This window comes from Eulemur rufifrons, chromosome 7 (genome assembly GCF_041146395.1).
Source record: "Eulemur rufifrons isolate Redbay chromosome 7, OSU_ERuf_1, whole genome shotgun sequence".
Classification (NCBI taxonomy): Eukaryota; Metazoa; Chordata; class Mammalia; order Primates; family Lemuridae; genus Eulemur; species Eulemur rufifrons.
In genome coordinates this window covers 251,250,333-251,322,076 of record NC_090989.1, presented here as the reverse complement: position 1 = coordinate 251,322,076, position 71,744 = coordinate 251,250,333, and the positions used below count along the sequence as shown (strand labels likewise).

The 71,744-nt window shown below is 42.6% G+C and overlaps 1 protein-coding gene and 2 non-coding genes across 3 annotated transcripts; 2 read left to right on the top strand and 1 right to left on the bottom strand.

Annotated features, from left to right (window-relative positions):
- Positions 1-19,421: 19,421 nt before the first annotated feature.
- Positions 19,422-19,523, top strand: LOC138388630 (small nucleolar RNA U13). Its single transcript, XR_011234164.1, has one exon. It is a non-coding gene; the product is annotated as a small nucleolar RNA U13 (small nucleolar RNA).
- A 6,745-nt stretch (positions 19,524-26,268) lies between these two features.
- DCAF12 (DDB1 and CUL4 associated factor 12) lies at positions 26,269-64,319 on the top strand. Its single transcript, XM_069474354.1, has 9 exons — positions 26,269-26,627; positions 27,737-27,991; positions 50,533-50,739; positions 51,698-51,758; positions 55,672-55,865; positions 56,783-56,848; positions 58,857-59,019; positions 61,537-61,715; positions 62,192-64,319. The coding sequence occupies exons 1-9, from the start codon at positions 26,550-26,552 to the stop codon at positions 62,348-62,350; spliced, it is 1,362 nt and encodes a 453-aa protein (XP_069330455.1). The 5' UTR covers positions 26,269-26,549; the 3' UTR covers positions 62,351-64,319.
- On the bottom strand, positions 54,179-54,283 carry LOC138388846 (U6 spliceosomal RNA). The gene has a single exon (XR_011234324.1). It is a non-coding gene; the product is annotated as a U6 spliceosomal RNA (small nuclear RNA).
- Positions 64,320-71,744: the final 7,425 nt, after the last annotated feature.

The following is a 71,744-nucleotide window of genomic DNA, read 5'->3' as shown; positions in this document are numbered from 1 at the left end:
TGGCAATGATACCCCCAGTCTTTCCTCAAAGAGGTCTGCTAGCATTTGTTTGGGCAGGCAAGTCTGAGATGAAACTGATACTAGTATGATACTCAAAATATCATCAAGATTCCCCGGTTAGCGTGGGGACATATGGAGACCATGTCATCAATGGAGTCCTAGTCCAGGTTCAGTTCATAGTGAATCCACTGTGTGCACAGACACACCCGATGGTAGTATCCTCCATTCCCAAGTATATAAATGAAATTAACGTATGTGGTAGTTAACAGAACTACCATATTGTTCCCATGACCTGTGTGGTAAGAGCTATCAATGGGAAAGGCCAAATAGAAGCCTCTGAAACTTCCCCCTACCCCTCAACCAGGACAGCAATCAAAAACAAGATCACATCTTATTGGTAATAGCAGAGATCAGTGATACTCTTAGAGATTTAAAAGATGCAAAGGTAGTGGTCCCTATCTTTTGATTTAGCAGACTCCTAGACAGATTCTGGAGGATGACAGTAGACTATGGCAAACTCAAAAAAGTGGTAGTTCCAATTGCAGCTGCTGTACCAGATGTAGTATCTTTGCTAAAGCAGATTAATGTTACCTCAAACACATGATATGTGTGCTGTGTGACCACGGAGCTGGTGAATGCATTCTTTTCCATCCCTATGAAAAAGGAGTATCAGAAACAGTTAACTGTCACTTGGAATGGACAATAGCATACATTTAGAGTCTTGCCCCAGAGCTATGTTAATTTTCATGCCCACTATCATAATATATTCCAAAGGGACTTTGACCATCTGGATATACTGCAGAACATCACATTGGTCCGTATATTGGGGACAGAATATTCACCAGATTGAATGTGTAAAAAATGGCAAATTCATTGGAAGTCTTTTTAAAATATATGTGCTTTCAAAGGTGGGAGATAAACCATGTAAAGATTCAAGGGCCCACCACAACAGTTAAGTTTTGGGAAGTCTAGTAGTTTGAGGAATGCTGGGATATCTCCTTCAAAGTAAAACACAAATTACAGTATTGCACGTCTCACCCCTTCCCCTTCAACTAAGGTGTCTTTGTTCTGGAGGCAAAATATTAGTCCTCACTTGGGAATACCACTCCAGCCCATATACTGGGTTACACAAAAGGCTGCCAGCTTCGAGTGGGTCTCAGATCAGGAAAGTGCTCAGCACCAGGTCCAGACTGGTGTGCAAATGGCCCTGCTGTTTGGGCCATAGAATCTAGTAGAAACTACGCTGGCTGCTATGATTTGGATGTTTGTTGTGTTCCCCCAAAATTTGTGTTGAAATTTACCTTTTCTTATTTTTTTTTCTTTTTTTATTTGTCAGAATAAAATGTGCATGTCAGTGTCCATGTTGAAATTTAATCTCCAATGCAATAGTATTAAAAGGTAGGGCCTTCAGAGGTGATTAAGTCAGGAGGGCTCCTCTCTTGTGAATGGGATTAAGGGTCTTATAAAAGAGGCTTCACATTGCATTTGGCCCTTTTTCCCCTTCCACCTCTTGCCATGTGAGGATGCAGCAAGAGGCACCATCTTGGAAGCAGAGAGCAACCCTCACCAGACACCGAACCTGCAAGCACCATGATCTCAGACTTCCCAGCCTCCAGAACTATGAGAGAGAAATTTCTGTTCTTTATAAATCATGCAGTCTCAGATATTTTGTTATTGTAGAACAGACTAAGACAGTGGCAAAAGACATCATATGCAGTTTCTCCAAAAAGAGAATCACAATCTAGACCTCTAGGGTTCCAGAGCAAGGCTATGGCATCTATAGCAGAGAATTACAAATTTTTTAAAAAACAGCATCTGGCCATAGTAGAGATGGAAAGTGCCTGATTACAGAACATCAGCCACATGGACAGTACAATCCGTCATCAGTTTGGTTTGTCAGACCCACCAAGTCATAAGGTAGGTGGCCCTGCAGCAATCTCTCACAAGACAGAAGTGGTACATTCAGGATCAGACACAGATATGGCTAAAGGTCATAATCTGTGGGTGGCACAGACCCTCAAATCATCCACTGGCATTACCTTGACACCCCTCACTCAGCTTATATCTGTTGCCACCTCTGCCCTTATGACCAGCTAACAGAGGAGGTTGACTTGGCAGATGACAAAATACAAGCATAAAATACCACATAGTGATGACCCTGAAAGAGAATGATGAGGAGAAACCCTCGCAACTGGGGAGCTTTGGCAGGTGGACCATCCAATTTTGATAAACAGAGAAATGAGAAAAAAAAAAAAGAGAGAGAAGTGGCCTGAGGTTAGATATAGTCAGAACCATGGATAGTAGTGAGTGACTTGGTTGGTTGGTTAGAGGCCTTGAATGAGAAAGACTGGAAAATCAGGAATAAGGACTTCTAAGGAAGAAAAATTTGTGTGAACATAGAGGAAGGGGCATGAAGATCTTTGAATCATGCATATTAGTTTGCTAGGGCTGCAAAAACAAAATACTACAGACTGGGTAGATTAAACAACTGAAATTTATTTTCTCACAGTTCTGGAGGACAGGGTCCAAGGTCAACATGTTGAGAGGCTTGGTTTCTTCTCAGGCCTTTCTCCTTGGCTTCCACCTTCTGCCTCCTCTACCATATGCCTTTCCTCTGTGCACTTACATCCCTGGTGTCTCTTTGTGTGTCCAAATTTCCTCTTCTAGGAGGACATCAGACAGATTATATTGGGGTCTACCCTAACAGCCTCATTTTAACTTAATCACCCCTTTAAAGGCCCTGTCTCCAAATATAGTCACATTTTGAGGTACTTCAACATATGAATTTGGGAGGGACACAGTTCAGTTCATAACAACATGTTAATGCATACCGGAGAGATTCCACCACAGAAGAGGCGCTAACAGCCAAGTAAACAAATAACTCAGCGGTTGATAGTAACCTCTGTCATTAACCACCCCAAAACAGGCACAATGGGCACATAATAAACTAGCCAGAGTGGCAGAAATCCAACACCATGGATTCCCACTCACCATAGCTTCCCCATTTCCCCAAATTGCCTATCAAAGAGATTTTGTCAATTTACACTAGAACGAAAGTCCATAAAGTTACCTGTTTTGCTGTATTCTTGCCAACACTTTAAATTATCAATCTTTTTAATTTTGCTAGAGGAGTTATAAACGATTTTTAACTGCATTTTAATTTGATTTCTTTGTGATATATATTTCTTGCGTTTACTGACCATTTGTGAATTGCTTGTTTTTATTCTCTACCCATTTTATGACTGGCTTGTTTCCTTTTCTCTTATGGGTTTATAGGAGCTGTCATGTATTCTATACATTAATCTTCTGTGAAATGTTTTAAAAATATTACCTCATTGTCATTTGCCTTTTAGGTTTTATGATGTCTGCCTTCATTTTTTTTTCCTTCATTTACTCCAACCCAATTAAATTAAATGTGTTAAAATATACCAAAAAGGAAATTCTAACCACCTCTATTTTTTTTCTTTAAAATAATTTTTTTCTTTAATTGTTTTTTTGTCTTCTTTTTTTTGTCTCTATCTGAGATGAAATCTAACTTCCTCTAAAAGGAATAATTGATACTGGACTTGTCCTCTGGTGATAAACAGCCAGAAAACTGGACAGAATATATGAAACAACTGTTTGCAGACACGAGACAAGAGGAATACAGGACTGTGATCCCTGAGAGGAGGACAGCAAATAAGATGAGCCCAACAACACCTTGGCTTTCTGCCTAGAGGAACTTTCCAAACTTCAGCTCAGGGAGGGGGATCCCAAGTAGAAAACAGCAGTCTTGGGGTGAGGAAGCAGAGATCAAGTTTTAGGGAACTGAGGCAGCTGGAATTTGCAAGGCAATTTTGCCAGAGAGCTACATGGAAAAAAAAGAACCAGAAATGCATAATGGTCCTGTTGATTCTGGTGCTGAATACTACGCCACACGTGAATAGAGTGAAACTCCATAATGCTGGTCAAAACACTTGTCACAGATAAACAGAGCTAGACACTAGTTAGAGTAGTAAAGGCAGGTATTAATCAGTACTATGCTATTGCAGTAGGAAAGAGGGTCCAGCATGAACTGAATAAAGCTTCGATTTTTACAGAGGTGACTGGACCTTTTAAAGGGAGAACATTCGGCCGGGCATGGTGGTGTGCATCTATAGGCCCAGCTGCTCGGGAGACTGAGACAGGAGGATCACTAGAACCCAGGAGTTCCAGGTTACGGTGAGGTATGATCACGCCACTGCACTCTAGCCTGGTTGACAGAGCAAGACTGTGTCTCTAAAAGAATAAATAAATAAAGGAAGAAGGAGGGAGTCATCAGGGAGAACAGAGGGAGCTTTGAACAGAGTCAGGGAAGAGAGGGAGACTGGGAGACAGAGGCCTTGTCCTTCCCATTGATTACATTTCAAAGGAACGGTTTTCAGGTCCTCAAGAAAGACAGTCCTGAATTGTAGGAGATACACATATACCTCAAAAGGACAGAGAAAGGGGGTATAATTGTAAGCCCTTTTTAGTAAATAGGGGTCAGGGGCCTATCCTCAGGTATTGCCTAGAACAAACCGTAAATTCTTTTAGCGGCCTGAGCTTTCTCAGGTAGGCACTTTAAGGGGAGCATAGACTCACGTCATCCTAGGGATGCAGGCTGGAGCCATTAGAAATTGTTAGTGTTTGTCTTTAAAAATTTTTTTTATTGTGGTAAATATACATAACAAAATTTACTATCTGAACCATTTTTTAAAAAAATGCTGGCCGGGCGCGGTGGCTCACGCCTGTAATCCTAGCACTCTGGGAGGCCGAGGCGGGTGGATTGCTCAAGGTCAGGAGTTCGAGACCAGCCTGAGCGAGACCCCGTCTCTACTAAAAATAGAAAGACATTATATGGACACCTAAAAATCTATATAGAAAAAAAAATTAGCCGGGCATAGTGGCGCATGCCTGTAGTCCCAGCTACTCGGGAGGCTGAGGCAGTAGGATCGCTTAAGCCCAGGAGTTTGAGGTTGCTGTGAGCTAAGCTGATGCCACGGCACTCACTCTAGCCTGGGCAACAAAGTGAGACTCTGTCTCAACAAAAAAAAAAAAAAAAAAAATGTTTAGTATGAAGGAGGGGGTGAGACCCCATCTCTACAAAAAATAAAAAAATTAGCTGGATATGGTGGCATGCTCCTGTAGTCCCAGCTATCTGGGAGTCTGAGGAAGGAGGATTGCTTGAGCCCAGGAGTTTGGGGCTGAGGTGAGCTATGATGACGCCACTGCACTCCAGCTTGGGCAACAGAGTGAGACTGAATCTTGAAAAGAAAAGCGAAAAGCAAAAAAAAAAAAAAAAGAGAGAGAGAAAATGAAAGAAAAATATATTTAAAGTGGTAAATTTTATATTATGCATACTTTCCTATAGAAAATCACACTGGTAGGGCATATTGATAATGGAGGAGGCAACGTGTGAAGGGGCAGAGGATATATGGGAACTCTCTCTATGTCTGCTCAATTTTGCTGTGAACCTAAAACTGCTCTAAAAAATAAAGTCTATTTAAAAAAAAAACAACTCTTCCTGATTAAAAGAGGCTTAAGGAACATAGCAACCAGCTTGTAGGATTTGAAGTGTGATCTGTGATTGGATCCTAGTTTGGACAGAATACATGTATAAGTCATTTTTGGTACAACTGTAGAAATCTGAATAGGAACTGTGAATTAGATCACTCTGGCTATGTAAGAAAAGAGATTTAAGAATGTCTACAATTGCTTTAAAACACTTCAGCATAAAAAATTTAATTGAAAGGGGAAAAAAATCATTGACTAAAATCCATAGACTAAACTGAATTGAATTGACTAAAAGTCAAGAGAAATGTTGAGTTGTTCCTAAAGTAATTACTGCTTCCAAAATCATTACAGTGTTAAATTTAAATTTTTTTAATTATTGGTTTAAGCTGGGCACCGTAGGACACCTCTAGTCCCAGCTACTTGGGAGGCTGAAGCAGGAGGACTGCTTGATGCCAGGAGTTTGAGGCTGTGGTGCCCCATGATCACACGACTGCACTCCAGCCTGGGCAACACAGTGAGATTCCATCTCTAAAATAAATTAATTTCACGCCTGTAATCCTAGCACTCTGGGAGGCCGAGGCGGGTGGATCGTTCGAGGTCAGGAGTTCAAGACCAGCCTGAGCAAGAGTGAGACCCCGTCTCTACTAAAAATAGAAAGAAATTATATGGACAACTAAAATATATATATACAAAAAAAATTAGCCGGGCATGGTGGCGCATGCCTGTAGTCCCAGCTACTCGGGAGGCTGAGGCAGTAGGATCGCTTAAGCCCAGGAGTTTGAGGTTGCTGTGAGCTAGGATGATGCCACGGCACTCACTCTAGCCCGGGCAACAGAGTGAGACTCTGTCTCAAAAAAAATAAATAAATAAAATAAAATAATATAAAATAAATTAATTAATTAAAAAAAAGACAAGAACCAGGTGGCAGCAGGGATCTAGATGGCAAGAGCTGTTGGATATTTTCTTCAGGGTGACACCTGAGATGAATTGGCTCCAGCCACTTGCCATCTCTATTTCACTCTGAAAAGGATTCAAATTACACATAACAAGGCTCTTGGTTGGCCTAATTTGGGCAACATGCCCACTTGGCCAGGGCACTGCAGCATCTTGACTGACAGGCCCACCAGTAGAGTATGCAGAGGGGGAAGGTAGTTCCTCAAAGAAAAAAATCAAAGTGTGCAACAAAAAAAAGAGAAATTAGATTCTAGAACAGGCAAAAAACAATAGAGTCCACCACAGCTTCACATGTTAGGCATACACATACATCATTTCATTTACTCCTCGCAATAACCCTATGTGGTAGATATTAACATCTCTGAGAAAGGCCCAGAGTGGTTACGTAACTTGCCTGAGATCACAAAGCAGCTAGGCAGCGTAACCAGCATTTGAACTCAGGCCAAACCCTGCTTTCAAAACCCATACTCTTTCTGTTACACCATGTGTATGCTAGGAAAAACAAACTAAACAAACTGAATGTTTTTCTCCTACTGTACACTCAACATAATATAGAATATTTCTGAAGCCAGATACACATTTTTTTTTCCCACACACAACAAGCAATTCTCCAGTGGACACCAACTGGATGTCCTATAATTCAATTCTGACACTATCTGCATGGATTTAGAATCTAATCCCTGGCCAGGTGCGGTGGCTCACGCCTATAATCCTAGCACTCTGGGAGGCCGAGGCGGGTGGATCGCTTGAGGTCAGGAGTTCGAGACCAGCCTGAGCAAGAGCGAGACCCCGTCTCTACTAAAAATAGAAAGAAATTATATGGCCAACTAAAAATATATATAGAAAAAAATTAGCTGGGCATGGTGGCACATGCCTGTAGTCCCAGCTACTCAGGAGGCTGAGGCAGTAGAATTGCTTAAGCTCAGGAGTTTGAGGTTGCTGTGAGCTAGGCTAACGCCACGGCACTCACTCTAGCCCGGGCAACAAAGCGAGACTCTGCCTCAAAAAAAAAAAAAAAGATTCAGAACTAGAATCTAATCCCATAGGTTAAGGGTTCAGTTCCACAAGACAGCCCCCAACATCAGATGCCAATCACAAGTCCAGAACTTCTGACCCATCAGCTATAAATTGGGAGTTCCCATGACCCCCTACTCAGGTTTGATTCATTTGCTACAGTGGCTCACAGAACTCAGGGAAACAGCTTAGTTACTTTTATCAATTTGTTATAAAGGACATTACAAAGACTACAGAATACAGCCAGATGAAGAGATGTCTAGGACAAGGTCTTGAAAGGTCCTGAGCACAGGCGCTTCTGTCCCCACAGAGTTGGGATACGCCACCCTCCTAGCACGTGGATGTGTTCACCAATCAAAAATTCTCCAAACCCTGTACTTCTGAGATTTTTATGGAGGCTTCATTTACTTAGGCATGACCGATTAGCTGTATTTCCAGCCCCACTCTCCTCTTTGGAAAATGGGAGGTGGGGTAGAAAGTTCCAAGATTCTAATCATAGCTTGATCTTTCTGGTGGCCAGCCCCCATCCAGGAGTTCACCAAGAGTCACGTCATTAGAACAAAAGAAACTCCTATTACCTGAAATTCCAAAGAGTTTAGGAACTCTATGTCAGAAGCTCCTATCACACAGGAAATTACGAAAGTCTTAGGAATTCTGTGTCAGGAACCAGGGTCAAAGACCAATATGCATATTTCTTTTTTTTCTTTTCTTTTTTTTTTTTGAGACAGAGTCTCGCTCTGTTGCCCGGGCTAGAGTGAATGCCGTGGCATCAGCCTAGCTCACAGCAACCTCAAACTCCTGGGCTTAAGCGATCCTACCGCCTCAGCCTCCCGAGTAGCTGGGACTACAGGCATGCGCCCCCATGCCCGGCTAATTTTTTCTATATATATTTTAGTTGGCCCGATAATTTCTTTCTATTTTTAGTAGAGACGAGGTCTCGCTCTTGCTCGGGCTGGTCTCGAACTCCTGACCTTGAGCGATCCACCCACCTTGGCCTCCCAGAGTGCTAGGATTACAGGCGTGAGCCACCGCGCCCGGCCGATATTTCTTATTATTTTATACTATTACACAGGGCAGAAGATTAAATGTCTACCATTCCACAGTTTCCCCTTCAGTAAAAAGAAGTAATGACTTGGGCCGGGCACGGTGGCTCACGCCTGTAATCCTAGCACTCTGGGAGGCTGAGGTGGGTGGATCGTTGAGCTCAGGAGTTTGAGACCAGCCTGAGCAAAAGCGAGACCCTGTCTCTACTAAAAATAGAAAGAAATTAGCTGGACAACTAAAAATATATAGAAAAAATTAGCCAGGCATGGTGGCGTATGCCTGTAGTCCCAGCTACTTGGGAGGCTGAGGCAGGAGGATCACTTGAGCCAAGAGTTTGAGGTTGCTGTGAGCTAGGCTGATGCCACAGCACTCTAGCCTGGGAAACAGAGTGAGACTCTGTCTCAAAAAAAAAAAAAAAAAAGAAGTAATGACTTGCTGTAGGTCTCCTGAGTAGCTTGGATATCACAGCTAACTAACTTAGGTTTGAGGAGCAGCCAGGGCTCCCATGGGTTCTTCCTGTTTCCTTTATTTCTTCTGTCATAGACCAGAAGGGGGAAAAAGGGATGGTGTGATGAAACACATAATTATAACTATTTTTCAAATACTTCCAAGCATAGTGTTTTATGTCCAGCTTTGATTCAATTCTCTTAATGTAACAGGGTAGTCACCCCTCCTCCCATAGATATGGAAGGGTAATATTCACAAGGAGAAATATGTAACAGAAGAAATGGCTTGAAAAAAACAGCAAAAATGTTTTATGTCTCTTTAAAACATCCCCCACTCCTTTTAGAGAACTAGGAGCTTCGTGCCTGCCTCATGCCAATGGTCAGGAGGGACAGGGGAATGTCTTTTGTTCTTTGTGCCACAAGAGATGGCTCAAGGAAATTGTCTGGGCAGAGGTCAAGACATCATCTTAGCTGAAGATGGGATAAATCCGGGAAGAAGTCGAAAGATTGTCTTAACTGAAGATGGATGAACCCAGCGGAAGTCATGAGATTGTCTTAGCCAAAGATGGGATTGATCAGAACCTTTATATGCTCTGTACTTCTGCTCAAAAGGAGGATGCTGGTACTTTGAGACAGGAGTCTGGCAGCCTCCTCATTTGCCAGCAAATTAATAAGCTCCTCTTTCCTTCTCCTCAAACCACTTGTCCTCATTCTTCTGATGCATCCTCGGGGACAGGGGACAAATGCCAAACTTTCAGTAACATTGATAGTCACACAAGGTGAACAATATTACTATCCCCATTTTGCAGTAAAGGAAACCGGTTTAGAGAGTGGAAGTGGCTTTCAAATCCACCAAAACCAGGCGCTCTGAACAACTACACCCCACTACCCACTCCCTGCCTTTTTGCCAGTGAGGCCCAAGGACGGTCATCCTGCCCTCCTCTTTTGGTGAGAGGAGTGGTCTCAGTCTCCTCATCTACTTAGTAGGGAGTTAGATTTGCTTATCTTGGAAGACCCCTCTGCCTCTGATTTCTGCTTCTGTTGGCAAGGCAAAGAGCTGAGCTCTGTGCTAATCAAAGAGAAGAGCAAGGCCCCGCTAAATGGACTTTGTGTGCCAGCTGTCCAAGAGCTCTGAACTGAGGTGCATGACTTATTCCAACAAAGAATGGGGCATCTGCATGTGGGGAGGTGGGCTGCAGATCAGTTAGAGAAATGGCTGGGTAGAATCAACGGCGGTATACATGCAAAAGAAGTTGATGAGAAAAGTGGACCACCTTGGAGGCAATCTTCTTCCTTTTCTCCTCTTAGCTCAATTTCCTTTCTTCCTCAGATTCTTGGGAGAGTGAGGAGTAGGTAAAATTGAAGGGAAATTGCTGCTCAATGGCAAGAAAAATTAAAAGTTGCAGTAATTTAAGTCAGTTTTCTCCTCTCCCCAAATAGCCTACAATAAGTCTGTCTCATTCCATACCATAAATAGGAATCTAAACAATCCATTTTTGCTTGTGATTTTTCATTATGGAGAGTAAATTTTAACTGGATCAACATGCCATCTTTACTAGAATTCTGCTATAATGTTATTATCGTGTATTTAAACATAATAAAAATATTTCCATGCTCACCCAGATGACTCAGCCTTGAACTTAGGCCTGCCAAAGGAAGATAAAACTGCAAAAGTCTCCATGGTGGGGGATGGGAAAACACGTCACTCACTCAGCCACAGTAAGTTTCTACCCAGATGCAGCTCTTGGGTGTTTGTTGGAGGCCAGGGGTGGCTAATGTCAAATGGTCCTCTGATGATTGCCTGTCCCCAGGGTATCGGGCACAGCTGGGTGGGGAAGATTTCAGTCTAGAGCTCCATCTCCCAGTCCTACCCTCTGACAAAAATGATCCCATAGCCAGATGGTAGGGGATGGGGAATAGGAAAGGCTGGAGAAAGAAAGCCCTGGCAGATCAGCACATGGTTCCTGGCCAGAGCAGGGGCTTGTGCGTCAAAGCAAGGCACAGATGGTCTTCCAAGTAATTAGAGAAATTAAATCCTCAGCATATTTTAATCCCTGTACAGCCAGACTGCTAAGAAAGAAAGAAGGAAAGAAGGAAAAAGGAAGGAAGGGAGGGAGGGAGGGAGGGGAGGGAGAGAAAAAGTAAGAAAAGAAAGAGAGAGGGAGGGAGGGAGGGAGAGAGAGAAAGAAAGGAAGGAAGGAAGGAGGAAGGAAGAAGGGAAAAGAAAAGAAAGGGAGAGAAAGAAAGAGGAAAAGGAGAAGAAAACACATGGAAGATATGAAAGACCCTTTCCATCTCAAGGTCTGGCTTGCTTGGGCAAAGTACTACAGCTTGACATTTTTCCCAGAAATACTAGGGTTTCCCATCTCCCTCTTTCACAGTTTCCTGAATCACGTTTCATCTTTTGCCTCTTCCTGTCCCCTCCCCCCTTTCCAGCCAGCTCAGATATTAAGGAGAAATAGCTGAATTAAGATATCTTGGCTGGGGCCAGAAATTTCTCTCTTATGGACTCTTGCTGATTACTTTAGCTGAATTACCATCAGTAGTAGAAAAACTCCATTGTCAACATATTCGGTAATGTTAAGACACGACCTGGATTGGCACCAGCTACTCAGGAGGCTGAGGCAGTAGGATCACTTTAGCCCAGGAGTTTGAGTCCAGCCTTTTTTTTTTTTTTTTTTTTTTGAGACAGAGTCTCACTCTGTTGCCCAGGCTAGAGTGAGTGCCGTGGCGTCAGCCTAGCTCACAGCAACCTCAAACTCCTGAGCTCAAGCGATCCTCCTGTCTCAGCCTCCCGAGTAGCTGGGACTACAGGCATGCACCACCATGCCCGGCTAATTTTTTCTATATATATTTTTTAGCTGTCCATATAATTTCATTCTATTTTTAGTAGAGATGGGGTCTCGCTCTTGCTCAGGCTGGAATCGAACCCCTGAGCTCAAACGATCCACCCACCTCGGCCTCCCAGAGTGCTAGGATTACAGGCGTGAGCCACCGCGCCCGGCCTGAGTCCAGCCTTAAAAAAAAAAAAAAAAAAAAACTTGACTTGGGAACCTGAGGTAGTGATTAATGCCTGATTCTGAAGGGTGAGGGTCCCCTTTGGTCACTAACTCTTTTTTTTTTTTTTTTTTTTTGAGACAGAGTCTCTCTCTGTTGCCCAGGCTAGAGTGAGTGCCGTGGCGTCAGCCTAGCTCACAGCAACCTCAAACTCCTGAGCTCAAGCGATCCTCCTGTCTCAGCCTCCCGAGTAGCTGGGACTACAGGCATGTGCCACCATGCCTGGCTAATTTTTTCTATATATATTTTTAGCTGTCCATATAATTTCTTTCTATTTTTAGAGATGGGGTCTCGCTCTTGCTCAGGCTGGTCTCGAACTCCTGAGCTCAAATGATCCGCCCACCTCGGCCTCCCAGAGTGCTGGGATTACAGGCGTGAGTGGTCACTAACTCTAACTGTGCATTCATGGTAACAGGCTTGGAGGATCTAGTGTCAGAGATAACCCTTGCCCCTGATGAAGGGAGTGTTACAAAGGACCAGAGGGATAAATGGCCTTGATAGAGCTACCTGTGCTTAGGATGAACTTCCTACCACAACACAGGGTGAACTGCATCCCTAATGGGGGGATGTAGAGGAAAGACCATTGGATTGGGTAATTATTTGGTTTTAGTCCTGCCTCTGCCACTGATTAGTTATGTGGCTTTTGCAAGTTGCCTTACCTTTCTGAGCCTCAAATTTCTCCTCGGTAGAATGGGGGTGATACTACTTATTTCTCAGGGTTTTGGAAAGGTTCAAGCAGAATAATGCTGTGATAATGTTTTAAAAAGCATTAAAGATTATAAAATAGAACACAGTATGATTTTATCCACCTTCTCCTCTAATCATTATTTTATAATTTGAATGTATGGATGTGTCCCTCACCCTAGATTCTTACTCCCAGGGGAAGGAAGTTGAACAGAAGCATGCAATGATTTCAGAAAGCACCAAAAGGAACGTGGACTGAAATGGATTTGAAGAGATACAGATCACTGGACAATGATTTCGCCGGTTCAACGAGGGCATGCGTTCTTTCATTCATAAAGAAAATTAGGCAGAAGGGCAGTGTCCTTTTCTTTCTTTCTTTCTTTTTTTTTTTTTTTTGAGACAGAGTTTTGCTCTGTTACCCGGGCTAGAGTGCCGTGATGTCAGGCTAGCTCACAGCAACCTCAAACTCCTGAGCTCAAGTGATCCTTCTGCCTCAGCTTCCCAAGTAGCTGGGACTACAGGCATGCACCACCATGCCTGGCTAATTTTTCTATATATATTTTTAGTTGGCCATATAATTTCTTTCTATTTTTAGTAGGAATGGGGTCTTGCTCTTACTCAGGCTGGTCTCAAACTCCTGAGCTCAAACAAGGAGTGCTAGGATTACAGGCGTGAACCACCGTGCCCAGCCAATTCTTTACATGCTTAAAGCATTTTATAATTTATATATGTTATCTTGTTTGATCTTTAGTACAATTCAATAGCGTGTTTAAACCATATACCCATTTCTAAGGTAAAGAAAACGAGGTTCAGATTTATTCCCCTGATTTGTTGAGAGTCTCACTGTTAGTAAGTGGTGGAGGCAGGATTAAGAACCCTAAATCCGAGTTGATGCCTTTTTTCCTATATAACAAAATAGAACACAAAGGAGGGACACCTTCTTGCTAGAAGGGCCCGTCAGTACTTTCTGGAATAAGGTAAAACATAAGTAAATTTTTACAAAAGAAACATCTGAGTAAGCACAACATCTGCCAAAAAGTCACTTAAAGAGCTGACAAATGGTTTTGATATCCCCTGTGGAACAGTCAAAATTTGTTTGCGTGCAAGTGACAGAAACTCTACTCAACTGAAGGAGGTTCCCAGACAGTGTCATCAGGATTGGCTTCTATCTGTGGGTTCCGTTTTCCTCAGTGTCGACTTCATTTTTAGATAGGCTCCCCTGACGGGATGGCAACCTGATCTCAGCAGCTCCAGCCTTACATGCTTCTAGTGTAGCAACCCCAGCATTATAAGAGCCTTTTTTCCAATAGTTCTAGATTATATATCCAATCCTAGAGTAATGGCCAGGTCTGCCCCAGTCAAATCACCTGGACTGAAATTAAGAGTGTATTCAGGATTCTGTTACCAAAAAAGGGTGCATGGATACCATGGATACTGGGAAAACCAAAACAACAGCTGTCTACTACACCCTGTAAGGGAATGTAAAAAAGTTAGAAATTTAGACAGAAATGGGAACATATGCCATTTGTGATCCCTATGTTGAAGACTTCCTCAAAAATATCCTTTTATGGAAAGACAGAAAGCCTCCCAGGAATAATATAGCTCCTTTATTCCCAACAAATCCGATTGTACAAAGAAAGCAATACCCTTCTGCCCACTATGATTGGAGAGATGTGCCCATTCACTGCTGCCTACTGCCTCACTGTGCTCAGGAGAGAGCTTCTGAGGGAGGAAGTGGTTTCCATTCTTAGGGCTGTTTCATTGGAGATTGGATGAGCAGGAAAAACAGAGAAGGCTTAAATCTGTTGATGTATCTGGAGCTAAAAATCTGGAACCCATGGAATACAGAGAAGCAAATTTCTGCACGTGTGCGTGTGTATGTGTAGTGCGTGTGTATGTGTAGCTGTTTAGATACACTACAAGAAAAAGAGGGTTAGAAGACAGGAAGGGAAGAAAAAAAAGACAAGGAGAGATTTTCGCTTGCTAAGCAGATCTCATATTCTCATTGCCTTTCTTCTTTTTTTATTTTTTTTCTGATAGAGTCTTGCTCTGTTCCCTGTGCTAGATAGAGTGCTGTGGCATCAGCCTGCCTCACTGAAACCTCAAACTCCTGGGCTCAAGTGATCCTCCTGCCTCAGCCTCCCAAGGAGCTGGGACTATATACACACCCACCATTGTGCCCGGGCATTTTTTTCTACTTTTTGTAGAGATGGAGTCTTTTTTTTTTTTTTTTTCTTTTGTACTGAAATGATGTAAACATAGAGATGGAGTCTTGCTCTTGCTAAGGCTGTTCTTGACTTCCTGACCTCAAGCGATCCTCCTACCTCGGCCTCCCAGGGGGCTAGGATTACAGGCATAAGCCACTGCGTCTGGCCTTAGACTTTTTCTTTCAATGTACTATAACTAAAAAAACCTAGCACATGTTGGCTGCAAGATATTTGATTTAATTCCTCAGCAGGAAGCCTTTCTGAGAAAAGTTTATTCAAAAGTAGATGACAATGAGAACACACCATAGCAGTATTGATAACAGTATGTTGAAATAGACAATGTTCATGTTGCTAAAGGGTGTAAACATTGACACAAACTTTCTAGAGGGCAATTGAGCATAATCTATCAAGAGTCTTAAAAATGATTATACCCATTGACTTCTTACTCTTACTTCCATGAATAAGAGATATATACAAAGATTTCTCCAGGAAGCTATATATACTCTAAATCAGCAACCAATATATGGTGCTGTTTCTCCAATAGCCAGGATTTCACAGGTCCGGGAACCAAGGGGTGGAAATGAGAGTGGCACCACTTAACTGTTATGCCTCCTGACCCACTAGCAAAATTTTTGCTTTCTGTTCCCATGACCTTCTGTTCTGTCTATCTAGAAGTCTTAGTTCCAAAGGGAGGAATGCTTTCACCAAAGACACAACAATGATTCCATTGAATTGGAAGTTAAGACTGCTACTTGGCTACTTTGGGCTCCTCGCGCCTCTGAGTCAATAGGAAAAGAAGAAAGCTACTGTACTGTCTGGGTGATCGATCCTAACTACCCAGGGGAAATTGTGCTGCTACTACATGATGGAGATAAGAAAGAGTATGTCTGGAATACAGGATATCCCGTAGGGCTTCTCTTAGTGTTACCATGCCCAGTGATTTTTATTTATTTTTTAATTTTTTTGAGACAGAGTCTTGCTCTGTTGCCTGCTAGAGTGCTGTGGTGTCAGCTTAGCTCACAGCAACCTCAAACTCCTGGGCTCAAGCAATCCTCCTGCCTCAGCCTCCCAAGTAGTTGGGACTACAGATGTATGCCACTACACCCGGATAATTTTTTACATTTTTAGTTGCCTGGCCAAATTTCTTTCTATTTTTTAGTGGAGACTGGAGGCGGGGTGGGCATCTCACTCTTGCTCAGGCTGGTCTTGCACTCCTGAGCTCAAGCAATCCTCCCGCCTCGGCCTCCCAGAGTGGTGGGATTACAGGCGTGAGCCACCACGCCCAGCCCATGCCCTGTGATTAAAGTTAATGGAAAACTACAACAACCCAGGCAGGGCTACTTATGGCCCAGACTCTTGAGGAAGGAAGGTATAGCTCACCCTACCAGGCAAAGAACCAAAACCAACTGAGGTGTTTGCTGACAGAAAGGGGAACATGAAATGGGTAGTGAAAGAAACTACAGCTATGATCACATGACCATTGCAGAAACAAAGACTGCTATTATTACATTTCTTCTTTATTTTGTTATGAATATATGGGTGTAATCAAATATCTCTGTTTTCTTTCCACTCTTAGTCCCTTATCACATAACATAGGATGTATTAATAATATTTAACTTTACATCACAGTATTTAAGTTACAGGATATGGAAGAGGAGAGTGAACATCATGGAAGGACTTTGTGTCCTCTTCTGTGGGAATGAATTTGTGCATTTTTGGCTGTACACAGGATACTTATATCATGTTGGGTGAAATTATGACTTTGTCATTGTTCTTATTTATTCTTAAGTATAGTTTAAGGTATATTCTTAACTCAAATGCCAAAAAGAAAAAAAGAAATTAAAATGAGTAAAAAAAGTGTAGTTTAAGAAGATATGCATAGGTGCCAAGTTGACAAGGGGTGGAATTATTAGTTCTATGTATAGTGCCAGTTGTGTAATCAAATACTAATCCAAATGTTGATGTGAAGGTATTTTGTAGATACAGTTAATATTCTATAACCAGTTGATTTTAAGTAAAGGGAATTACCCTTGATCCTGCGGATGGGCCTCATCCAGCCAGCTGAAAGGCCTTAAGAGCAGAACTGAGGTTTCCCTGAGAACAAGAAAATTCTGCCTCAAGACTTCAGTATCAGCTTTGGCCAGAGAATTTCTAGCCTGCCCTAAATACAGATCTTGGACTTGCCAGCCTCCACAATCACATATATCCTTTTATCCTTGGAATAAATCTCACTTTATGTGTGTGTGTGTGTGTGTGTGTGTGTGTGTGTTTTACTGTTCTGTTTCTCTATAGAACCTGAACTGGGCCGGGTGCAGTGGTTCACGCCTGTAATCCTAGCACTCTGGGAGGCTGAGGCAGGTGGATCGTTTGAGCTCAGGAGTTCAAGACCAGCTTGAGTAAGAGTGAGACCCCGTCTCTACTAAAAATAGAAATTAGCTGGACAACTAAATATATATGGAAAAAATTATCCAGGCATGGTGGTGCATGCCTGTAGTCCCAGGTACTCGGGAGGCTGAGGCAGAAGGAGCACTTGAGCCCAGGAGTTTGAGGTTGCTGTGAGCTAGGCTGATGCCATGGCACTGTAGCCCGAGCAACAGAGTCAGAGTGAGACTCTTGTCTCAAAAAAAAAATGAACTTGAACTGATACACAGCCTAAAAGTACAATAGTTAGCTAAATTATGGTACACTTGTTTATTGAATTATGTTTCAGCATTAAAAGTTATGTTTTTAAGAGACACATAAATATGAATAACTGTTTTGGAGCTATAAAAAAAAAGAGACACATAAATAATATAGGGAAGTTCTCATAATATTATGTTATGTTTAAACAATAAGGAAAATTTCTCCTCCCAATTTTACTTCAAAAAATAAAGACACACACAGAGGACAGGAACACACACACACACACACACACACACACACAGACATGGAAGAAAAATCACAAAAGTATTACATTTATTTCTTGGTAATTGTTTTCAAAAATATTACTGGACATTTGTTGTTTGTGCTATCAGACCAAAAATGTTATTGTCTACTTGACTAATGATAAGAAAACCTTTGTTCAGGAGGGAGGGAAGTGGAAAAAAGAAAGAAAGCCTTTGTTTGACTTGGTAAGCCATATATATATATATATATGTATATGAGGTTTTTTTGATTTTTTTTTTTGTTTTTTTTTTTTTGAGACAGAGTCTCACTCTGTTGCCCAGGCTAGAGTGAGTGCCGTGGCGTCAGCCTAGCTCACAGCAACCTCAAACTCCTGGGCTTAAGCGATCCTACTGCCTCAGCCTCCCGAGTAGCTGGGACTACAGGCATGCACCACCATGCCCGGCTAATTTTTTTCTATATATATTTTTAGTTGGCCAGATAATTTCTTTCTATTTTTAGTAGAGACGGGGTCTCGCTCTTGCTCAGGGTGGTCTCGAACTCCTGAGCTCCAGCGATCTGCCCGCCTCGGCCTCCCAGAGTGCTAGGATTACAGGCATGAGCCACCACGCCTGGCCTTCCATATTTATTATTTTTTAATTTGTTTTTATTTTTTAAAGACAGGGTCTCGCTCTGTACCCAGGCTGCAGCATAGTGGCACTATCACAGCTCCCTGTAACCTTGAATTCCCAGGCTCAAGCAGTCCTCCTGCCTCAGCTTTCCCAGTAGCTAGGACCACAGTCACATGCCACTACACCCAGCTAATTTAAAAAAAATTTTTTTTGTAGAGATGGGGTCTCACTATGTTGCTCAGGCTGGTCTCAAACTCCTGGCCTCAAGCAATCCTCCCACCTTGACTTCCCAAAGTGCTGGGATTACAGGCGTTAGCCAATGCACCCGGCCTATCTTCTACCTTTAATAACTTACACCCCAAGATCTGAAAAATATTTCCACAGTGGGTGAAGTAATTACCATTCATATGCCTCAGAGACCTCTAATATCTCTACATCATCAGAGAGCAGCTATTAAGTACTTACCATCTGTGCCAGTTCATGCTCCTTATGGCCTCCAAGTCTCTTTCTTTGCTATGTTTTTATTATGTGTGCATGAATTAAAATCCCAAATCATTTTTCCTAACAAAAGTGTTTTCCTCCTGAGCTCTCACTTGCCCCTCTGCCAGCAAGGATAGTTAATTAGCTCCAATGCATGAAGGGTAGAGTCATACAGGGAATTGTGGCAACATCTGCTTTGTTTGTTCCAGGAAATCTATGCAAACAAACAAGAGGAATTACTGTTGCTAAGCAAGCACAATACAATTCAATTTGTCCAAAGCATTTTATAGTATTTCTTATTGTTTATACTTCCTGGCAAGACTAAGGCAAAGAGAAGGTAATAAACAGGTGCAGATCCTGGTCCCCGGCCCACTGATGGGCCTCCAATAGCACATTACATTGTGATAAAATGGACACAAGGACCGAATAGGAGGGGTGATCTTGGAGAGGACTGGAACTGTTAGGGTTTTTACAGAAAGCTACAGAATAGTATAGTTTGAAATCATCTTTAAGAAGAACTAGATATGATCCTTTTGTAGTTCATAAGTGTGATGATTTAGTTTCCTGCCTATGTGTGAAATGTCCTCCTTCAAACCTTGTTACTATGTTGGCACATTGGCCATCTGATGTGAAAAAAAAAAGGACTAGATATGGATATAGAGACACAGATATAGATACGTACAAAAAAGAACTGGAAGATCCCATATCAAGATTTTTTTTTTTTTTTTTTAACACAGTCTCACTCAGTTGCCCTGAGTAGAGTGCTGTGAGGTCAGCATAGCAACCTTCAGCTCCTGGGCTCGAGCAGTCTTCCTGCCTCAGCCTCCCAAGTAACTGGGACTACAGGCATGCACCACCATGCCTGGCTAATTTTTTACTTTTTGTAGAAACGAAGTCTCACTGTGTTGCTCAAGTTGGTCTCAAACTCCTAACCTCAAGCAATCATCCCACCTCGGCCTTCCAAAGTGTTAGGATTACAGGCATGAGCCACCATGCCAGGCCAATAGGTGATTTTTTTTTTTTTATGTCTTTCTTTTTTTTCCTTGCTTTCTAATTTTCTACTGTGAGCATATATTTATTTAGAAAAAAAAAACTATCTTAAATAAGCGAATAGACCTACCAAAGATCCTGGAAGCAAATTATCGCAGCATTGTTCTCATCACACAGTCTCTTCTCTATAGTTTATTGTTAAGATGCCTAGAGGACTTTGTAAAATGTACATTTGACTTACTCTTCATTCAGTCATTCAACCTTTGGGGAGGGTGTAAAATATGCTAGGTGCCCTCCCAGGCACTAGGGATTTGAAGATGAATAATGGGTGTCCTCTGCCTTCAAGTAGCTCCCAACCTAGCAGGAGAGACAGACATGAAAGGAGACCATTTTAATACAGTATGATAAATTATCCACGAAAAGCTCCTGTCGGAGCACAGAGGAAAGGCGTCTTAGCCAGGCTGAAAGATGGGCAATGGTAGGAGGGAACCAGGTCACAGAAAAGTTGATGTTTGCGTCTAAGAAATTACTTACCACTAATAAATGATTCTTATGATATGCTAGAAAGAGTGAACAAATAAGGAATATATCTCAATCTCGGAAGAAAATTTCAAAATTCATTCATTCATTTATCCATTCATTCAACACATTTTTGTTGAATACAAACATGTGGTAGGCACTAGAGATACAATGGTAGCAAAAATAGCCATAGTCCCTGTTTTCTCTCAAGGAGTTTATATTCTAGTGGGGAAACAGGTATTTTTTTTTTTTTTTTTTTTTTTGAGACAGAGTCTCACTCTGTTGCCCAGGCTAGAGTGAGTGCCGTGGCTTCAGCCTAGCTCACAGCAACCTCAAACTCCTGAGCTCAAGCGATCCTCCTGTCTCAGCCTCCCGAGTAGCTGGGACTACAGGCATGCGCCACCATGCCCGGCTAATTTTTTCTATATATATATTTTTAGCTGTCCATATAATTTCTTTCTATTTTTAGTAGAGATGGGGTCTCGCTCTTGCTCAGGCTGGTCTCGAACTCCTGAGCTCAAACGATCCGCCCACCTCGGCCTCCCAGAGTGCTAGGATTACAGGCGTGAGCCACCGCGCCCGGCCGGAAACAGGTATTAATCAAATAATCATACAAATAAATGTAAAATTCTACTTGTGGTAAGTGCTGCAAAGGAGAAACATACAGTGCTATGCAACCTAGTAATGGAGAGGAATTATAATTAGTCAAGGAGGCCAGGAGACACTTTAAAAATAATGTTTTAACTGAGATTAGAGGGATAACTAGGTATTACAACAGCAAAGAGGAGGGGAAAGAGTATATCAAGTAAAGGTAAAGCTGTGCCCAGGCCCTGCAGCAGGAGGGAGCATTTTGGTTAGGAAGGACTGAAAGAGGGCCAGTACAACTGGAGCTGAGAAAGAGGAGGAGGAGGCGGTGGTGGCGGCTGGGCACGGTGGCTCACTCCTGGATCACTTGAGGTCAGGAGTTCGAGATCAGCCTGAGCAAGAGTGAGAGCCCCCCTCCTCCCCCCCCCCCCCCCCGTCTCTACTAAAAGTAGAAAAAAAAATTACCCAGTCAACTAAATTTTAAATAAAAAGAAATTAGAAAAAAAAAAAAGAAAGAGGAGGAGGAGTATTATGTAAGATGTAGCTGGTATCAAGTTAGTAGCTAGATAATGCAGACTCATGTAGGCCAGATTAAGGATTTTGTCTTTATCCAAACAGCATGAGGAAGATGTTGGAGAGTGTTAACCTGGAGGTGGGATTGAGGATGACTTGATGAAATTTGCATTTAAAAAGATAATTGTCTGCAGAGTGCAGAGTGCGGAACAGAATAACAAAAGAGGACAGAGTGGTCCCTCTAGAGAGATGGAGACAGTGGTCCATATTGGAGACCTTCACAAATGATCCAAGCGATAGACGATACGAACTTGGACTGGGAGGGTTGGAGATGTGAATAGATTGAAGATATTTAGAAGGTAAAATCAACAGAACTTGGTAATGCAATATATGTGTAAGTGTATGTGAGGAGAGGCTGTGAGAATACGAAGAGACAAAGATGAATTCCCAGGCTTTCATATCTCTAGAGAGTAGTATGCTTGTTTTGTTTTGTTTGTAGTACTGAGGGCAAAGTGATGAATTTAATGTCCTCTCCAGGTTCATTTCAGCCTAGGGCTAAGGTTTTTAAATTTTCTTCCTTCTTTGCCAGATTCTCTCTTTAAAAGTACGAAGGAGATAGCATGGTGGTGATGTCTGCCTGTAATCCCAGCTACTCAAGAGGCTGAGGGGGGAGGATTGCTTGAGCCCAGGGGTTCAAGGCCAGCCTGGGCAACATAGGGAGACTCCATCTCTAAAAAAGAAAAAAAGAAAAGAAAAAGAAAGCACAGAGGAAGAGCAGAAGAGCCCAGGAGAAAGAATGAATGTTGAATGTTTTATTTCTTTTTCTTGAAGTATACTTACTTACATAAACTGCACAAATCTTAAACGTACAGTTTTGATGAATTTTTACATATGTGCACATCAGTATAACCACCACCCAGAACAAGATATAGAAATTTTCAGAACACCAGAAGGCTCCCCAAAGTCCCCTCCCAGTTAGTAAACACCCCCAAGGGTAATGACTACTCTGACTTCTGTTAGCATTCATCAGTTGTGCCTATTTTTGTGCTTCCTAAAAAACGAAATTGGGCATTTACTAATCACATTTAGGAATTACTGCTTTGTGTTTGACTTCTTTCACTCAACATTGTAAAATTCATCCATATAGTTTTGTCTACATCAAATAAAATGTAGAGACTAATCTCTGAAATTAAAATGTTTTAGCCTGGATGCAATGTAGTCCCAGCACTTTGAAAGGCCCAGGGGGAAGGACTGTTTGAGCCCAGGAGTTTGAGGCTGCAGTGGGCTATGATGATGCCACTGCATACTCCAGCCTAGATGAGAGAGTGAGACCTGGTATTTACCCCAAAAAATAAATAAATAAATAAAAGTTTTATTTGTGAAGAAAGGATTGCAATTGCAATATGGGGCATGCACACAGACTGGGTGGTCTTCCACAAAGAGAAGGTTGGTGGTTTTGTAAAAAGGAGAAATGTTACATGTTGCTTTTCAAGAAAGTTCCGTGACACTAGTAAGGTTTTGAGGAATTGGCAAGCTCTGATTGGTAAGTGATGGCAATGGGTACAATTATTCTTAGAGTCACAACAGGTTGTTTCAGCAGCTATTAAGTAAAACTGATCTCAGGTTACAGAAGGCAGATTCAAGCAGCCATGCTCGCAGAGAATTACATTCATGGAGCGATGTTATGTGCCCTGAGTGCTTTCCCCTCCACCCACCCCCACCTCATCCCACCCCTGCCCTCTGGACTCTATTTTACTTAGGATGACTAAATTCCCAAGAATGACCCGATTCATGTGATCAATTTTCACAGTATCCACGTGTAGCACTGCTGTGTAATATTCCATTGTTTGAATATACCACAATTTACCTTTTCTACTGTTGATCGACATCTGACCATTTCCAGTTTGGGACTATTATGAATAATTCGTGTACTTGCCTTTTTTTTTTTTTTTTTTTTTTAAGATAGAGTCTCACTCTGTCACCCTGGCTAGAGTGTAGTGGCATCATCATAGCTCACTGCAACCTCAAACTCCAGGACTCAAGCAACCCTCCTGCCTCAGCCTCTCAAATAGCTGGGACTACATGCAGCCACCACCATGCTTGGCTAATTTTTTCTATTTTTAGTGGAGACAGGGGTCTTGCTCTTGCTCAGGCTGGTCTTGAACTCGTGACCTCAAGCAATCCTCTCACCTTGGCCTCCCAGAGTTCTGGGATTATAGGTTTGAGGCACCGCGCTCGGCCCCTGTACATGCTTTTTGGTGGAAATAAACACTTATTTCTGTTGGGTTTATAACCCAGAAGTAAAACTGCTGGATCACAGCGTATATATGTTTAGCTTTAGCAGGTGTTAATGAACCTGTAAGGGGGGTTCAATGTTACTCGCCGCACAGAAAGCCAATTACTGAGACAACGAGGATTATCAAAGAAGAAAGGTTTTATTTCAGTGGACATGTCTACTGCAAGGAAGGAAGTATGGACTGCCTCAAATCTGCCGCCAATCAACAGGGACAGGGGTTTTTCTGGAGGTGAATGAATAATGCATGAGGGGAGTGAGCATCATTACGTGTTTGGGGTGGAGTGCGGGGCATGCGAGCGCAGTGAGAAATCATGTTACTACATACATCCCATGATCAAAAAATGGTGGATAAGTCCCTCCCAGGGCAGGGATTTTAGTATTATAATGGGCTAGGGGTTAATACTGGTCATTCTGTCAACGTTGTGCGCAGGCTCAGTGGGTCCTTGGGCACAATGTATGGTGGGGTATCACTTATCTTGTCTTCTCTGGACAAACAGGTGGTGTAAGACTTTGTAGTTATCTTTCTGGGAAAGAAACTCAAAAGGGATTGCATCAGTGCAACAGAAAGTTACAAAGTTCTGGTCAGCAAATCTTACTGGCCTGGGAACTTGAAACATAAGAGAACTACCAAAAAACAAAGAGACTGTAAAAAATGTTTTCTTGCTTATAGAGCCAGTTATAGTGTACATATGTTTAGCTTTAGTAGGTACTGCCAAAGATTTTTCCAAATTGGTTGTGCCAAATTACATGCTAGCTAGCAATGTATGAGAGTTTCATTCATTCATTTTACCTTCTCACCAATACTTGGTATTATCAGTCTTTTAGAAGCAACTGTGAACTTTTAAACTTCCAAATAGGCCTTCATTCTGTTTCCACAGAAATAGTGAGCTCTGATGTGAAATTGTGGATGGTTCCTGGGATGTCAAGAAGTACACCAACTTTAACAATGAGCCTGCAGCAGTGCCCCGTGTTCCGCTCTGACACTGGCAGAGAAGACCAGGATCCAAGCCCAGCCCAGCCTGAGCCTAGAGATTTTCAAAGGATTCCAGACTCTTGCACAATGGGCTCCTGCGTCATCCAGAGCATTATGAGGCAAAACAGAACTAGAATAACAGACTTAAGAAAGGAAGCTGACCCACCCCTGACCCATTCACTATATGCTTGTCTATACAGGGACAGGCCTGACCAAGTAAGATGGAGCTGCCTTTCCCAAGGTGGCATTAGGAATTAGCAGTAGTGCCAACTTGGGATGGTGGAGGACCCTGCCTCAATCTGGCCTTTGGTTTGGCTTGGAAAACAAATCCATATCTCATTCTAGGCAAAACTTCAGATGGGCCAACAGAGCTCCCTGGAGGTATGAGGCCTGAAGCCTGAAGGGATCAGCAGGTAGCTGGGCACCACAGCCTGAGGCCAGTCAGCCCCAAGCAAGAGCATCCTGCTTCCTCGGAGGGTTTCTTTGCCTGAGGAAAGTGGAGGCTGGCAGTCGTATTCCTTCAGGATCTTCTGAAAATGGAGGCAAGGGTGATCCTGAGGGAGCCTCTTTGTTAGGTGGCCAATGCCAGCCTAAATGGACTGACAAACCAAAAATGGTCACTCTTTCTTGTGGTTCAGAATTCCCACCCTCCCCTAATGGAGACACAACCAAAGCTCTGAGAGTGGGGCAGGCAATGACAGATAAATTACAGCGTGAGGCCTATTTCATAAGGCACAAAAGACAGTGTGCTTCGATGGCAGCTCATGGGAATCTACTACGGGGCAGGGCACCATCACACTGTAAGGAGAAGGTGACTGAGGGGTGGTTGTGGTTCCCACAAAACAAACGGTCAGGAGGAGGAGGAAGACAGCACCACTGGGAGGAAAGAGATGGAGCGGATAATGGAACCTGAGGGCTCTCCAAGGGTGGGAAGAGGGCAGCCAGAGCAGGGCGGCCTGGGCTGGATGTGCTGGCCAGATTCTTTGCGATGGGAAAGTTTGGCCATGATGCCCTGACTTCCGAGCCAGACTTCACCTTTGAGGGGTCGGAGTGGCTTCTGCCTCCTACCTCCGCCCCACTACTTCGACCCCGTATCCAGCCCTAGGCTCCAGGGCACGCTTTGTGGTAGGTTCGGGAAACATTTGGTGCTAGATAATAAGTAACCAGCAGCAGCTGCCGCGTAAACACGTGTGCCAGGAGGTGATTCCTTCCCTCAATAGTGCTGGGAGTCCTCACTTCCGGGTGCAAGCAGATGGGGGGGCTGGGGTCCGAGGTCAGCAGCCAGAAACTAGATTCCCTTGGCCCCAGCTCGTCCACCCCCAGGGGCCGCCAAATGACCGTTGGAAAAGGTCGAGCTACGGCTAGGCAACAGCCGCAAACTCTCCCCAAACCCCTAAGTCCCGCCCGGCTCGTTCCGGCGGTGTCTCCTTGGCGACGCGCTGCGAAGTGCGGCTGCGCGAAGGTGACGGCGCGCGGGCGAGGGGGAGGGGGTGTTTTGGTTCTAGCCGCTCGCCGTCTTTTCCAGACTCGGTCGTCGGAAAGCTTTTCGTTCCTGCTTTTTCTACCCCTTCCCCTTCCCTTTCCCAGCCCCAATCCTACCCCCTTGTTTTCCTATCTGTCTGCCTCCCATTTTTCTACTACCGCCCCGGGTCCGGGCCATTTTCCGGGCCGGGCGCACGTAGTGCGCGGCCCCGGGGGCCCAGTATATGACCGGCTGTCCTGCTACCCCTCGCTTCCCCCGCCCCATGTGGCTGCGGGGCCGCGGCGGCGCTGCCCACTATGGCCCGGAAAGCAGTTAGCAGGAAGCGGAAAGCGCCGGCCTCGCCGGGAGCTGGGAGCGACGCTCAGGACCCGCAGGTGAGGGCTGCGAGGCCGGGACCTGGGTAATGAGGCCCAGGCACCAAGAGGGGGTTTGGGTCCGAGATGCGGGGACAGGATACGGGGTCCAAGATCTGTAGTCATAGGCAGGACAAGAATGGGGCCTGGGCCTATAGAGTCAGGGCCGGGCCCTTTAGAGTTCACTGGAGAGCAGCCAGCTAGGCCAGGGCGGTGAGGAGCCAAAGGGGCGCTCAGAAATGGGGCATATTCCTCTGGAGGCGTGCAGTCCGGAATAGGGCCTGAGGAGAAACCAGAATCTTGGCTTTAGAGAAAGGGGAAAGCGAATTTTAGGGAATCGGTAACAAAACCAACCTCCCAAGAGATACTAGGAGGGAGAGTCTTTCAGGGCCCCCGGGAAGCTGGGATGATTGCGTCCTTCATCGAGGAAGGAGTCTTCCTATGATATCAAGCCGTGAGCTGGGCCTCTTGGCACTTGAAACCCTGTAGAAGAAACAGCAATTCCCAGGTATCATCTCTATACCGCCCTCTTTGGAGAGGAGGGCCTTCTTGGACTTGGATTCGGAGTCTGGTTTCCCCGTGCCCACCGCCCCGTTGGTGTTTGATTTTTCGAATTCTGCAACTGCCTTCAGCGCGTGCGTGATGACAGAGGAGCGGCCATTGATAGTTCATCCCTGGGACCCCAGTCTGGCTCCTTGGGCTGCACCCTCCATGCTCCGTGGGGAATACAGGCTGAGAGGGAGAAGGGGGCTGGGTAGAGATGCAGCCCAGGTCGGTATGGCAATCACTTGGGCCGTCGTTCCCTTACCTATCAAGAATAGCTATAGGAGATCTGAATCCTTCACTCTTAAAAGGTCTAGTAAACCTTTTGGCCTGTTCTTTTCTGCTTCCATTCCCTTGTTTTTCAGTCCTTGTAATTCACATAGGTAAGTTTGACTATCAGCAATATCTTTTCGTGTTGGAAGAGTTAAACTGGACTTTCTGGATCGCAAGACTCGTTCTGTTATGTTTGTATTTACGTTGTATGTAAATCCTGCTAGATGAGTTCTTGGTGATTTCTCTAATACAGTGGATCTCTTATTCTGAATAAAAGTAGCTGAAGCCCTGATTTCTAATGTTGCTTTCCACAGTTTGGCTGGGATCACTCGCTTCACAAAAGGAAAAGACTCCCTCCAGTGAAGAGATCTTTAGTTTACTACGTAAAGAACCGGGAAGTCAGGCTACAGAATGAAACCAACTACTCTCGAGTGTTGCATGGTTATGCAGCACAGCAACTTCCAAGTCTCTTGAAGGAGAGAGAATTTCACCTTGGGACCCTTAATAAAGTGTTTGCATCTCAGTGGTTGAATCATAGGCAAGTGGTGTGCGGCACAAAATGCAACACGGTAAGTGTTAAGTCTCTGGGAGGACATGAACTTTGCACTAGGTTCTGAATATATGGCTCTAGAATTTCTCACTGCTCATTTTCCCCATCAGTTTCTTTCAGGAGGGAATTGCATTACTCTCTATTTTCTCCTGTTGATGATTTCTTCTATTTTTCTATACCTCTTCTCACTTCTACATTTCTTTTCTGATAAGTCTTCAAAGAAATGTATATCTTTAGGCCTCTTGCCCACTGGATATGCTGCTTCTAATTTTTTTTTTCTGCCTCATCTTTTTATGTTGCTTTTTAAGTCAAGGGGCCTCAAAGGAAATACTTAGGAAATGATGTTGAGAGCATCATTCAGGATACATAACAGTGAAAACCAAGTTGTTGTCTGCCAGCCTAAGGACATATATAGAAGTATTTAAAATAGCACTTGGCTGAAGATAGGAATAAGGCAAACATTGTTTTTCAGGGAATAGACTCTAAAGATGTATAAACTGAAATATGAGAAAGGCATGACCCATTTCCTTTAAGGAAGTCAGAGAATGTGTGTCTGGTGGTATATTTCAGGGTATAAGCATTTGCTCTTTGGAAAGTAGCCTTTTAAAGAGAGTGATTTAAAAGATAGTTATAAATGAGTGAAGGGAAAAATTTATCAGTAAGTTATGTAACCAACATAATTATAGGCAAGGATATAATAATTCAAATAGATATCACTGGGAATGGTGGCTCATGCCTGTAATCCCTGTGCTTCGGGAGGCCAAGGCAGGAGGATCACTTGAGGCTAGGAGTTTGACACCAGCCTGGACAATACAGTGAGACCCCCGTCTATACAAAAAACAAATATATTAGCTGTGTATGGTGGCATGCGCCTGTATTCCTACCTACTTGGAAAGCGGAAGCAGGGGATGGGAAATGATTAGGCCCAGCTGCTGCTTTCATTTTCATCTCACTCTGTGTGAATAGACAGGTAATGTCATAATGGCTGATTAAATTGACCCTGAACAGAAACACATCTTGGATCAATTGTAAAAGGGAAGGCTGCTCTAGATCAAGAAAATCTTAAGTGCTAGGAGAAGTGTCTGTTTATAAAGGACATAGGCATAAGTTTAAATAGTTTTAAGGAAGGAAATAATACCATGGTGGTTGGGACCAAGCTTTCACTTCCTCTTCCGTTGGAGGTTGCTTGCCTTATATAGAAGCTTTCAAAACTAAGTAGTGGTAACAAGCCTCCATAAAACTTTGCTTTCCTAGTCTCTCAAGCTGCCCACTCGTGGTTTGAGAACTGTCATCGTTGTCACTTGGAGCGGAAAAAGAGTGTTTTGCTTAGAAGAGTTTATTCTATTCCCCACACGTGTATCATGGTGTTTAGCTCAGCAGATATTGCTGAATTGTAAACTGGATTATTCATCATGGTCTGTCTTCTGCTTCTTGAATTTATTGACACTATTTTGAAGATGAGCATGTTAAATAATAATTTAACCTACTCTTAATATTAATAGCTGCCTCCTTCTGTCTTCCTACATCCTTATGACCTAAAGTGTTTTGTCTGGGGTGGGGTTTCATTTTATAGTTAGTGTTTGTTTCTATTTAGCTTCCAGAACCAAAGCAAGAAACTGGGAACACTGCTCTTCTCTGAATTTTATGACATTTGGCAAATGATTTCCTTATTTATGCCTTTGTTTTTACATCTGTAAAATGGAAGTAGTAATACCAAGTACTTAGAAGGTAGCTGTGTGCATCTGGGAAATACTTAAGTTAGCAATATCTTACTTATTTCAAAATATTAGTAGTGATAAAAATGAACCTAAAACTTTTTACAGTGCTCTTTGTACTTCCCTCGGTTTGAACAATGGAAAGTTATTTAAATAGAACCATCTTTGGATAATATGTGAAGATTTCAGAGGAAGGGAGATCATGTTGTAGTCTCAATAGCAAATTAAGTTTTAATGTATTGAAATTTTACCATCAATGAAATGATTTAAATATAGTCAGTAGGAAAAGTATACCCACAGTCATTCATATTCTATAATAACCTGTTAATATGTATCTCCAGGTTAGAAGCTGTTTCTCTCTTTCTTGGCTGGCCATGGCCATCAGCATTTGACCGAATGCACACAAATACTAAAAAGCTAGGTCATTTCCAAGATAACTGGCTTAGGGCTGTAGTAGTGAAACTTCTGATGAAACAGTAGGTTGTCATCTGTAAATAAGAGCAGAGGAGATATTTTGGAAGACTTTACTGTAGCTTGATTCAGGGGGTGGGAACTTCCCTGTGCTGTGGACTAACATTCAAACTTGGGGCAGTCATTCAACCCCCATATTCCTTGAGCACAGCAAGGATAGCCAACTTGTATTTTTATCATTAATAACAAATAATGTCATATTTCTACTAAACTACTTAAAGGAGAAGAGGTAATGTAGCCTTAATTAGAACATGGGCCTGGCAGCCAGGATGGGTGGTATATTTTCCTGCTTTAGAGTTAAAAACTCAAATTCCCTGCACAGCCAGACAGAAAAGCTAAGTGAAGGGAAATTTGCTAGGCACAAGACAGTAAGGAGGAGCAGGGACTGCAAAGAACCAGAGAAGGCATTCTTGGCTTTAGCCAGTTGTTGCCATGTAGGAATTTGGGCCTACGGGTAGAGATTTTCTTTTTCTTTTTCTTTTTCTGTTTCTTTTTCTTTTTCTTCTTTTCTTTTCTTTTCTTCTTTCTTTCTTTTTTTTTTTTTTTAAGAGAATCTGGACTTTTGTGAGGAAAAGTATTGACTATTTATGAGGAATATTGAGAATCCAGTATGACATGAGCTTGAAATATCTAGAAGAGAGTTGTGAGATTTAGGTTGGAAAGGTTGATTAGGATTAAATTGTGGAAGTCCTTGAATGTCAAGCTAAGATTTTATTCTGTGGGAAATGTGGAGACAGTGGCCCAAGGAGTTTCAGCAGAAAGTGACATGGTTGGAGTAAGGCTTTAGGGAGGGCAATTACAGGAAGTTAGTGCCATGGTATAGATGAGAGGTAGTGAGGGGCTAAGTCAGGACGGTGGCAGGGAGAGGGCAAGGAGGAGAGAGATATAAGACATCATCTTAGAGGTAGAATCTGTAGATGATGACATATTCAGGTTTAATCTGTTGCAGAGGAATAAGTCAAAATTAATACTCATGTCTTGAATGTGGATAACTGGAAAGATGGCAGGGTGAATATTAAGGGGCAGATTTGAAGAGAAAATAAGTGTAGTTTTGTGCTTTTTATCAATTAGTTGAAGTTTGGGAGAGGGTAAGAATTGAAGTTCGTGGTTTAGAAGTCATTTATGTAGACAGGATTATTGAAATTATCATATTACCATGGGGGAGAGGGTAGAAAAGGCATTCTTGACTTGAGTTTTATAAATCTTTCCTAAAATTGCAAAATTTTGATTGTATGTGAATTTTCTGGACAGGATTGTAGGGGGTGGTATGGGAAGTAGTTCTTAGTTTTCATTCTTAGATTTTTCAAAGGGAGTCTATGAGCCAGAAATGGTTAAGAACCATTGATATTGAAAGAGGAGCTTAAGACAGAACCTTGGGGAACATCTAGATTTACGGGGCAAGAAAAACTGCTATGGGGGAGCCGGAACTCAGAGGAAAACCAGAAGAGTACAGAAAACAATTCAAGAAAGAGGGATGTTTGGGGAGGGGCACAGTTTGAGGAGTAGGATAGTGATAGTGATAGGCAGAGTGATGATCTATGTGGTTCGAAGTACTTAATTTTAGGCATGAACTCCTATTTCCCGTTGTCAATGCCTTCTAGCTGAGGACTATCTGGGACACATCTGTGGTAGAACAAGTTAGATATAATTGCTCATTACACGTAGAAAGAAGCTGCACCGTAAGGAAGCGAGGGCCTTTCAGGAAGAGTATTAGAAAGGACTTACAGGAATGGGGATTGTGTCAGGTGATTTGGGATAAGCCTTAAGGAACTAGGACTTTGCTTCGGATCAAATACTGTCAGGATGGGGGGAAATTCTGTTTGGGTATCTTAATCTTGTCTAGGAGGAGGTTAAAGCTATCATTGGTAAAGATGAAGTGCTCATTCATATTAGATTAAGGGGATGTTTGATCTTTTTGTGGTTTATTTTTTTATTTGTATAAATTTATGGGATACAAGTATAATTTTGTTTTGTATGCATAGAACCTCATAGATTGCATAGTGGTGAAGTCAGGGCTTTTAGGGTATCTATCAAGTGAGGACATGTGGTATTTATCTTTTTGTATCTGACTTGTTTCAGTTAAGATAATGGTCTACAGTTCCATTCATGTTGCTGCAAAAAACATGATTTTGTATTTTTATGGCTGAAGAGTATTCCTTTTTGTGGTTTAGACAGTGTTCATGTTTTGGTCTGTGTTCCAATATGATAACGCAGTGGTCGTGTCTGGTGTTGATGTTCTGTGAAATTATTTATCTTCATGAGAATACCAAGCCAAGCTAACTTCTGATGTCAGGGTTGCTTTTTTCTTTTTCACCATCTCCCAAAGTAATGGTCAGAGATATACTGCTGACTTCACAGATGGACTTGGTGGATGGTAGTGAAGCAGACGGGTGAGTTTGGGCTGCTATTTTCTGGCAGAAGAAAGGGAGAACTTTGAGACAGCCTAATTTCCCAGGTGGAGTGGAATAGTAGGCACCAGGGTTGAGAAAATAGCTATGTTATGTCCCTGAGTTTACATATTCAGATTCCTGAAATCATGAAAGAAGAATATAAAACTCAATTTGAGACACAGAGAGGCAAAATACGATTTAGTGTGGGAATTTTGGTCTGGCCAGATTTTTATTTAGTTCCCTTTGTCTTACTATTTTATTTTCCCAAAGGGATACAACCTTTTACAAAATGCTTTAAAATACTTGCAGAGGCCGGGCGCGGTGGCTCACGCCTGTAATCCTAGCACTCTGGGAGGCCGAGGTGGGCGGATCCTTTGAGCTCAGGAGTTCGAGACCAGCCTGAGCAAGAGCGAGACCCCACCTCTACTAAAAATAGAAAGAAATTATATGGACAGCTAAAAATATATATAGAAAAAATTAGCCGGGCATGGTGGCGCATGCCTGTAGTCCCAGCTACTAGGGAGGCTGAGACACGGGATCGCTTGAGCTCAGGAGTTTGAGGTTGCTGTGAGCTAGGCTGACGCCACGGCACTCACTCTAGCCTGGGCAACAGAGTGAGACTCTGTCTCAAAAAAAAAAATAAATAAATAAAAAATAAAATACTTGCAGAATTCCTTGGGCCCCGCCCCATGTAAGTCTCTTCATTTTTCCACCTGCATTGACAGGTTAATGGTATTCTTACCTGAATGGTCCACTATATTTTGTAGTTAGGCTAGTAACCTGCTGATTAGCCTCTTTTTTTTTTCCTTTTTTTTTTGGTAGTGTGATCATTTTCACAATAGTAATTCTTCCAATCCACAAACATGGGATGTCTTTCCATTTTTTGTGTGAACTCTTCAATTTCTTTCATCAGTGTTTTATAGTTTTCCTTGTAGAGATCTTTTACTTCTTTGGTTAAATTTATTCCTAGGGGGATTTTTGTTTTGTTTTTTAGGTATTGTAAATGGGATTGCTTCCTTGATTTCTTTTTCCACTAGTTTGTTGTTGGTGTATAGAAACGCTACTGATTTTTTTGTTTTGTTTTTTTTTTTTTTTTTTTTTTGAGACAGAGTCTCACTCTGTTGCCCAGGCTAGAGTGAGTGCCGTGGCGTTAGCCTAGCTCACAGCAACCTCAAACTCCTGAGCTCAAGCGATCCTCCTGTCTCAGCCTCCCGAGTAGCTGGGACTACAGGCATGCACCACCATGCCCGGCTAATTTTTTCTATATATATATTTTTAGCTGTCCATATAATTTCTTTCTATTTTTAGTAGAGATGGGGTCTCGCTCTTGCTCAGGCTGGTCTCGAACTCCTGAGCTCAAAGGATCCGCCCACCTCGGCCTCCCAGAGTGCTAGGATTACAGGCGTGAGCCACCGCGCCCGGCCTGATTTTTTTGTTAATTTTGTATCTTATAGCTTTAGTGGATTCATTTATCAGTTCTAAGAGTTTTTTGGTGGAGCTTTTAGGGTTTTCTATATATCAGATCATATCAGTCTGGCAAGATAATCCCAGCACTTTGGGAGCCAGAGGCAAGAAGATCATGTGAGGCCAGGAGTTCTAGGTTGCAGTGAGATGTGATTTTGCTGCTGCACTCTAGCCTGGGTGACACAACAAGACCTTGTCTCTAAAACAAACAAAAAAAAGACCATGTCCTCTGCATACAGGGATGATTTAACTTCATCCTTTACAGTTTGGATGCCCTTTATTTTTCTCTTGTCTAATTGCTCTGGCTAGGTCTTCCTGTACTATGTTAAATAAGAGTGATGAAAGTGGGCATCCTTGTCTTGTTCTTAGAGGAAAAGCTTTCGGTGTAATGTTAGCTACCTGTGGGTTTATCATATATGGCCTTTGAGGTATGCTTCTTCTACACCTAGTTTGTTGAGGGTTTTTATCATATACTTTTTCTGCATTTATTGAGATGATCGTATGGTATTTGTCCTTCATTCTGTTGATGTGATAGATCACGTTTATTGATTTGCTAGCTATTTTCTTTAAAATGGCATATGGTTAATCTTTGGTAAAAGATGTTCAGATTTATCCCAAAATATAGGTGATGGTACTAGAGTTGTTTTTTTAATCCTTTTTTTTTTTTTTTTTTTTAGCCTAGAACTGATAAACAAATTGAGGGCTGGGCACAGTGGCTCATGCCTGTAATGCCAGCACTTTGGGAGGCTGAGATGGGAGGATCACTTGAGCCCAGGAGTTTGAGACTAGCCTGGGCAATATAGTAAGACCCTATCCCTACAAAAATAAAAACTTAGCCAGGTGTGGTGGTTCGCACTTGTAGCCCTAGCTACTTGGAAGGATGAGGCAGGAGGATTGCTTGAACCCAGGAGTTTGAGGCTGTAGTGAGCTATGATCATGCCACTGCACTTCAGCCTGGGCGATAGAGCTAGACCCAATCTCTAAAAAAGTAAGAAAGAAAGAAATTGAAAGTAAAAATTAGAGCCGGGCGCGGTGACTCACGCCTGTAATCCTAGCACTCTGGGAGGCCGAGGTGGGCGGATCGTTTGAGCTCAGGAGTTCGAGACCAGCCTGAGCAAGAGCGAGACCCCATCTCTACTAAAAATAGAAAGAAATTATATGGACAGCTAAAAATATATATAGAAAAAATTAGCCGGGCATGGTGGTGCATGCCTGTAGTCCCAGCTACTCGGGAGGCTGAGACAGGAGGATCCTTTAAGCTCAGGAGTTTGAGGTTGCTGTGAGCTAGGCTGACGCCACGGCACTCACTCTAGCCTGGGCAACAGAGTGAGACTCTGTCTCAAAAAAAAAAAAAAAAAAAAAAGAAAGTAAAAATTAGTCTTTGACTTATTTTCAGAATATTTGACTCTGTTGGGAAGAAGATTTTAGATGTGGAAGTGCTAGAATTGCCATGTTGGCAGGTTCATTCTGTTGGGGCAAATGGGCAGAAGGGTTTCTAGATTGGAAGTAATTGTGGCAGAGGTTCTGTGCAATGTTAATTCATGTTATAAGGCATTAGGAAGAGCATGAATAAGAATGAGTTCATACCTCTTATAGGTGATGGTACTAGAGTTGTTTTTTCTTTCTCTGCCCCTTTCTTGTCTACATCTTGTCTTCCCTTTGGGAAGGCCTTGTTAGGATTGGCACAAGTATGGGCCCCAGAAATCCTGTTTAGTGTAATGCTTTGCAGACTTTGGGTTACCCTCTATATGTGAGGAAATTAATGGTGAAGATTCTTAGGGCCGGAGCAGCAGTCGTATAAAGGAATTCAAGAAGACTGTTTAGGGCATCTTTTCTCAATAAGGATGTTAATGGTGTTTAGGGTGGGATTTTGCCTCATATTGTAGGATTTTCACATTCCTGGCCTCTGCTCCATAGATGCCAGAAATGAGCGCCCTCCACCTCCCACATCCCCACATCTGACAGTTAGACACGTGCATACAAATACACAGATACACAAGCATGCATTTTCAAACATCTGTGCCCCCAGTTAACAATTATTGCAGAGCTTGAAGTGGGTATTTTTCTCTTAAGTGATCTGAGCCCTTTATTTCGCATATAGCCTGTTTAAGGCTTGGGACATTGGAAGGTGAACTGAGGAGGAACATATGACCCTATACTTGAAACTTCTTTCCCTAGCTGGCCTTGATAGGCATTACAGTCAGAGAAAAAGATTTTTATTCTCAAGCTGATATATGGATATTTTTCTATTGGAATGGGATCAGTACCTAGATCTAGTTCAAGATGAGAGGTTAGGCAAATAGGAGTTTTTCCTGGTGACATCTAGGAGTATTGCTTTCCTGCCTGAATCTTAAGCATGAGACTGTTCACTGTTTGTATTTTGTTTCCTGGTCTAGGAGATCAAAGGAAGAAACTGGTGCAAAATTGGCAACTGAGTTGAATCTGGGATTATGATTGGGTTACAACATTTGGCTTCTTAAGCTGTTGGTTCCACTTCAGTGGCCTTATTTGCCTTTGGATCTGTGGATGCCACCAGTCCCAATTCACATGTTAAGTGGAGGTGTTCCCATCAGGATAGTTTGCTAATGTGAGAGGAATTGGAAAGTATTTCTACATCTCATTGGCTAGAATATAGTGGGACAATTTTGTGGTTTGTGTCTGCTTTATTAAATCCATAAACATCTGTTGCCTTTCTCCTCTGTATAGCAAGACACTGCCTAGTGTGAGTTTGCTGTGATATAGAAACAAATCCCAGACAGAGGTGGAAGGGACTGTAATGATAATGGAGTTCATGCAGTGAGTTCTAGCCAGGCACGATGATGCGCGCTAGTAGGTCCAGCTACTCAAGAAGCTGAAGCAGGAGGATCGCTTGAGCCCAAGAGTTCAAGGCTGTAATGTGTGATGATTGCACCTATGAATAGCCACTGCATCCCAGCCTGGGCAACTTAGTGAGATCCCCATCTCTTTAAAAAAAGAAAAACAAAAAAAGATAATGGAGTTTGAACCACTGACCTCCATTTCTCCTTTTATAGTTACAGAAACAGACCGAAAGGAGGAAAGTGTTGTGCCTGAGATTCCATAATGAGATAGAAGTAAAGTTAGGTCTGGACCCAGTTCTCATGTTCCTCGTCAGAATTCTTTATATTATACCTAGTACCTGTCAAACTTTTTCAGTGAAATACCCCTAATGGCAAAGGACTACTCAGCAGGTATCCGGACAGTACTGAGCCAGTGTGAAATTTCTTTGAAGTTCCAAGAATATTTTATTATAGATATTCTTGTGGATTTTGTGTTTTATACTGTAATATATTCACAGTTCTCTTCATATAAAAATACTGTGCTGGCCGGGCGCGGTGGCTCACGCCTGTAATCCTAGCACTCTGGGAGGCCGAGGTGGGCGGATCGTTTGAGCTCAGGAATTCGAGACCAGCCTGAGCAAGAGCGAGACCCCACCTCTACCAAAAATAGAAAGAAATTATATGGACAGCTAAAAATATATATAGAAAAAATTAGCCGGGCATGGTGGCGCATGCCTGTAGTCCCAGCTACTCGGGAGGCTGAGACAGGAGGATCGCTTGAGCTCAGGAGTTTGAGGTTGCTGTGAGCTAGGCTGACGCCACGGCACTCACTCTAGCCTGGGCAACAGAGTGAGACTCTGTCTCAAAAAAAAAAAAAAAAAAAAAGTTAAAAATACTGTGCTGAGACGTAGAAATCTTCCTTTATCTCCTGATTAAATTAATGCTCTAGGAAGATGGGTGTCATTTTTTTCCTGTAAAAAACACAACACTACATCATGTATAATACATGGATTCTGATTCCGATCTCTGCCTAGGTTACCTGGGATATGATACATAGCCACGTGCAAAGTTAATTACAACAGAAATGCCTCATTAGTAGTGCCAACTATGAGTGCTCCTAGGAGGAAGTTGTTATTCATAGCTAGAGTATTCAGAGAGGATTTCCTAGGGAGAGAAGGGTTCGATTGATGGGAAGGAAACAAGGGTGTCTATCCTATAGCAGAGTCAGGAAAGGAATATTAAGGGACTCTGAAGGAACCCATTTGGCTTATGCAAGACAGAAACTATATGGAAAGAGAGACTGTGACTCAGTCACTGGGAGTTGGATGGCAAAGGCTAACTGAATCTTGGATGATTTTTTTTCCTTTCCCTTTGGTTTATGTTTAGCCTTTTTTTTTTTTTTTTTTTTGAGACAGAGTCTCACTTTGTTGCCCAGGCTAGAATGAGTGCCGTGGCGTCAGCCTAGCTCACAGCAACCTCAGACTTCTCGGCTTAAGCAATCCTACTGCCTCAGCCTCCTGAGTAGCTGGGACTACAGGCATGTGCCACTATGCCCGGCTAATTTTTTTTCTATATAGATTTTTAGTTGTCCAGATAATTTCTTTCTATTTTTAGTAGAGACAGGGTCTCGCTCTTGCTCAGGCTGGTCTCGAACTCCTGACCTTGAGCGATCCACCCGCTTCGGCCTCCCAGAGTGCTAGGATTACAAGCGTGAGCCACCGCGCCCAGCCTATGTTTAGCCTTTAATAATGAATAATCCTGTTAATTACCTTTCTCATCTTGAGAATTAGTCACATGCTTTTCAGCATGGCCCCTGGTGAATTTAGGGTCTGTTTCTATAGCCCTGTATTCTTGGGGATGTGGAGACCTGGGTTGTTGAGAGCAGTGCTGGGAAGTGCCTGACAGGCCAGATGCCTGGGGAAAGTGCTAGTTACTTAAGTTGATTCCTGTTCTCTGTGAGCCCTCCTTTAGGCCTGTCCTCTGCCCCCAGGCCTAGTTACTTGAATGGCTGCCATATTGCTGAAGGAATAAAGAAGTTCCATGAGCTGAGCATGGCTTCTTTTACCAATCTACCAGTCTGTCTTTTAAATTGATAGATATTTGATTTCTCTTATTTTTTTTATATTTTTTTTTTCTGGAGACAGGGTCTCCCTCTGTCACCTGGGTTAGATAGAGTGCAGTGGCATCATCATAGCTCACCACAACCTCAAACTCTTGGGCTCAAGCGATCTTCCTACCTCAGCCTCCTAAGTAGCTGGGAGTATAGGTGCGTGCCACCATGCCAAACAAATTTTTCTATATTTTGTAGAGATGGGGTCTTGCTATGTTGCTCAGGTAGTCTGAAACTCCTGGCCTCAAGTGATCCTCCCACCTCAGCCTCCCAAAGTGCTAGGATTATAGGCATGTACTGTGGTGCCTGGCTGGTGGATGTTTGATTTCTGAGGGCTTAGGCCTTTGTTTCCCAAGCATAACCTGTGAACCACCTGCATTATCGTCACTTGAGGCATGTATTAAAAATGATGATTCCTGGTCCCCACCCCAGTAATGATTCAGGATTGACTTCATTGAGGCCTAGGAATTGGCATTTTTAAACAAGCTCTTAGGGAATTTTTATATGCTCTTACATTTATGAATCACTGACTTGGACTTTATACTATAACAGCAGTAATTTTTTTGCCACCTTGTTAAATGTAGACCAGTTGTTTGTGTCCTCATATTTTCTAAACCATACTCTGGGCACAGGTAAGGCATCAGGTTTAATCTTAAAGGGTTTTTTTGTAGGCATCTTGGTTAATATCCGTTCAGTAGCCTATAGGGTGTAAATTAAATCTTATTTCTGGGCTGGGTACAGTGACTCATGCCTGTAATTCTACCACTTTGGGAGGCTGAGGCAGGAGGATCGCTTGAGGCCAGGAGTTTGACGTTACAGTATGCTATGATTGTGCTACTGCTCTCTAGCCTGGGCAACAGAAGGAGACCCTGTCTCTAAAAAAGTAAAAATAAATCTTATTTCTGTACTTTGGGGAAGCCCTTGACAAATGGTTATTTTCATCATTTGCCTATTCCTGGTCTCATTTAACAGGCATGAAACTTAAGGGAAGAGATTTCTTTTTTTTTAGTTAAGATCTTAGCTTAGGCCCTTAGTTTCCGAGCTTTTTGTTCTCTTTTTAGGAGAACAATATGTAAAAATATGTCAAATCTACATTTATACCAACAAATTTGGTTAAGTCATTTTGGGTTGTATACTTGGGTTCAGAAATATGTGGGTTGAGTCTCAGTTCTATTTCTTATTAGCTTTGTGTCCTTCAACAAGCCAGATAGTTTCTCCGAGGTCTGTCTTCTCTTATCTTTAAAATAGAGTAGTTAGTACCTGCCCAGCAGAGTCATGAAGAGGATTAAATAAGATGTTGATTAGCACAGTGCCTGGAAATACGTAAGTGCTTAGTACGTTATTGATGTAATTGACGGTAGTGGTTTCTGGTGGAGGAAATGGTAGGGATAGTGTGATGGTTCTAGGTTTTAGGTAAGTTGCTGGTCAAATTCAGGTACACTTAAGAAGTGAGCAGTTCTCTGTCCTGCAAATGGCTGCTTTCTGTATGTCATTCACATCCCAAATAGCTTAAACATTTAAAAATAATTCCTTTAGGCTGGGTGTGGTGGCTTACACCTATAATCCTAGCACCATGGGAGGCCAAGGTGGGAGGATTGCTTGAGGTCAGAAGTTCGAGACCGGCCAGGGCAAAAGTGAGACCCCATCTCTACTAAAACTAGGAAAATTAGCTAGGCGTGGTGGCACATGCCTTTAGTCCCAGCTACTTGGCAGGCTGAGGCACCAGGATTACTTGAGCCCAGGAGTTTGAGGTTTCTGTGAGCTATGATGACACCACTGTACTCTACCTGGGGTGACAGAGCAAGACTGTGTCTCAAAAATATATATGTATTATTATTAATTTAGATATAATTTATATGAAGAAATATAATTAGTAAATTATGTGACATTATATTTAACTTCATTATAGAGGGAATATAGATAAAAGCAAAAGAATTTTGAATTATGTTTCAGAAGTATATATTATTTTTTGAATGAAAAGACTAAAAATGTTATATCCTTTGACCTAGTATTTTCTTTTTTTTTTTTTTTTTTTTTTTTTTGTTGAGACAGAGTCTCACTTTGTTGCCCGGGCTAGAGTGAGTGCCATGGCGTTAGCCTAGCTCACAGCAACCTCAGACTCCTGGGCTTAAGCGATCCTACTGTCTCAGCCTCCCGAGTAGCTGGGACTACAGGCATGCGCCACTATGCCCGGCTAATTTTTTCTATATAGATTTTTAGTTGTCCATATAATTTCTTTCTATTTTTAGTAGAGACGGGGTCTCGCTGTTGCTCAGGCTGGTCTCGAACTCCTGACCTCGAGCGATCCACCCGCCTCGGCCTCCCAGAGTGCTAGGATTACAGGCGTGAGCCACCGCGCCCGGCCGACCTAGTATTTTCATACCTGAGAATTTATCCACAGGAAAATCTTTTTTAACAAGATAATCATTGGAAGCTGTTTTATCTCAGTATTAATAATAGACTACTTAAGTAAAATGTGGTGAATCAAATCTGCATGATAGGATGCTGACATTAACATAATTATGACAACTGCAGTATGCAAAGCATTTGATATGTTAAATGAAATACAAAATTCTGTCTCTGCTGATTATAGCTATGCACAATTACAACATGCATGTGGTTGAGGACTAAACAGGAACCTGACAAATGAAAAATATATATTTTTAGGTTTTTTTTGAGACACAGTCTCGCTCTGTTGCCCTGGCTAGAGTGCCATGGTCTTAGCCTAGCTCACAGCAACCTCAAACCCCTGGGCTTAAGGGATCCTCCTGCCTCAGCCCCCACTACCAGTAGCTGGTACCACAGGTGTGCACCACCACGCCTGGCTAATTTTTTCTATTTTTAGTAGAGACGGGGTCTAACTCTTGCTCAGGCTGGTCTCAAACTTTTCCCGCCTCAGCCTCCCAGAGTGCTAGGATTACAGTCATGAACCACCTTACCTGGCCCTTGAAAAACATTTTAAAAGAGAGGATTCTGTGTGATCTTTCTTGAATTTTTAATTATGGTTGATAAAGTATTGTTTGTACAATAAACACTCATCTTCTAAAAATGTTATTTTGGCTAGACGAACCTTGCTTTTTCTTAGCCTAAAACAATGGCGAAAAACAGAGAAGGTAGTAGGCTGGGCACAATGGCTCATGCCTGTAATCTTAGCACTCTGGGAGGCCGAGGCAGGAGGATTGCTTGAGCTCAAGAGTTTGAGACCAGCTTCAGCAAAAGAGAGTCCCCATCTCTACAAAAACTAGAAAAATTAGCTGGCATTGTGGCTCGCACCTGTAGTCCCAGCTACTCAAGAGACTGAGGCAAAAGGATCCCTTGATCCCAGGAGTTCAACGCTGCAGTGAGCTACAATTTTGCCACTGCACTCCAGCCTGGGCAACAGAGTGAGAACCCTGCCTCTAAAAAGATAAAAAAAGAATTTGTATGAAATGAGACTAATGGACCAATCCTTTTATTTATCCTTACATTTTTCTGATTGGATGATATTGCTTGGGATGTGATGGGATATGTAGTCAAATAAAAGCAATACTAAATTGTTTTCTGATTTTACAGCCTAAGAGTAATTTCTATTTAACAAATACCTGTTTAGTTAGGTACTTACAGTAGCTAAACCTCTGTTGTATGTTGTTAAAGGTTCTTTATTTGGTGACTTTGGTGGATACTATGCAAAATTTTAAGTGTCTTGCCAAAGCTGCCTCTCTAGGCTTAGTTCATTTTTAACAGAGATCTCCAAAATCAGGGATTAGAAATCAATTTACTGCTAGATATAAAGCTTATAAGAATTATGTCACTTAAATCCAGGATAATTATAAATCCTAATATGGTCCTCCTTCCACAAAATCACAATTCTGGTGGGAAAAAACATCAGAATTCAGGACCTGGTGTGAAGTATCATTACTAATCTCAGCTAGCCAGCCCTGCAGCCCATCTTTTGTAGGGGCAGCTTAGAATCAGAATTCAGAGTGTAAGAGATCTTGGCATAGCACAGGCATCTGGATTTAGATACAGGGATATTCATTGCAGCGTGTTTTGTGTTACTAAAAATTTGAACGTGGTGTAAATGTTCAATAATAAGGAATTATTGGCTGGGCGCGGTGGCTCACGCCTGTAATCCTAGCACTCTGGGAGGCCAAGGAGACTGAGTGAGGCGGGAAGATCACTCAAGGTAAGGAGTTCGAGACCAGCCTAAGCAAGAGCGAGATCCCGTCTCTACTAAAAATACAAAGAAATTAGCTGGACAACTAAAAATATATAGAAAAAATTAGCCGGGCATGGTGGCATGTGCCTATAGTCCCAGCTACTCGGGAGGCTGAGGCAGGAGGATCCCTTGAGCCCAGGAGTCTGAAGTTGCTGTGAGCTAGGCTGACGCCATGGCACTCTAGTCTGGGCAACAGAGAGAGACTCTGTCTCAAAAATAAAATAAAATATGATAAAATAATAAGGAATTGCCTTCAATAAATGTTAGTATATTCATCCAGTGAACTACCTTATAGCTATTGAAAATTATGTAGAAGTATACATAATTTGGAAAGGTATTATGGTTGTATCAGATAAAGGATATAATATAGATGGAATCCTATTTTTGTAAATGGAAAAAGTATACGTTGACTGAGTGTGTAGTGAAGGATCTGAAAGAAAACACACCAGCTGCTTAACTCAGTATCTCAGGGTGGTAGGATTGTGGTGGTTTTGTTTTCTGATTTCTGCTTTTCTATGTTTTATGTGTTTTCTAGATTATTTTATTTTAAAGAACCACATGGGCTTGCCTTTAGTAGACTTATAATAGAACCAGTTATCTAGGCTTTCTGGGTGTGACAACTCTTCTAGCTCCTGAACAGTCTAAAATATTAGTAGCCAGAGTGTGGATTGCTGAGGCAGCTTATGGAGCTCAGCCATACCCCCAGGTCCTGCACAGCCAGTGCAGGGGGCCTGGCAACTGGCCTTTAGAGATGGGCCAAACAGAGTACCCGATTCTCATGGCCATTGTTGGAGTCCCAGGCGAGTGTAGCTCCTTATTACGTCAGGGCCTCTGATCATTTTCTTTTCTTTCTTTCCTTTTTTTGAATTACGTAAGTCATGTGTATTTATTGTAGAAAAATTAACATACCTGGAATTAGTTTTTTAAAGCTCATTATTCATTGTCTGGCCATGGCAGTGCATGCTTGTAGTCCCGGCTACTCAGGAAGCTGAGGTGGGAGGATTGTTTGAGCCCAGGAGTTTGAGGCCAGCCTAGGTAAGACAGTGAAACTCTGTTTCTTTAAAAAAAAAAAAGAAAAGAAAAGAAAAAAAGGCTGGGCGTGGTGGCTCACACCTGTAATCCTAGCACTCTGGGAGGCCCAGGCAGGAGGATCGCTCGAGGTCAGGAGTTCAAGACCAGCCTGAGCAAGAGCAAAACCAGCCTGAGCAAGAGCGAGACCCTATCTCTACTAAAAAAATAGAAATTAGCTGGACAACTAAAAATATAGAGAAAAAATTAGCCGGGCATGGTGGCGCATGCCTGTAGTCCCAGCTACTCGGGAGGCTGAGGCAGAAAGATTGCTCGAGCCCAGGAGTTTGAGGTTGCAGTGAGCTAGGCTGACGCCAGGGCACTCTAGCGCAGGTGACAGAGCGGGACTCTGTCTCAGGAAAAAAAAAAAAAAAAAAAAGGAGCTTATTCTTGTAACACCATACTCTGAGCAGCTTTCCATGTTAGTAAATATCCTCCTACTCCATCATTCTTAAAGGCTGTACATACTTACTGTGTGACTATACCCAATACTGTGTGATGTTTCACTAATATATAAATGCTGCACAGTAGTTAAAACTGTTCACTCATTATTATTTCCTTAGCTTAAATTCCTAAAATTGGAATTGTAGGCTATGTATATTTTTAATTTTTTTTTCTGTTTATTTAAACAAATTTTTTTCTTTTCAAAAATATTATTTATTTTCACTTTTTTGGTCTATATTTTATTTTTTGATACTTACTGTCTGACCATTTCCTGTTGTGTTTCTTGGTCTTGACTCTCTCCTTTGCTCCTCCCCACTTTCTCATTTTGGGATAGGGAATGGATTCCTCTACTTTAATTTCACTTGTCTTTCCTTTCCCCAACTTTCAGCAGACTTGGGCTGTCCACCTGTCTTATGCTGAGACTGTGATATAGTTTATCATGAAGTCTGTGTGACCTGCATGGATTTGCTTTCCTTTTTCCATTGGGCTCCAGTCTTAAGCACCCTTGAGTTTTAGAAACTTTTTGGGGCTCTCCACTCCTTTTTTTAAAGCCACCTTGATCTTTGTGTACACTCATTTACATGTGTCTGCGTACACATACATGCATGCAGAGATGTACTCACTAGTCTTGCATCTTCCTGAGCAACAGCATTTGCTTTCTTTGTTCCCCTCTCTCCTAGAAGCTTACCTTGCCATGCTGCTAGTTTCTGGCAGGGATCCCAGTAGGTTCATGTGGAGAAGCCCCATTCTGGGAAATGTTAACAGGAGCTGCATGAAGCCTTGGCCCCTTGTCAGAGAGCTTGGGAAGAGATCGCATGGCAGCTCATCCACATCCCTGTCCCTTCCCATGAGGAAGCAGGAAGGCTCTATCCTTCGTGTGGTACTTTGACATTCTTTTGCAAGAATGAGGGTGAGACTAGGGATAAAAACTCTTAGTTTCCTGAGCCCTCTACAAACCCAGCTGTTTTCAATTTTTCTATTTCCTTTGTATCAAATGTTTTTCATCCAGTGTAGAAATCTTTCTTATACCCTGCAAAACTAAATAAACGTTAGAATAATAACTTACTACTATTAAATAGCATTTGTTAAAGTACCTGTTCTGTGCCAAGCCCTATGTTGGACACTATATTTGATCAGATCTCTCAGCAATCCCATGGGATAGATTATATTATCCAAATTTTACAGATAAGAAATGAGATTGAGAAAGGTTAAGAGACTTGCCCAAGTTCACACAGCTAATAGGTAACCAATTTGGAAGCTTAGATCTCTCCTAACTACAGAACTGGAGTAGTTGGACTTAGGACTTTCGTGGACATGAGTACATGAAACTTTTTCTCCTCACCTATTCTGTATAGCAGAAATGGAGCCCTGTCTTAAGACAAAGGGATGAACTAAAATAATTCTTAGTTTTACCCAGCCATCAGATTCCATGGAAGAAACTCACATCTCTCCAGGTTGCAGGTCACGGTTTATACCTGAGTCTTATCAAACTCACTGCCCTCTCTCTTACAGAGCAGATCCTCTCTAGACCAGTGCTCAAACTTCAGTGTACCTGGGGATCTTGGCAAACTACAGATTTTGATTTAGGTCGGGGTAGGCCTGAGATTCTGCATTGTGTTCCTTTGAGTATCAAGGGTCTGGATCAGTGGCTGTTAAACTTGGGAAGTCACTAGATTCTCCTGGAGATCCTTGAAAAAATTCAATTTTGGTGGCTGCAAACTCAGAAATTTCTTTTTTTTTTTTCTTTTAATTTGGTTTTTGTTTTGTTTTGTTTTATTTATTTGTTTTTTTGAGACAGTGTCTTGCTGTGTTGCCTGGGCTAGAGTATAGTGGTGTCATCATACCTCACTGCAGCCGCAAACTCCTGGGCTCAAATGGTCCTCCTGCCTCAGCTTCCTGAGTATCTGGGACTACAGGCCTGCGCCACCATGCCTGACTAGTTTTTCTATTTTTTGTAGAGACAGGGTCTTGCTATGTTGCTCTGGCTGGTCTCGAACTCCTGGCCTCAAACCATCCTCCTGCCTCAGCTCCCCACAGTGCCAGGATTACAGGTGTGAGCCACCATTAAAGCCTGGCTTTAATTTGGTTTTTTAATTGACACATAATAATTACATATATTTATGGAGTATAGTGTGATATTTTGGTACATATATACATTGTGTAATGATCAAATTAGGGTATTGAGCATATCTGTCACCTCAAACATTTCTTTGTGGTGAGAACATTCAAAACTCTTCTAGCTATTTTGAAGTATATAATACTTCATATTGACTATAATCACTCTTTTTTGCAATAGAATACCAGAACTTATTCCTCCTATCTAACTTTAACTTGGTACTCATTGACCAACCTCTCCCTACCCCAGCCTCTGGTAACCACTATTCTACTCTAATTCTATGAGATCAACATTTTTTTTTTTTTTGGAGGCAGAGTCTTGCTCTGCTGCCCGGGCTAGAGTGCCATGGTGTAGCCTAGCTCACAGCAACCTCAAACTCCTGGGCTTAAGCAATCCTTCTGCCCCAGCCTCCCAAGTAGCTAGGACTACAGGCATGGGCCACCATGCCCGGCTAATTTTTTTCTATGTATTTTTAGTTGTCCAGATAATTTCTTTCTATTTTTTTTTAGTAGAGACGAGGTCTCAACTCTTGCTCAGGCTAGTCTCGAACTCCTGACCTCAAGCGATCCTCCTGCCTCGGTCTCCCAGAGTGCTAGGATTACAGACGTGAGCCACCACGCCCAGCCCAAGATCAACTTTTTTAGATTCCATGTGTGCGTAACATCGTGTGGTATTTGTCATTCTGTACTTTGCTTATGTCATTTAAACTTAAAGAACTCTAGGTTCATGCATATTGCAAATGTCAGAATTTTATTCTTTTTTGTGGCTCAGTATATTCCTTTGTGTATCTATACCACATTTTGTTTATCTGTTCATCCACTGATGAACATTTAAGTTGAATCTATATCTTGGCTATTGTGAATAGTGCTGTAATAAATATGGAAACTCAGAAATTTCTAATGGAGGAACTCTAGGGTAAGGCCTGGAAATTTTGTTCTGTAGGGATTTTTTTTTTTTTTAAAGATAATTTCCCAGGTTATTTTGATAATAGTTTGGGAATCACTGGTCTATAAGCTAAGATGTTAAGGATGCATTGTCCCACACAACACAAACATGTGAGCAAGCAGTTAATTTTGCTTCAGTAAATGTTTTGAGGGCCATCTGGTTAGGGATCATTTGTTTAAAAGGGTAAGACACCCACTCACATTTATTGGAAAGACTAATTCACAAACCCCAAGAGCAGGAGATATTCCTGGATCTCAGAAGGAAACAGAACCATGAGTTGGAAAGCCACTGGGAACCAAGGATGTCTGTGCTTCCTCTCTTATGTTTTCTCTGAGGAATGACTTTAGTAGAAAATGCCACGCAAACATTTGGTCTAGTGCCACCCACAGTTCTACATTCTTGAGAAAATTTGAACAGCCTAGTCTAATCTGGCCTTTGGACAGGTTCTCCCTGAGCCAGGAGCTCCCCCTAGACTGTGCTGTGATGTGGGCATCTGAGTTTATATCAAATAAACAGCTATAGGGCCTCAACCTCACAGGGGTGTGGAAACCTCCTAAAGTAGTTGGGTAGGCCCCCCTTGAAAAGTGGCTATTACGAGTACTTACTAAGTAGCTTGGCATTTCTGGGGCAAGATTATAAAACCAATTAAGATAAATGCTCTGCTCTTGAAATTGGGAGGGAGTTATTAGCTTAATGGGGAAGCCAGAGAAGTAAATATTTTAAATCAGTGTGATATGTTATACTATTGTGGGCAGAAGGGTATCTTGGGAACCTATAAAAGGAGTACTTAATCAGCCTGGATGTTTAGAGAATATTCCAGAAGGACGTGTCGGAATTGAATCATAAAAGATAAGCTCATGTTGGCTAGGTAAAGGAAAGAGTAGAGAAAGCATTTTTAGCATTCTGAACAGCATGAGCATGAAACAAAATAATTGTATTTCGTTGAAGAATCTTGCATATGTAATTATTTCTACAGCTTAGGTCCATGGCAAGATGTGACAATAGGCAGAGGCTGGATTGAGGAGAGTTGTTTGTTTGTTTGTTTTTTAAAGTGAGACAGCGTCGCCTCACTCTGTTGCCCAGACTGGAATACAATGACACAATCACAGCTCACTGCAGCCTCGAACTTCCAGGCTCAAGTGATCCTCCTGTCTCACCCTCCCAAGTAGCTAGGACTTTAGGTGCATGCCACTGCGCCCAGCTAATTTTAAAAAATTATTTTGGTAAGGACATGGTCTTACTATGTTACCCAGGCTGGTCCCAAACTCCTGGGCTCAAGTGATCCTCCCACCCCAGCTTCCCAAAGTGCTGGGATTATAGGCATGAGCCACTGCCTAGCCCTGACGGTAGTCTTAATGCCGTGCTAAGGAGCTTGGCTTTAGGTGAAAGAGAGCCACTAGATGTTTTTCAATTGGAGACTGGCGTGAGAGGATTTCCATTTTTAGGAAGATGACCCTGCTTCTAATATAGAGAATAATTTTGATGGTGGCTTGCCTGAAGGCACAAAGACAAATTGTGGTTATCCAAGGGAGAGGTGATGTGAGTGAGGATTGTAAATGAAGGAACAGCTGTAAGAATATTTAGACGGACTAGCTGATTGATTGGGTGTTGGAACTGAGGCAGAAGGAGTAATCTGGGATAAAACCCAGGCTTAGGTGACAGGGCAGATAATGGTGGCATTAGGGAAATGAGCAATTTGAGGAGCAAGATAATTTGTTTTGGACACCATGAGTTTAAAATGCCTGTGGGATGTAACAAGAGTGATGCCAGTCAGGCAGGAAGTCTGCTGCTCTTAAGTAGTTGTGGAGCTGACATTAAAGATTTGGGAATAGTCCCCCTCCACCCTGTCTGGCACTCTGTTCTAGCTACTCCTCCTTTCCTTTTTATATTTTACACTTAAGACTCATCTAGTTTCTCCTTTCATAGATCTCCTCGTGTGTAAACTGTAGGTTTATTTATATAAAGGTTTGACAAGGTTAGCCTTCACCACGAGAATTGCTGATGGGATTTTAATTCAACTTCCCAGGCTACAAGGTATATGAGGGCAGAAGAGATTATTTCTCTCTTGTTCATAGTTGTGTTTGTAGCACTTATTAATAGAACAGTACTGGCAAATTAATGAGTGAATGAAGGGATGAATCATGGAATCACATGAAGAGTAAAGTCTATCGGGAATGCCCTTTCTCTAAGATTGATCCTTTCCATGAAGCATTTCTGAATTGATTCTTGGAGAATAAAGAGTTGGAGGTGCGCACTTCAGGCAGAGGTGGCAGCAAGAGCAGAGGCAGGGATGTGTAGGGCAGAATGGGGGCGTGTGATGGAGTGGCAGTGAGGTATAATAACTTTTATCGTGTGTCTCCAGTCATTGCAGAAAACCGAATAACATTAATAGGTATGTTTAATAGTGTCTGTGATGTGTTCTCAGTATTGTGTTTTGCTTAGAAGTTTCTGTGCATGGATAGATGAGGCTTAGAAATATAAATTATGCCCAATCTGAGACAAAACTGTTTTGATCTTGCTCTTTGTGTCCATAGCCTAATGCTAGGCCTTCTTGAAGCCTTCTGTGAATCCCAGGCAGAATCCCAGGCAGAGTTTACTACTTCCTAGTCTGTATTCGTGTGGTATATTATATAATATCTGTCTCTAACATTATATTCGTTTATTTTCATGTTTTATTTGTTTAATTACCCTGGCCATGTCGTTAATAATTCCTAGGATCTAGCATGTAGTAGACATTAATTAAATGTTTGGTAGATAATTGAGCAAATGGAGGTTTGTGCCCAGTATCAGCCACATTAAATAAGAACTGTGTTCTGCTTCTGTGTGTTTTTTCTCTTGTAGCTCTTTGTAGTGGATGTCCAGACAAGCCAGATCACCAAGATCCCCATTCTGAAAGACCGGGAGCCTGGCGGTGTGACCCAGCAGGGCTGTGGTATCCATGCCATCGAGCTGAATCCCTCTAGAACACTGTTAGCCACTGGAGGAGACAACCCCAACAGTCTTGCCATCTATCGACTGCCTACACTAGATCCTGTGTGTGTGGGAGATGTAAGTTTTCCCGATAGATTGTGGTTAAAAGGTAGCCTTGTTTTTAAATAGGGCCCAGTAGTTAGACCCTCCTCCCACCAGCTCACCTGGAAAGGGGTGGTTTCCTCTAGATTTCTGCTGACTCCAGAGACATGGGGGTGCAGTGTGGAGGTGGAGCTGTCAGAGTGAGGACTAGACTTCTCATAAGGCCTAGTGTACGTTTGATAAAGGGGCAGGCAGCACACCTCAGGGGCCAACAGCAGTGGGTTGCTGTTTGAATCCACAGTGTCTACGTATCTCCCACTACCCATAGTTAGAGAGCAAAGTTTACTAAATCATTCATTCAGCAACCATTTATTGAGTCTTCTGTGGGTAGGCATTGTTTTAGACACTGGGGACACAGCAGTGAATGAAACAGATAAAGCTCCTATCCCCTGGAAGGCTGCATTCTAGAGGAGAGTGACATAGAAACCAAAATATTAATATAAACCAATAAATATTTACCAGTAATATATCAGAGTTTGATAAGTGCCATGGAGAAGAGTAAAGGCAGGTTAAAGGGATAGTGAGTGAGGCAGAAGATGCTGTTTAAGAGGATAAAGCATCGTTGATAAGATGGTATTTCAGCAGAGAGACTTAAACGAAATGAAAGTACAAGCCATGCAGATATCTAGAGGAAGAAAGTTCCAGACAGAAGATAGGACCCAGAGGTAGAAGGCCAGAGCTGTTGTGTTCACTGGTCACGTGTATTACCCACAGTAATGCTAGTTTCATTTCAGCTTTGAGCTCCTCAAGATAGAAGCTAAAGATTGTGGGATCGTGCCCTGAAGGTTAAGGTCACCAGAGATTGGAGTTGTAATTTTTACAAAGATATTTTTAGTCATACTTGTATACTTTTCAGAAAAGTTTATTACAATCCTTATTTCACTAATTTGTTTTTTGTTTTCCTCCCTGTACCTGTCACTCTCTTCTCTCCAAGGATGGACACAAAGACTGGATCTTTTCCATTGCATGGATCAGCGACACTATGGCAGTGTCTGGTAAAGTTGCCCTTTTATAGGGAGCTTTTGGTGTGGCAGGGAGGGCAGGATAGAGACTGAAAATGGATAGTAGTGGGATAGGAATTAGCCCAGTAAATGGAAAGACCATTGGCCAGGGGCCAGGAAATCTTGTTTCCAATATTGGCTTTCTCTGACTTACCATGTGTCTTTGGATAAGTCATTGCCCCTATAGCTGAATTCCTGGCCTCAAAGCAATCCTCCCACCTCAGTCTCCCCAAGTGCTGGAATTACAAGCCTGGGCCATTGTGCCCAGCTCGCCTCTACATCTTAACTTCAAGGTGTGTAAAGTGGAAATACTAGCATACTTCCTCTATTGTTCATACTTTCTCTGCCTTGCTCCAAAAAGCATGTATGGTAGCATGTTAGCCGAAACATTTTTGTGGGGCTTCATTGAGATAATGGTTGTGAAAGTGTTTTAGAAAAGTTGATGTGCTCTCCAAAGTATTAGAAGCAATTATCATTTACTGTGCTACTGTGTGGCATTAAATTTCTTGTTGATAAATGTAGGGATTTCCTTTCCTGTGGTTAAAACAGCCAGAAAAAAAAATATGGATAAATGAATGTAGAGAAATTAACTTAGAGATATACAAATGCTTTGTTTTGTTGGTTTTTTTTTTTTTTTTTGAGACAGAGTCTGCTTTTGTCACCCTGGGTAGAGTGTAGTGGCGTCAGCCTAGCTCACAACAACCTCAAACTCCTGAGCTTAAGCGAACCTCCTGCCTCATCCTCCTGAGTAGCTGGGACTATACAGGTGCACACCATGCTGCCCAGCTAATTTTTCTATTTTAAATTGAGACAGAATCTTACTCTCACTCAGGCTGGTCTTGAATTCCTGAGCTCAAGCGATCCTCCCGCTTCGGCCTCCCAGAGTGCTAGGATTACAGGCGTGAGCCATCATGCCGTCCTACAAATGCCTTCTGAGTACCCACAGCAGCCTAGAAAGTTGGCTCAGAATGCTAACCAGCTTTGCTAAGTACCCACAGATAATAATACAATCCTCCTCCTTCTAGATTCCCAAGAAAAATAGTATAATGGTCATTAAACTAAGTACTTCACATATGTTATCTAGACAATACTAGTAAGTTTGCATTATTGGCTTCATTTCACAGATGAGAACATTTAGATTCAGAGAGGTTATTATAACTTACCAGTGACTACACAAGTGGTGACAGATGGAGCCAGGTTTTGAATCCAGATCTATCTGCTCTCTCCTGTTTCACCATGTTGCCCAGACTGATCTTGAATTCCTGGCCTCAAGTGATCCTCCCACCTTAGCCTCCCAAAGCACTGGGGTTACAGGCGTGAGCCACCATGCCCAACCTCTTTTGGATTCTTAACATAGCAGTATTCTTCTGGTGTGACTATTTAAAATTTTTTTAAAAAGCAAGCAATAGAAAGCAGCCAGAAAGGAAAACAAATCTAATAAAGAAGCATAGTCAGGCCGGGCGCAGTGGCTCACGCCTGTAATCCTAAGCACTCTGGGAGGCTGAGGCGGGAGGATCACTCGAGGTCAGGAGTTCGAGACCAGCCTGAGCAAGAGCGAGACCCTGTCTCTACTAAAAATAGAAAGAAATTATCTGGACAACTAAAAATATATATAGAAAAAATTAGCCGGGCATGGTGGTGCATGCCTGTAGTCCAGGCTACTCGGGAGGCTGAGGCAGAAGGATTGCTTAAGCCCAGGAGTTTGAGGTTGCTGTGAGCTAGGCTGATGCCACGACACTCTAGCCCAGGCAACAGAGTGAGACTCTGTCTCAAAAAAAAAAAAAAGCATAGTCAAAAGTCAAAATTAGGCCAGGCATGGTAGGTCACGTCTGTAATCCCAGCACTCTGAGAGGCGAAGGTAAGAGGATCACTTGAGGCCTGGAGTTCAAGACAAGCCTGGGCAATGTAGCAAGACCCCATCTCTACAAAAAAAATTTTAAAAATTAGCTGGGTGCTGGGCATGGTGGCTCACACCTATAATCCTAGCACTCTGGGAGGCCGAGGTGGGAGGATAGTTTGAGCTCAGGAGTTAGAGATCAGCCTGAGCAAGAGTGAGACCCCATCTCTACTAAAAATAGAAAAAATTAGCCAGGTGTGGCGGTGCACACCTGTGGTCCCTGCTACTCAGGAGGCTGAGGCAGAAGGATCACTTGAGCCCAGGAGTTTGAGGTTGCTATGAGCTAGGCTGACACCATTCCATTCACCCGGGCAACAGAGTAAGACTCTGTCTCAAAAAAATAAAAACATTAAAAAAGGTGAAAATTAGCTGGGTATAGTGGCATGTACCTATAGTTCCAGATACTCAGGAGGCTGAGGCAGGGTGATTGCTTGAGCCCTGGAGTTTCAAGAGATTTGCAGTGTTAGGAGAGCACGTTCTGGTCTCAAAGGAGAGTTGGCAAATAACTTTACTGGAAAAGAAATTTTATCTTTTTATAAATTAAAAAAATAAATTTGCAGGGGCCATGCTAATCTTCTCTGTATCGTTCCAATTTTAGTATATGTGCTGCCAAAGTGAGCACTGGAAAAGGAATTTTAAAACAATTTTTTTTTTTTTTTTAGTGGTTCTTTTTTTTTTTTTTTTTTTTTTTTTTAAGACATGGGGGTCTTGCTCTTGCACAGGCTGGTCTCGAACTCCTGACCTCAAGCGATCCTCTCACCTTGGCCTCCCAGAGCACTTGGAATTACATAGTGGTTCTTGATATTCTGTTTTATGGCTATAATGTAGCCCTATTGTTGAACATATAGATTGTTCTGAATAAACATCTTTATATATGGATCTTATGATAGTGGATTATTCCTAGATGGGAATATATACTTTCAGGGTTTTGTTGCATATTGTTCAGTTGTACTCCAGAAAGATGATACCATTTTTAGTTTGCCACCAACAGTGTATTCAGGGCTCAATCCAAAGAAGTGTTCTTGGTTTTTTAAGTGCTTTGTTATTGTTCAATAAGGAAAATGACTTACTTTTTTAAGCATTCATTTTATGTAGAACAGTCATTCTTTTTTTTTTTTTTTTTTTTTTGAGACAGAGTCTCACTCTGTTGCCCAGGCTAGAGTGGGTGCCGTGGCGTCAGCCTAGCTCACAGCAACCTCAAACTCCTGAGCTCAAGGGATCCTCCTGTCTCAGCCTCCCGAGTAGTTGGGACTACAGGCATGCACCACCATGCCCGGCTAATTTTTTTCTATATATATATTTTTAGCTGTCCATATAATTTCTTTCTATTTTTAGTAGAGATGGGGTCTCGCTCTTGCTCAGGCTGGTCTCGAACTCCTGAGCTCAAATGATCCGCCCACCTCAGCCTCCCAAAGTGCTAGGATTACAGGCGTGAGCCACCGCGCCCGGCCAGTCATTCTTAATAAAGGGATTGTGGTCCCTGTGGGTCCATGAAAAGCCTAAGGAGGCCCGTCCATCCTCCCCTGAAATTGAACGTAAAATGTGGTATTTTTGTGTAATTTTCTAGAGAAAGGACCTGTAACATTCCTAAGTCTCTCAAAGGGGTCCAAGGCTCAAAAAAGGTTAAACACCCACTAATCTAGAGTGAGGGTTCCCAAACACTACTGCCCACTAGAAGTCAGTGGTGGATGTATGCAAAGTGACCTAAGCATTTAGCTTGGAAAGTTACTGAGCTTTATCAAACTATATAAAGTTCTCTTTTTAAAAAATTCCAACTATGTTAAGCTTAAAGGTTATATTTTAGCTCATAGGCCTTAGTTGAAGAGTTCTCTTAGGATAGCTATTAAAATGCCTACTGCTCTGTGTTTAGGGTGGGCCATTTGACCAAGCTTCAGCACATATGAGGATGATGTACAAATAGCTAGACTATGAAAGCCCACGTTGGCCTCTCTGTGATTGTTCCATGGAGGATTAAGTATATCTGACTTCTGTGGTCTCCCTGCCTTGCAGGCTCACGCGATGGTTCTATGGGACTCTGGGAGGTGACAGATGATGTGTTGACCAAAAGTGATGCGAGATACAATGTGTCGCGAGTCCCTGTGTATGCTCACATCACTCACAAGGCCTTAAAGGATATCCCCAAGGAGGACACAAACCCTGACAACTGCAAGGTCCGGGCTCTGGCCTTTAACAACAAGAACAAGGTATGAACTCATCAAGGGATCCCTGAAGCTATTCCTCTTGCTTATGTATTGGGAGATGGACTCCCCTTTCCACTCCCCAAGTCACTGCTTGCTACATAGTTTGGTTCTGTGCCCACAGAGTACTTCTTAAAGGCTGAGGGATGCTGGTGAGAAATTATAACTGAGGCTGTGACACCCACTCCTTAGATTGATCTCGGCAGTATTTCTCTGAGTGGCTATATTTGTGGGCCAGGGCCACTCTGATTTGACTATCTCATTTGCACATGCTTTTGCAGGTGCTCTATTTTGGGCTTGATTTTCATATTTGCCTCTGCAAGTAATCACTTTTTTTCTCTTTGGTATTCAGTTTCTTTTCATTCTTCACTGCCTTTCCCTTCACACTGCCACCAAGTCTTGCCTAACCATTAAGTCAAATCTCCTGACACTGAGATTTTAATAAAAGTAGAGTGTTTGGATATAGACCCAGAGCCAGAAAAAGCCTTCTCCAAAATCTGAATCAGGCCACAATTTGAAGGGTAGCTCCCTTAACTCCTATCTGCCATCCGTATTTATGGCCTAAGCGTACATTCATCTTTCCTAGATTAGAGCCTCCACTCATAGCTCTCTTCTGAGACTTACGAAACTGTCCTTCATGTGTGTGCTCTGCTCTAACTCTCCAACAGGATGTCATGGGGGTGATTGCATGGTAAGGACTTTCTGAACATGGGTGCCTGTGTTCTTGCCAGCAGCCTCAATTTAATATGCTGTCAAGCTGCATTCCATAGGGTGAGGCAGTGGACTGATGATTCCTGGCACCCCTGCTGGAATCATCATGGGATAAGAGTAAAGGACCCTGACCTTCACAGTCTTCCTCTGCTTACTATTGTACATTACTTGCTATAGATTGGAATATAACCTTTCTTTCATTACTCTTGCAGGAATTGGGAGCAGTATCTCTGGATGGCTACTTTCATCTCTGGAAGGCTGAAAATACACTGGCTAAGGTGTGATGAACATGACTTGGTGATTTTACATAGTAATTTACCACATAGTTACAACACATTAATTCTTCATACCTGTAATGCCAGCTACTGAGGAGGCTGAGGCAGGAAGATAGCTCGAGCCCAGAAGTTTGTGAGCAACCTGGGTGATAAAGTGAGACCCTGTCTCTGGGGAAAAAAAGAAAAAAAAAAAAACAACTTGAATTCTCCCTGAACCTTTTCATTCTTGTTCAAAACACACCAGTGCTTCAACGGGCTGGGCATGTTCTTACACAATACATGAAATTCTGAGTCTGGCATGCCTCTCTTGAAAGGAAAGTCTTTTAAAAAGATCAGAGCAGGTGATTCTTTCAGATTGCAAGGGCTTCCTGAGAGACTCCTTTAACTAGCAGTTCCCCGGTCCACCATGCTTAAGTATTTGTAATAATTATAGTTTAGAGTCATCTATAATTATTGACTACTTGGCATGTTGTAAGGGCAGGAAGATCTAAATGTTAGACACCACTGGAAACTGAAGGTCAATCAAATTAAGATAAACCATCCCTGAAATAATCATGTAAGGTAATGAGAAATGGATTTATTAATAATTTATAGTAGAGGTTGAGCATCCCTAATCTGAAATCTGAAATGCTGTCAAAATCGGAAAATTTTTGAGTGCCAACATGAAGCCACAAATGGAAAATTCCATACCTAACACCTTTGCTTGCTGATGGTTCAGTGCACACCAACTTTGTTTCATGCACGAAATTTTTAAAAATATTGTATAAAATTACCTTCAGGTTATGTGTATTAAGGTTTATATGAAACAAATGAATTTCATATTTAGACTTGGGTTCCATCCCCAAGTTATCTCATCATATATATACAAATATTCAAAGATGTTAAAAAATCCAAAAGTCAAAACACTTCTGGTCCCAAGCATTTCAGATAAGGGAGATTCAACCTGCATTTACAAGTGTTAAACCTACATGTGGATCCATTTGCCCCCTTTTTCTCCCGGAGGGTTTAGCTGCTTTTTAGTTCTGCGATAGGCATTTTCTTAGGAGGAAGCCGGGCACTTAGAATTATTTATTCCTTTGTGTCACAGCAGCCTTGAGCTCCACTGACTTCGCGTGGTATCTTACATACAGTAGGCACCACTGAGGATTTGCTAAGTGACAAGGATCCAGGGTTGCAGCTGATTTGGGTTGCCTGGGATGAAGCCAGTCCTGAGTGTGCTTTCTGTGGTTCACAGTTCCCACTCAATCGAGGAGTTGGGCTGAGGGCAGCCAGAAATCAGCACCTTTATATGAAGAGCAGTGAGGAGGGTGGTGGTCTTTCTGGGCAGACAGAACAGTGTGGAACCTTGGCTTTAGTGCCCCGGGGTTATGCCTGGAAAAAACCTGTAGGCCTTGTCCTTTCCCAGTATTTCTTTTTTTTTGGAGACAGAGTCTCACTCTGTTGCCCTGGCTAGAGTGCTGTGGTGTCAGCCTAGCTCACGGCAACCTCAAACTCCTGGGCTCAAGTGATCCTCCTACCTCAGCCTCCCGAGTAGCTGGGACTACAGGCATGTGCCACCATGCCCGGCTAATTTTTTTCTATATATTTTTAGTTGTCCAGATAATTTCTTTCTATTTTTTAGTAGAGATGGGGTCTCGCTCTTGCTCAGGCTGGTCTTGAACTCCTGACCTCGAGCGATCCTCCCGCCTCAGTCTCCCAGAGTGCTAGAATTACAGGCGTGAGCCACTGCACCCGGCCTCTTTCCTGGTATTTCTGATTATTTATTCTGAATTTTCCTTTTTCCCTGACCTATGCTCTTCAGTACCTCTATCTTATTGGTTATTACACTTACCTTCTCTTTTTCCTGCTTACAAAGGGGTGGAGTAAAGTATTATTTCCTTAGAGCTTGCCTTGTCTCTAACTCTATGTGGCTTGTGTATGAGGGAAGCCCACAGAAGTGGGAGTCTCAGACTAGTGCCCCTGCCGTACTCTCTGGTGATGCCATGGGTCCACCTCTCCTTTCTGTTTTCAGCTCCTCTCCACCAAACTGCCCTATTGCCGTGAGAATGTGTGTCTGGCCTATGGCAGTGAATGGTCAGTGTATGCGGTGGGCTCCCAGGCTCACGTCTCCTTCCTGGATCCACGGCAGCCATCCTACAACGTCAAGTCTGTGTGCTCCCGGGAGCGAGGCAGCGGTAAGAGTCCCAGTGTGCTACAGTTGCATCGCATGTGGGTTTTGACATTCATTTTCCAAACAAGTACAGTGATCTGCATGGAACACTTAGAAGTGTTTGATGACACAAGAGGGGAACTTAAATACCTGCCTCTGGCCACAGAGTTTCAAGCACCACAGAACAATGTGTGGCCACAGAAGCCTTTGGTGGAAACCACCAGTTAGGATATTAGTGGTTTCCATGTTCTTTCAGGGAGCCCTACTTTCTGTCCTGTGGTAACTTTTTGCTGGGGCCCTGCCTGAACTAAAATTCAGTTCATGCTAAGGGCTGGCATGGTGTGGGAAGGAGGAGTTTACAAAGGGGCATGAGAAAACATTTGGGGTGATGAATATGTCCATTATTTTGATTGTGGTGACAGTGTCTTTGATGTATACATATGTGAAAACTTCAAATTGTATACTTTAAACATGTATAGTGTATTGTACAGTGGTTATACCTCAGTAAAGCTGAAGAAAATACTGAATTTAGTTCTGACCATTGGGTGAATTAGGCTTCAGCCTCCAGTCTTTTATAGCATATTCTCTGTAAGAGCACTCTCATTCTTTATTGGTGGGGGAAAAAAGATACTTACGTTTATATTTACTTTTAAGGTTTCAGAATACCTTTTACTGACATTTCATTTTATCCTACCAAGAACCTGTGGAAAGCAGGTAGGAAAAGATAGTGTTAACCCCATTTTACAGCTGAGACTGAGACCCAGAGCAGTTATAATAGGTAATTTGCCCAGTATTATATAGTTTGATGGGGGAACAGCCATGGACCAGAATCCAGATTATCCAGCTTAACAGAGTGTATTTTCTTCTTTTATCTCACTTTGTCACCTTTCTTGGACAAAAATGTGGCTATGTTATCCTGAGAATCCTAAAAGACAGTACGGATTACAATTTAGCTTCTTTCAAGTAGTATTTATTACCATGCAGATATTACAAAATGGCTTTTGGTTTAGGTTTCTTTTTAATTATAGTTAAGACGTTCACATTTTAGAACAGAGAATAATGCATATAATGAGAGTAGTAGAGAAAGGAATAAATAAGTTTGGCTGGAATGGTATGTGCAATGTAAAGTTTTAAGGGATTTTGGGTTACTAATGGAGATAGCTTTCATATCTAATAAGGAAATTCTGGTTCCATAGATATTATCAAGTTCTTCTTACGTGCCAAAAGACACCTTCATAGCCCATGCACTTATTTATTCACAGGTGCGGCAGATGTATTTTCTTTATGACCCAGAGTGATTAGGTGATTTGTCTTTTTTTTTTTTTTTTTTTTGTTGAGACAGAGTCTCACTTTGTTGCCCAGGCTAGAGTGAGTGCCGTGGCGTCAGCTTAGCTCACAGCAACCTCAAACTCCTGGGCTTAAGCGATCCTACTGCCTCAGCCTCCCGAGTAGCTGGGACTACAGGCATGCGCCACTATGCCCGGCTAATTTTTTCTGTATAGATTTTTAGTTGTCCATATAATGTCTTTCTATTTTTAGTAGAGACGGGGTCTCGCTCTTGCTCAGGCTGGTCTCGAACTCCTGAGTTCAAACAATCCGCCCACCTCGGCCTCCCAGAGTGCTAGGATTACAGGCATGAGCCACTGCGCCTGGCCTGTCTTATTTTCGATTTATTTATTTTTTGAGACAGAGTCTCACTCTGTTGCCCGGGCTAGAGTGCCGTTGGCATCAGCCTAGCTCACAGCAACCTCAAACTCCTGGGCTCAAGCAATCCTTCTACCTCAGCCTCCCGAGTAGCTGGGACTACAGGCATGCGCCACCATGCCCAACTAATTTTTCTATATATATTTTTAGCTGTCCATATTATTTCTTTGTATTTTTCGTAGAGATGGGGTCTCGCTCTTGCTCAGGTTGGTCTTGAACTCCTGAGCTCAAATAATCCGCCCACCTCAGCCTTCCAGAGTGCTAGGATTACAGGCGTGAGCCACCGCACCCGGCCTAGGTGATTTGTCTTAAATTCACTGTGAGTGAGAGACAGTACTCCTTTGGGTACTTAAGTTCTGGGCTTTTTGCCACCCTCATAGCACACTTAATACCAGATAAAGACTTCTTGCAGTGGCACAGTAGTGGTTTTAGGAAATGTAGGGAATCCTTATTGATATAATGATTTATAAATGTGCAGACTACCCTGAATTGCAGTATATGTTGGAAGCATATAACGGAGAAGAGCTTAGAGTTATGAAAAATGACTCCAGAGTGAGTAGAGAGGCAATAAGGAGGTTCCAGACACACTCACGGTCTTTGGCCAAAAGCATCTTGGGCATCATCAGGAATCTGGCACTTCTCCATGACTTACTAGAGGCTTCCTGTTAGTGTACGGATAGGCAGTGTGGCACCACGGTTCTCTTTGCTTTTGCATGAGCTATACTTGCCATTGAAAAAGCACTGTCTGCTGTTTGGGGATGTGATGCAAACTCAACATTAGCAAAATTCAGGCTAGCAGACAGTCAAGCTCATTGCACTTCACTTTGCTTTCTTTCAGGGATCCGGTCAGTGAGTTTCTATGAGCACATCATCACCGTGGGCACAGGGCAGGGCTCCCTGCTGTTCTATGACATCCGAGCTCAGAGATTTCTGGAAGAGAGGCTCTCAGCTTGTTATGGGTCCAAGCCCAGGCTAGCAGGGGAGAATCTGAAACTAACCACTGGCAAAGGCTGGCTGGTGAGTAAGCCCCTGCCTGAGATGATTGCTGGACAGTGACAGAAAAATTGCCTTCCCTCTACCCAGCCCCAGTAATACACCACTTTCCCCTAATTTTGCTTTCGTGTCTTCTTACTCCCTCTGGGAAAACTGAGGCCTAGTAAAACACACTGGTTGACCTAGGATTCCACCCAAGTGGTAATAGAGCAGGAAGTATAAGGAACCTCCTACCACGGCTGCCAGTGAATCATTAACGAGTTTGGTTCCAACTGTCCTGAAAAGACCGGAGCTTGTGTAGCAATTCTTCAGCCTGCTCAGTTCCACTCTAATGTTTAGCTGGAAAAATGAGGTCCCAACTCCCATAAGAACCAATCTCCTGATACCAGGTTTTAGGTATAGGACCCTCTCAGGAGACCAGAAAGCATTCCTGTCCCTTCCGCCCGTTTCCTGCTCCGTGGCCTAGAAGTGCTAACATAATCTCTTTTCTTTTCTCATAGAATCATGATGAAACCTGGAGGAATTACTTTTCAGACATCGATTTCTTCCCCAATGCTGTTTACACCCACTGCTATGACTCGTCCGGAACGAAGCTGTTTGTGGCAGGAGGTCCCCTCCCTTCAGGGCTCCATGGAAACTATGCTGGGCTCTGGAGTTAATGATAACTTAACTCGCTCCCAAAATGCAGAGATTTACACTAACTTCCATCCTCAGTTTCCTTGTTTGTTTTGATTTTTTTTTTTTTCTTTGAATTGTGTGAGGCTCTCATATTTTAGTGGGAACACCAGAGTTTGCCTATGGTTTAGGCACTTAATAGGAGGAAGCTCTGTACAGAAATCTGAAGGTCGTTTTTTTCTTTTTTCTCTTTTGGTAATCAGAATTTTACTATCTTTTTTTCGTTCTGGCTTTTCAACCAAATATTATTGCTAATCCCTATTTGTATTTTTCCTTTAAGTGACACACACTCTCCCCTCTCTGGCTTCTTTAGGCTGAAATGACATAGTCATTCTCAACCTTACTTCACTCTTGAGAGGTGGGGCTCCTTTATAATTACGTGGTTGCTGTCAGACTTTCTGTGAAAGTTTGGGAGCCGTGTGTGTGTGTGCGCGCGCGCGCGCGCGTGTATGAACTTGTGTGCCTGTAGGTACTGTGTGTCCCTGAAATTACCTGGAGTGAGGATTACTTGTAATTAAAATATTTATAAAAGAAACAACCTTATTCGCAGAGTCCATCGCTGGGACTAGTCTGTATCTTGTTTTTTAAAGTCTAACAATACTGATAATAGGAAGTAAAAACAGAAAGGAAAACAAATCACCACTGAGAAAACAAACACTTTGAGTTAGATTGCAGGCTTCCTGGGGTCACCCATTGCCAGGACTCTGAAGTGATCCAGCCCTACCTGTCTTCCTACCTGTGTGTCCCCCCAGGTGAGAAGTACGTGTCACTTCTACTTCCCAAGCTCCCATCTGCTTAGACAGTGGCCACTCCCCTAAAACATCAGTCTCCATCCAGAGGCAGCTCTGGAGGCTGCAAAAGGCCTCACAGAACTTGGTAAAGAGCATCCGCATCTCAACCTCTCTCTCCCCCTCAAACAAGACCTGATCTGGTATTTCAGGGTCCTGGAGTTGGGGTGTCTCAAGTCTGCTAAGATTCACATACAGTCCGCTTGGCTTTGAGGAGAAACTTCTCCTTTGCCATTCTTCTCAACTCCCCAGTAGATTTTGCTGTTATTTTCTAAATTCAGTTCAGTCCAAGAGGGTGGGGGTGAGCAGGGTTTTATCTGTGTGTAGTGAGTGCTTCATGTGTGGAATGTTTGTTTTCTCAGTGCAGTGGGACTTGGGGTTGAAGCCACCCCTCCTATTCTGTTGGCTCAGCCCTGTGATGGTGATGGGGTGGCCTGCAGCCAGCATCATCGTGCATGTAACAGCATCGATGTGATTAGTAACGTGTCTGTTCCTCCCTTGAACTGTCTAGTCTGAGGTTTTTAAACTCCCAGGCTTAACTGTGATGTCTACTTGTTCCCTGCTTTTTATGCATCATGTCAAAGATAACAGCTATTCTTACCCACAAATTCCTCCTCTAAGCACATACTCTGCTTCTCTGTCAACATCCCATGCTGGGGAAAGGAAAAGTATTTACTCCTATACCCCAGTTTCTTAGTTGCTCTCCCAGTTATCCCCCTCTTCTCTGAGTGTCAGTGGGGAAACTGGGAAAAAGAGTGTCCTCTTCATGGTGGGGGGCTGCTGGGGAGGGGAGACAGCCAAGTCCACCCTAGTTGGTGGTACACAGCGTACACCACAGGTTCTGGAATTCTCATCTTTGAACCTAGAGAAATAGGTGCTATAAACAGGGAATTAAGCAAAATGCTGGATGCTACAGATCTTTTAATTGTCTTAATTTTTTTTCTATTAAACTACAAGCTGTAGATTTCTTAGTTCTCACAGAACTTCTATCATTTTAAACTGACTTGTATATTTAAAAATAAAAATCTTAAGTAGGATGTTTTGTACTGTTGCCAGACCCTCTTCTGTGATGGGTAATACGTTTGATTGTTTGAAATTTTCTGTTTTTAAAAATGTAGTACTTGACTTTTTGCCAAGGAAAAAAAATAAATATTATTCCACTGCAAAATGGTTTGAGTATTGTATAGCCAAGAGCCTGGAGGATAAAGTTCCCAAATGACTGGTTGGAGAGTTGGCTTGAGGGCTGGGATTGTTTGGGGCAGTAGGGGAACACAAGGGTTCCCTCAAAGTTAGAGGCAGGTCAAGGGCGGAGACACAAATACTAAGGCCTGCTTGCTCCTGGTTCCCAGTTGTGGCCCAAGATCAGCTACTTTGAGGTCCAGTTGAGGGTGGAAATGCCCAGGAGAAGTAGCATGGTACCTGAAAAAACAAACAAAACCAATGGATGAAAATGAGGGAGGATGCTAGTCCTTACGTTGACTGGTTTTGAGCAAGGTGACCAGCTCAGGGTTGGTGATGGTTCCCTGAGAATGACTATGAAAGCGGCTACGTAGTGCTCTGGGAATAGGTATCATTTTTTTGTAGTTGGAACCATAAATCCTCTCTGCCCTTTTTAAGGAGAGGACACAGTGACCGTAGTGAGTGATGCTCTTCGCAGAGCCTGTTTGGGGCTGTAGCTGAGAGAAAGGCGGACTGCTGGATCACACCACCCTCCTTGCACAGGGCCACTGAGCCTGGCAAGGCAGTGCCTGTTCCTCTGCCACATGGTATTTGTTCTTTCCAGGGCAAGCTGTATCCAGCTGCTCTTTGCACCTGCCTTAGAGATTGACTGGTTCAGAGCATGACTCACATAGGGACCTATGTGATCAAAGGCTGCAAGACAGGAAGGAGGAAGTGATTAAGCTGAAACAATTTGAGAGGGCTTCCTAGAGGAGAAGAGTTAACATTTGGAAACAGACTGGAGGTAGCCTTTCTCAAAATGAGTTCAGAATACCAGATCCTAGAAGGATAAAGGAGAGGGAAAAAAATACTGGATCCTTAATTAACAGCATTGGTGTTTGCAAAATGTTCCATCATCAAATCATTTTTGGGAAATGCAGATTGAAACAAAGGCATTTCACCCTTTGCTGTCAGTTTTTTGGTATGTTACTATGGGACTCATTCCATGGAACATGCTCAAAGAAAGGTGACTTAGGGGATGTGGAGTGGACCTAGCCTGGGTCTCTAGACTCTATGGAATCTTGGCCCTGCTCCCATTTTCGAACCAGCCTTTCCAGTGAAATGTGTATCACAGAAGGGCTTTGTGGACTTTATGGGGTCCCTTTCCTGCCAGCAGTCCCTACTGCCTTCCATGAAAGAATTTCTTGTTCTCTCTCAGGCCACATGCCACATGCCACATGCCTCATTCCAAATGGTCTACTGGCTCCTCCCCTCATCCTTTGGGTCCTTTTGCAGAAGGCTTTGAAACTGAACTAAATTCCTGGGCCTTCAAGCTTCATTTATGCTTGAGGTCTCTGGTCCCCTGCCACTCTAGGAGCTGATTATTGATCGGGCCCTTAGTGTTCCTAATAAAGCTAAAGCTGCTCCCAGTCTAGGCTTCTCTGATCCAGCTGCCATCCAGACAATTCCTAGCAAAGGTACCCAGAGAGCAAGTCAGGATGTCACGACCCTTGGCTTAGTGTCAGGGATCAATCTTGTAAGGAGTCGGCCTATGTATGATCCCGGTGTTTTTTTTTCCCCTCCATTTCAGTTGGCTGGTGTCTGGAAAACAACAAAGTGGGGAGAGGGTGATGAAGAGGAGGAATCACTCACTAAATGCCATTTGCTTCGTGCTAGTTCATCCACATCTCTCTTCATGCTAGTGTGTTGAGATGACTGGAAGCTTTGGAAGGGTAGAAACATGGGCTTTTAATTCTGGAACCACTGATGAAGACAGTGGAAAGCTCAGATTTCTTAGCTAGGTTCTTCTGCCTTAACTCAGCTCCTCCAAAGAATAATCTGGTGAAGAAAAACAGCAACACTACCATTGGACAGGAAGGTAAGAATTGAACTAGGATGGGGTTGTGGGCTCTTTTATGATTCAGCTCTCCCAGACAGAGGTGTGAGCTATCTTCTCAGAATCCCCTTGGGTTGGGCCTCACATCCAGACACTTCTCCTTGATTAGTAATTGCTGAAGTCAGAATTTTTAAAGGATAATAATACTCATTAATTGAGCTCAGAGTCATATGTTTACTGTGCTGCTTTTAAGCCGTATTCAGAGCTGTAATTAACATCCCTAGTGCTATGGACAGGAAGAAAACAAATGATCAACTCATGTCTTAAAGAAAATAAACTTCCGCTCATGCCTGTAATCCTAGCACTCTGGGAGGCCGAGGCGGGAGGATCGCTTGAGATCAGGAGTTCGAAACCAGCCTGAGCAAGACCAACCCCATCTCTACTAAAAATAGAAAGAAATGATCTGGACAGCTAAAAATATATATAGAAAAAAACTCAGCTGGGCATAGTGGCGCATGCCTGTAGTCCCAGCTACTCGGGAGGCTGAGGCAGAAGGATTACTTGAGCCCAGGAGTTTGAGGTTGCTGTGAGCTAGGCTGATGCCACGGCACTCTAGCCCGGGCAACAGAGTGAGACTCTGTCTCAAAAAAAAAAAAAAAAAAAAGAAAAGAAAAGAAACGAAACTTCCCTCATGAGTGATTATTGTTTTCTTAGCTGGTGGCAACCTGGACAGAGGACTGGAGGTCATGAGGAGGCTTCTTTGTTCTCCAGAGTCAAGGCCATTTGCCAACAGCAGGCAAGACCATTGAGCTGGGTACCCTGGTGTGAGGTGTGGAGGTTTGGGGCCTACACTGTGTTGCTCATCTGAGAAACATCCCTCAGCTTTACTACCACCAACAACCCCCCTGCCTGTCTATGCCTTTAGCTAAAAATACAAAATTATTGCCCAACTACCATGCCTAAGTTTCCACCATTAGATCTTTCTTTGTTTTCAGGTGGGAGGGGTGGTGTTTAAAGATACCAAAGCTATTCCCTGAAAGGGATACATGCCACTCCCAAGTGCCAACTGTGCAGGGGAAGTATGGACTAAAAGTGGAAGATTACAGGTTTGGCCCTAGTTCTGCTGCTGCTTATGGCCATATGGCTTTGAACAAGTTTTTTCCTCTCTCTGGACATAACATTACATGGTTTCCAGGATCCTTAACATTCACAACTATTTTTCTGGTGTAGGGAAGTCTAAGAAGAACAGGAAGTGATCCCTGTCCTAAAGCAGTTAAACATTATAATAGGGTTTGCTAAATTTTTATTTTGTGAGTCTTATTTTCTAATGGCTTCCAATAAGTAAAACATTGGGAATTGTAGTAAGGTGAGTGGCCCCCGCCAAATTTGTGTCCATCTGGGACCTCAGAATGTGACCTTATTTGGCAATCAGGTCTTTGCAGATGTAATTAAAGGTAAGGATTGAGATGAGATTGTATTGGATTAGGGTGGGCCCTAAAGTCGTTATAAGAGACAGAAAAGTGCCTACAGGGACACACAGAGAAGATACTGTGAAGACAGAGATTAGAGCGTAGCATCTACATGCTAACTAATGCCAGCAGCCACCAGAAGCTGGAAGAGGAAAGCTTCTCCCCTAGAGCATGGGGAGGAGCGTGGCCATACTTACATCTTGATTTCAGACGTCTGGACTCCACAACTGAGAGAGAATAAATTTCTGTTGTTTTAAAACCACCAAGTTTGTAGTAATTTGTTCCAGCAGCCCTAGCAAACTAACATAGGAGTATTCTGAGAAAATTTTAGATACCAATTTTTATATTAATAAAATTACACTTGAGTGGCTCACGCCTGTAATCCTAGCACTCTGGGAGGCCAAGGTGGGCGGATCGTTTGAGCTCAGGAGTTCGAGACCAGCCTGAGCAAGAACGAGACCCCGTCTCTACTAAAAATAGAAAGAAGTCAGCTGGACAACTAAAAATACATATAGAAAAATTAGCCGGGTACGGTGGCATATGCCTCTAGTCCCAGCTACTCGGGAGGCTGAGGCAGGAGGATCGCTTGAGCCCAGGAGTTTGAGGTTGCTGTGAGCTAGGCTGACGCCATGGCACTCTAGCCCGGGCAACAGAGTGACACTCTGTCTCAAAAAAAAAAAAAAATTACATTTCAGATTTAAGAAAAATATTTTTCTTTTATGATAATACAAGAACTATATTCACATAATTGTGCTAAGACTTACAAAAACAAAAAGTAGGCTGGTCTGAGTGCAGTGGTGTTTACAGGTAATTGATCACAACCAGTTACAGATTCCTTTGTTCCTTCTCCACTCCCACTGCTTCACTTGACTAGCCTTAAAAACAACAACATAATCTCAGAACCGTACTTGAATTGATTCTGCCTGGGAAAACCTGTCCGTCCAGGATAGAGGCAGTAATCCCGAAAGCCGGCCCCCTCTGGTTGCTTTTTCCTACCTATCTCAAACTGTCTCAACGTTTTAAACCTTTACTCAAGTCATCTTTTCATGGTGCAGCTTGTAGGGTTTTAGGGTGCTTTCCCATCCTGAATTTATTAGACATAACTTGTACAGCTATCTGGAGTCTCCTTTGATAGCAGATGATCTAGCTAAGGCCTGAGATAACCTAAACTTGCCTTACTATGGAATCTCCCTTGTGCCCCGCTGTGCAGACCTGGAGTTGCCAGCCAGGATATAATAAGGATCCTCAAGGTTGATGGAGGACACGTGAGTCTTCAGATATTATCAGCATTGACTTTATTGTTCCTAGGCTACTAGTTTATTTAACTGGTGCCTGTGGTCTTTATTAGGAACTTTTAGCCCATCAAAATGGTACTATTGGCCGGGCGCGGTGGCTCACGCCTGTAATCCTAGCACTCTGGGAGGCCGAGGCAGGTGGATCGCTCAAGGTCAGGAGTTCGAGACCAGCCTGAGCAAGAGCGAGACCCCCGTCTCTACTAAAAATAGAAAGAAATTATATGGACAACTAAAAATCTATATAGAAAAAATTAGCCGGGCATGGTGGCGCATGCCTGTAGTCCCAGCTACTCGGGAGGCTGAGGCAGTAGGATCGCTTAAGCCGAGGAGTCTGAGGTTGCTGTGAGCTAAGCTGACGCCACGGCACTCACTCTAGCCTGGGCAACAAAGTGAGACTCTGTCTCAACAACAACAACAAAAAAATGGTACTACTTATGTTGAAAAATTATTAATTATATCCATTAACCCAGCAGCTTCACTTCTGGGAATTAAAAAAAATACTCTAGGCAAGCATGCAAAGATAGATGTCTAAGGATGACTGTTGTAGCATTAAGTAGCAAAATAACAAACAAAAACACTGTAAGGAAATAGTTAAATAAAAATTAAATTAAAAATACTAACAGATCAATCTTACCACAAAAAAACAGAGTACCAGATATTGTTAATATATGCCTCCTCATGGCTTGCAATAGGAAGTTAACAGCATCACCTAAGAAGTATTCTTCCCACAAAATCAAACTTGATCTAAACAAGCTTTTGGATCTATCAGTTCTCAGACAATGCAATGGATGGAGAAACATACCAATGATACAGCAGGGATGCAAAGAACCAAACCCAGAATGTAGGAAAAAGAACCTGATTTTTCCAACAAATAAATACCAAGAAAAAAGCGGGAAGCAAACTCTTAAAGATTAAAAGAGACTTGAGGTGGATACACCAAGCAAATGTAATGCATAAATGTTATTTAGATCCTAATTCAAAACAGTGCAACTTCAGGATCTGGAAGAATTTGAGAAAAAATAAAAATTAAAAAAGGGGAAAAAAAACAATGCAACTGTAAAAGATAATCAGGAAAAACTTAATACTGATTGGATGTTAGATAATAGTAAGGAATTATGGTTAATTTTTCTAGGTATAATAATGGTATTGTGGGCCAGGCATGGTGGATCACACCTGTAATCCTAGCACTTTAGGAAGCTGAGGCAGGAGGATCACTCGAGAGCAGGAGCTCGAGATCAGCCTGGGCAATATAGTAAGACTTTAATCTCTTTTTTTTTTTTCTTTTTTTTTTTTTGAGACAGAGTCTCGCTTTGTTACCCGGGCTAGAGTGAGTGCCGTGGTGTCAGCCTAGCTCACAGCAACCTCAGACTCCTGGGCTTAAGTGATCCTACCGCCTCAGCCTCCCGAGCAGCTGGGACTACAGGCATGTGCCACCATGCCCGGCTAATTTTTTCTATACATATTTTAGTTGGCCGGATAATTTCTTTCTATTTTTCATAGAGACGGGGGTCTCACTCTTGCTCAGGCTGGTCTCGAACTCCTGACCTCGAGTGATCCACCCACCTCGGCCTCCCAGAGTGCTAGGATTACAGGCCTGAGCCACTGCACCTGGCCAAGACTTTATCTCTTAAAAAAAAAAAAAAAAAAAAAAAATTAGCTGGGTGTAGTGGTGTGTCCTTATAGTCTCAGCTATTCAGGAGGCTGAGCAGGGAGGATTGCTTGAGCTCAGGAGTTGGAGGTTGCAGTAAGCTATGATCACACCAGTCTGGGCAACAGAGAGAGACCCTGTCTCTAAATAAATAAATAAATAAATAGTGGTATTGTGGTTGTTTTTTGAAAGTCCTTATCAGAGATACATCTTACAATATTTACAGATAACATGTCAGGGATTTTTTTCAAAATAATCCAGATGGTTGGATTTTTTTTTTGTTTGTTTTGTTTGACATTGTCTTCCTCCACATGTTCTAAGAGAGTTAGATTATTTTAAAACATTATGTTAACAATTGTTGAAGCTGGTGGATGGGTATGTGGGGGCTCATCATACTAGTCTTTCTAATTTTGTACTGTTAGAAATTTTCCCTAATAAAAAAATTTTTATTTTAGTTTATTTAAAAATTTTTTTTTTTTGCTGCTCCTACCCTATATAAAAAGTTTTTTAAATGTACATACCTATTTCTGCCTTTGAAAGAATGAAGCAAATCTACATGTACTAATATAGCATGATTGTTAAATGACAAAATGGTTACAAACCAGCTTACAAAGCTGGATCCTTTTTTGTAAAATTCACACATATCTGTATTTTAGGTATAGGAAAAATCTAATATCTGTTATCACTAGATTTGTCAATAGTGGGTTCCTTAGCAGCAGAGTTTCAATAATACCTTTTTATTCTTTTTGCTTATGTATTTCCTACTAATACCACTTAAAATGCCCCCCTCCCAGTTTTTCTTCAACATGTGCTGGTTGTTAAGAAATTAATCATAAAGGAGGAGAATGAAGAGAATTTATTGATTGCTCCTTTGCTCAAAAAGCCTACAACAAAAATTCCTCACGTCCCTTTCCTTCAGCATGAGCTTTCTGCTTAGGACAGCCAGCCGGGTCACCCATCCCCTCACTCACACAGTGCTTTCCTTGTCAAAATGGTTCTCAACCAGAAAAAAAAAATTGCTCTCAACCAACTTCTACTGTCAAAAATCTTTCAAGGTGTAGCTCAGGTTCCAACTCTTCTAGAAACTCTTCCATGGTCACACCTTTCCTCAGGGAGCATTGCCTTTCGGGGGCCTTCCAAGCACAGGCAGGTGTAGGATTGTCTGGAGAGCCGGAGTCTTATG

Bases quoted from the DNA above. Each gene is read 5' to 3' on its own strand.
- DCAF12 (XM_069474354.1), top strand. From the start codon at position 26,550: ATGGCCCGGAAAGCAGTTAGCAGGAAGCGGAAAGCGCCGGCCTCGCCG. The intron at 50,740-51,697 runs GTAAGTTTTCCC...CTTCTCTCCAAG, and splicing joins ATCCTGTGTGTGTGGGAGAT to GATGGACACAAAGACTGGAT. The intron at 56,849-58,856 runs GTGTGATGAACA...TTCTGTTTTCAG, and splicing joins CTGAAAATACACTGGCTAAG to CTCCTCTCCACCAAACTGCC.